Source organism: Schistocerca serialis, chromosome 3 (assembly GCF_023864345.2).
Source record: "Schistocerca serialis cubense isolate TAMUIC-IGC-003099 chromosome 3, iqSchSeri2.2, whole genome shotgun sequence".
Lineage (NCBI taxonomy): Eukaryota > Metazoa > Arthropoda > Insecta > Orthoptera > Acrididae > Schistocerca > Schistocerca serialis.
In genome coordinates, this window is record NC_064640.1 from 510935920 (window position 1) to 511008008 (window position 72089).

The window sequence follows — 72089 nt, forward strand, 5'->3', positions numbered from 1 at the left end:
CCCAAAATGAATGTATATTACATTAAGCCTAATCTTGTGATACTGTTGCATACAGAATAAACTGCTACGTAGGTTAGCATAGCGGGAAGAGGATCAGGTAGGCAAGACTACTGGAGCCTGCTTGGGTTGGGCAAAGCTTGCCTTGAGTGGGAGATAAGCAGTCTTCTCGTTGTACTGTTAACGTGTGGCAGCTTACCTGCCTGGCTAACAGGCAAGCATTGGGTGGTTAATGGCGGAATGTGTACGCCTCTGAGTTGCCAACGCTGATGCTATCTCTAAACATGCTCAGACGTGTCGTCTAGTCATAAGAGAACCGGTGCGAGCAAGTATTAATATTAGCGACTCCAGCTATCACTGTCTTTTATGACACACTACCTATGCTGTGAACTATTCCCTACTAGCCATCGACCTGATGTGGGTCACATATGCCTATCCGCAACTAGCCGCCACATCTATCAGCTGTTTGTCTATGGGCCGGTACGGAGCCTGATGTCGCCAGTGTCTCAACAGGCGCCATCTGCATGGGGTCTACACCCGGTTATCGTCAAGACTTCTCGATGTCTCCACGGGGTTCGAGGTTTGTAGCCCATGCCTGGGTGCGTTCTGCAACTAACTCGCCGCTGGGGTTTGCTGACGGTCCGGCATTTCCTTGCCTTGCTATTGGTGGAGCGCCTGATGTAGCAAAGCATCTGTAGGTCCACTCACGCAGCTACGCTGATCCTACCTGAATTGCTATCAGCTATCGTCTGCGCGGTACCGGCACAGCACCTTCCGTTACGCTGACACTAGCTCTGCGGCCCGGAGTCGTCGTACAGCATCGAAACACCGCCAACTGCTACTGTATAGGGTCTGGCCAAAATTTAGCATCACCACGACAAATGCCTGCTTGAACATTAACCCTAAAAAATTCAAGCCATTTTCCATAACACAAACTACCAAGAGGGAGTACTTTATGCCCACCATAAGAAAACTTTAAAAATTAAAATTCATTAATTGTTGTTGAATTGTATTAACAACATAATTTTTAAAAATGTACTAATGTGTAAGGAGGGTCTAGAACCTAAAAATACCTTTTAGCTGACTTTTAGCAATATAAATGCACTTTCAATACCTTCTGCAGACTTTACAATCACCACAAAAGAATTAAAAAATTCAAATTAGGTTCATTGTTGTTGACTTTTACTCTCAACACAATATACGTTTTAAAGAGTTATTGATGAGTAATTAAGCCCCTGAATCTGGAAATACTGAATATAATGAAACTTCCTGGCAGATTAAAACTGTGTGCCGGACCGAGACTCCAACACGGTACCTTTGCCCTTCGCGGGCAAGTGCTCTACCATATGAGCTACCCAAGCACGACTCATCCCTCGTCCTCAAAGCGTTACTTCCGCTAGTACCTCGTCTCCTACTTTCCAAACTTCACAGAAGCCCTCCTGCGAACCTTGCAGAACTAGCACTCCTGGAGGAAAGGATATTGCGGAGACATGGCTTAGCCACAGCCTGGGGTATGTTTGGAGAATGAGATTTTCACCCTGCAGGTGAGTGTACGCTGGTATGAAACTTCCTGTCAGATTAAAACTGTGTGCTAGACCGAGACTCGAACTCGCGACCTTTGCCTTTCGCGGGCAAGTGCTCCTTCTCCTGCTCTACCAGGACCATTTGCCCGCGAAAGGCAAAGGTCCCGAGTTCGAGTCTCGGTCCGGCACACAGTTTTAATCTGCCAGGAAGGTTAATATCAGCGCACACTCCGCTGCAGGGTGAAAATCTCATACTGAATATAATATTCACTGGGAAAGTAACAACTACTACTGACTTTAAGTATTGGGTTAAGTTTAACTGAAAAATTTTAAACGTGTATGTAATCTGATAGAACTTATTAAAAACTAGTAATATTTCGTTTCAAAATTTTAAAATATGAAGGAACTGACTAGATTACAATATTTGCCAAACGTGGACATAAAGTACCCCCTACCTCTCTGCCCCCCCCCCTCCCCCTCAGGGTACTGCGAGTGTTAATGCAGACGCTAGCCGAGCCTGCAAGTTGCGCTGTTATTTGACCACGAATGACATTTGTGCAATTACCTTATTCCGTTGCAAGTGCCCAAATTATTGGTGTTCTTTTGGCGGATGTTTCCGTAACCAAGGGAGCCGAAGTGTTCAGTGTTTCACGAGACACCGTATCACAGATTTATACCGCTTACTGGGAAAGCAGAAAACTCTAATGGAAGTGTGTGTAGAGTGTTCGTGACATACGGAGGATTGTGACGAAAATTAAGAGGGCGACACTTCCAACTCACTATAGGACTAAATGTCGCACTCGTGAACCCTGTCATAACCCAAACAACACGAAGGAACCTCCATAAGAAGGGATCTGTAGAGCTGGAATTCCAGTACCACTTATCAGTGATGCAAATTCCTGTAACAGGGAAACGTTGTACCGAAGCCATAAAACCTGGACAATGAGCAATGGAAGAAAGTCATTTGTTCGGATAAATCTTGTTTCACTTTTTTGTCCAACTTGTAGCAGAGTTTATGTCCTAAGAGTGAAACATAACACAGATCCGGCGTTGATTTGCGCAGACATACCGTGGTATACCATGGGCCCCATGGTTACTCTGGATGATCACATTACTGCCAAGGACTATGTGACCATTCTAGCTGACCAAGTCCATCCCATCACGCCATGTCTGTTCCCCCGTTCCGTTACTGTGTTCGAAGACTACAGAGCCGCTGTTCACGCAGCTGACATCGTCCATGACTGTTTTTTGAGCACTGGGATGAACTGTCACATCTCCCCTGGTCACCACAGTCACTAGCCTTTTAGGTCTACTTTGGAGAGAAGGGAATGCGATAGCTATCCTCCTTCATCAACGTTACCTAAACTTGCCACTATTTTATAAGAAGAATGGTATAGGATTCTTTTTTGAATCGTACAGGACCTGTATTCAATCATCCTCAGACGACTGGAAGCTGTTCTGAAAGCAAACGGGCATCCTACACAGTATTAGGCATGCTAATATGTTTTGCTTTTGCTCTTTCCATGTCTGTGCCCAACCTCTGTACGAGTTTATCTCTGTATTTTGGATTCAATGAGCGTTATGGAATTGGTGCAGATCTGGAAATCTGTGCTCTACATCTACATCTACATGTAGATCAACATCTGTTTGGTTACTCTGCTATTCACACTTAAGTACCTGGCAGAGGGTTCATCGAACCATTTTCATAGTACTTCTGTACCATTCCGCTCTCGAATGGCGCGTACGAAAATGGAACACCAAAATCTTTCCGTTCGAGCTCTGATTTCTATTATTTTATTATGATGGTCATTTGTCCCTACGTAGGTGAGTGTCAACAAAATACACTCCTGGAAATGGAAAAAAGAACACATTGACACCGGTGTGTCAGACCCACCATACTTGCTCCGGACACTGCGAGAGGGCTGTACAAGCAATGATCACACGCACGGCACAGCGGACACACCAGGAACCGCGGTGTTGGCCGTCAAATGGCGCTAGCTGCGCAGCATTTTAGCACTTCCGCCGTCAGTGTCAGCCAGTTTGCCGTGGCATACGGAGCTCCATCGCAGTCTTTAACACTGGTAGCATGCCGCGACAGCGTAGACGTGAACCGTATGTGCAGTTGACGGACTTTGAGCGAGGGCGTATAGTGGGCATGCGGGAGGCCGGGTGGACGTACCGCCGAATTGCTCAACACGTGGGGCGTGAGGTCTCCACAGTACATCGATGTTGTCGCCAGTGGTCGGCGGAAGGTGCACGTGCCCGTCGACCTGGGACCGGACCGCAGCGACGCACGGATGCACGCCAAGACCGTAGGATCCTACGCAGTGCCGTAGGGGACCGCACCGCCACTTCCCAGCAAATTAGGGACACTGTTGCTCCTGGGGTATCGGCGAGGACCATTCGCAACCGTCTCCATGAAGCTGGGCTACGGTCCCGCACACCGTTAGGCCGTCTTCCGCTCACGCCCCAACATCGTGCAGACCGCCTCCAGTGGTGTCGCGACAGGCGTGAATGGAGGGACGAATGGAGACGTGTCGTCTTCAGCGATGAGAGTCGCTTCTGCCTTGGTGCCAATGATGGTCGTATGCGTGTTTGGCGCTGTGCAGGTGAGCGCCACAATCAGGACTGCATACGACCGAGGCACACAGGGCCAACACCCGGCATCATGGTGTGGGGAGCGATCTCCTACACTGGCCGTACACCACTGGTGATCGTCGAGGGGACACTGAATAGTGCACGGTACATCCAAACCGTCATCGAACCCATCGTTCTACCATTCCTAGACCGGCAAGGGAACTTGCTGTTCCAACAGGACAATGCATGGCCGCATGTATCCCGTGCCACCCAACATGCTCTAGAAGGTGTAAGTCAACTACCCTGGCCAGCAAGATCTCCGGATCTGTCCCCCATTGAGCATGTTTGGGACTGGATGAAGCGTCGTCTCATGCGGTCTGCACGTCCAGCACGAACGCTGGTCCAACTGAGGCGCCAGGAGGAAATGGCATGGCAAGCCGTTCCACAGGACTACATCCAGCATCTCTACGATCGTCTCCATGGGAGAATAGCAGCCTGCATTGCTGCGAAAGGTGGATATACACTGTACTAGTGCCGACATTGTGCATGCTCTGTTGCCTGTGTCTATGTGCCTGTGGTTCTGTCAGTGTGATCATGTGATGTATCTGACCCCAGGAATGTGTCAATAAAGTTTCCCCTTCCTGGGACAATGAATTCACGGTGTTCTTATTTCAATTTTCAGGAGTGTATTTCCGCATTCGGAAGAGAAAGTTGGTGATTGAGCCAGGGGGCCTATAGAGTCATCCAATTACCATGTCTGAGTCTGCTTTAACCGTGACCTTCACCAAAATTATTTCACATTTCGGATCTCCGTCAATTTCCTTCGATACTGTTGCACTTCTTATCGCTATAAACACGCCTCCCCCTTCACTGTCCAGCCTGTCTCTGCGGTATACATTCCAATCTGAGTTTAGGACTTCATTACTGTTTATGTCTGGTTTCAGCCAACTTTCTGTCCCTAGTACTATATGGGCGTTGTGACCGTTTATTAATGAGAGCAGTTCTGGGACCTTTCTACAGACGCTCCTGCAGTTTACTATTAGCACATTAATATTGTTATTCCCTGTTGCATTTTGCCTACTCCTACTTTGCCGCGTCTCAGGAGGCGTCTTGTCGGGCCTAGGGGGGGAATTCTCTAACCTAAAAAACCCACATGTGCACTCCACACGTACTCCGCTACCCTTGTAGCCGCTTCCGGCGTGTATTGCACGCCTGACCTATTCAGGGGGACTGACCTATTCAGGGGGACCCTACATTTCTCCACCCGATAGCGGAGGTCGAGAAATTTGCACCCCAGATCTCCGCAGAATCGTCTGAGCCTCTGGCTTAAGCCTTCTACTCGGCTCCAGACCAGAGCACCGCGATCGGTTCTGGGAACGATACTACAAATAGTTGGCTCTGATTCCACCCCGCGAGCGATGCTTTCCGCCTTCACCAATTCCGCCAACCGCCTGTACGAACTGAGGATGACCTCTGAACCCAGACGGCAGGAGTCATTGGTGCCGAAACGAGCAACAATTAGCAGTCGGGTGCACCCAGTGCTCTCTATCGCCGCCGGCAGGGCCTCCGCCACATCTCGGATGAGACCCCCCGGCAAGCAGACAGAGTGAACACTGGCCTTCTTCCTCGACCTTTCCGCTATTTCCCTAAGGGGCTCCATCACCCGCCTAACGTTGGAGCTCCCAACAACTAATAAACCCCTCCCCCCGCGTGCCTACTCGGACCTTGCTGAAGGAGCGGCCACATGTCCGCTCACAGGCAGAGCGGGCGATGCCACACGGCCAGCCTACACATTGACCCTCCGCCTCGTGCGCCGTGAATGCCGCTGAACCCGCCACTCCCCTTGGGGGGAGTGTGGCCCAACCTCTCCCGTTACCCGCGAAGATGTCTCGACAGCAGGGACAGTGGGTGAAGCATGTAACACCTGGGGCGTACCATGCGACGCACCAGACTCCCCACTGCCGCTACACTCCGAGGCAGCAGCCTGAAGACGGCTGACCGCGGCCATCAACACTTTCAGCTGTTCGCGAACAGTGACCAGCTCCTCCTGCGTCCGTACACAGCAGTCACACATCCTATCCATCCTAAGAAATCAATTTACTGTAGAGAGTTAGTCAACTTTTAACTAACTGCTAATTCACTAAAGGTAGCTGACTAAACTGACTAAACTGTGGTTACTAGCCACTTCTTGTAGAAAACAATGAAAATAGCACTAGCTGTCTCTGGACTGTATTGAAAACAAACACTTGCACTACTGGCACTATGGTTAACTAAAGGGACTCTCTGTATTCAAAACAACCACGAAATCTATGGAACACTATTACTAGCACTCGACAATTAAAGCTTCCTAAAAGCAAAAACACTCGAAAGAAGAAGTGACAAGTAAGAAAAATACAGTTAATACTCAAATTAACATAGCTCGCTGCACAGCAGACGTGAGGCGGACGGCAGTTACGACGACACTGACACTACTGGCGCTATGGCTGACTAAAGGGACTCTCTCTGACTGTATTCAAAACAACCACGAAATCTATGGAACACTATTACTAGCACTCGACAATTAAAGCTTCCTAAAAGCAAAAACACTCGGAAGAAGAAGTGACAAGTAAGAAAAATACAGTTAATACTCAAATTAACGTAGCTCGCTGCACAGCACTTAGTTAGGTTTAAGTAGTTCTAAGTTCTAGGGGACTTATGACCTCATATGTTAAGTTCCATAGTGCTCAGAGCTATTTAGCCCATCATCTTGAGTGGTCCGTTCTTTCTGAAACCTACTCCAGCGTCCATTTCCCGTGTGCTATCCGTTTGTTGACTCCTACCCCACCTGCGTGCATGCCCAAATGGCAGCTTGCTAAAGCTGGCTGACAGCTTTACTTCTCCCTGGCGACCTTCCAAGAACAAGATTTCTCCAGTTGTGATGACGAGTTGGATGGCCCTGATGGGATTCCAAATCGGTTTTACAGAGAGTACTGTACTGCACTGGCTCCTTACTTAGCTTGCATTTTTCGCGAATCTCTTGCCCAACGTAAAGTCTCGAGCGACTGGAAAAAAGCGCAAGTGACACCTGTATATAAGAAGGGTAGAAGGACGGATCCTCCAAATTACAGACCAATATCCTTAACATCGGTTTGTTGCTGGATTCTCGAACATATTCTCAGTTCGAATATAATGAATTTCTTTCAGACAGAGAAGTTGCTGTCCATGCATCAGCACTGCTTTAGAAACAATCGCTCCTGCGAGACACAACTCGCCCTTTTTTCACATGATATCTTGCGAACCATGGATGAAGGGTATCAGACGGATGCCATATTCCTTGACTTCCGGAAAGCGTTTGACTCGGTGACCCACTGCAGACTCCTAACTAAGGTACGAGCATATGGGATTGGTTCCCAAGTATGTGAGTGGCTCGAGGACTTCTTAAGTAATAAAACCCAGTACCTTGTCCTCGATGGTGAGTGTTCATCGGAGGTGAGGGTACCATCTGGAGTGCCCCTGGGAAGTGTGGTAGGTCCGCTGTTGTTTCCTATCTCCATAAATAATCTTTTGGATAGGGTGGATAGCAATGTGCGGCTGTCTACTGATAATGCTGTGGTGTACGGGAAGGTGTCGTCGTTGAGTGACTGTAGGAGGATACATGATGACTTGGACAGGGTCTGTGATTGGTGTACAGAATGGCAGCTAACTCTAAATATAGATAAATGTCAATTAATGCAGATGAATAGGAAAAAGAATCCTGTAATGTTTGAATACTCCATTAGTAGTGTAGCGCTTGACACAGTCACGTCGATTAAATATTTGGGCGTAACATTGCAGAGCGATATGAAGTGGGACAAGCATGTAATGGCAGTTGTGGGGAAGGCGGATAGTCGTCTTCGGTTCATTGGTAGAATTTTGGGAAGATGTGGTTCATCTGTAAAGGAGACCTCTTATAAAGCACTAATACGACCTATTCTTGAGTACTGCTCGAGCTATCCGGTCGGATTGAGGGAGGACATAGAAGCAATTCAGAGGCGAGCTGCTAGATTTGTTACTGGTGGGTTTGATCATCACGTGAGTGTTACGGAAATGCTTCAGGAACTCGGGTGGGAGTCTCTAGAGGAGAGGAGGCGTTCTTTTCGTGAATTGCTGCTGAGGAAATTTAGAGAACCAGCATTTGAGGCTGACTGCAGTACAATTTTACTGCCGCGAACTTACATTTCGCGGAAAGACCACAAAGATAAGATAAGAGAGATTAGGGCTCGTACAGAGGCATATAGGCAGTCATTTTTCCCTCGTTCTGTTTGGGAGTGGAACAGGGAGAGAAGATGCTAGTTGTGGTACGAGGTACCCTCCGCCACGCACCGTATGGTGGATTGCGTGATATGTATGTAGATGTAGATGTAGATGCAGATGTAGACTATCTCACCAACGTTATCCTTACTGCTGCAGAACGTTCCATTCCTCGCACTTTCTCTTTACCACGTCGTGTCCCAGTCCCTTGGCAGACTGAGGCAATCCGCTACGCAGCTCTCAGCGTTTTCAACCGCCACCCTACGCTGGCGAACTGCATTCATTATAAAAAGATGCGTGCGAAGTGTCGTCACGTTTTTCGGGATATCAAAAGAGGTAGCTGGCATTCATTTACTACTTCTTTTAACAGTTCCACACCTTCATCTGTCATGTGAGCCAACCTCCGACGGCTCTCTGGCACAATGATCCATTCCCCAATTTTCGGCCTGACAGTCGCTGACTAAGTCATCGTGGACCCTCTTGCTTTCTCCAACACCTTGGTCCGCCATTTTGCCGACGTTTCGAGCTCTTACCACTATCACCCTGCCTTCCTCCATTGGGAACGAGTCGAGGAGGCTGGGGCGATACCCCTCTCTTCTCTGCATCGTCAGTGCTACAATGCTGCCTTTACTATGAGGGAGCTAGATCATTCAGTTCATCCCGAAACTCTGTCCCAGGCCCAGACGCCATCCATGTTCAGATGTTGCAGCACCTTTCTCTTGTGGGCAAGCACTTTCTGCTGAACACACACAACCACATCTTGGCGGAGGGCACATTTCCCGGACGCTGGCGTGAAGCCGCCGTCATACCCATATCTAAGCCTGATATGGACAAAAACCTTCCTTCCTTTTACCGGCCCATCTTTCTTACCCGCTGCGTTTTCAAGGCGATGGAACGTATGATTCATGCCTGGCTGGTGTTGTCGTTCGAGTCTCGCCATTTACTAACGAATGCACAAGTGTAGATTTCGTGCGGGGCGCTCTGCAGTTGACCATCTCGTTACTTTGTCACCTGATGCCAGGAAAGGTTTTCTGGGATATTCCAACCTGTGGCCCTGTTTTTTGATTTGGAGGAGGCCTACGGCACCTGCTGATGAACTGGTATCCTCCTTACTCTTTACACGTGGGGCTTCAGTGGGCACCTGCCCTGTTTCCTTCAGGCATTTTTACAAGACCGAATTTTCAGGGTGCGTGTGGGTTCTTGTCCCACACCTTTATCCAGGCAAACGGTGTGCCTCAGGGTTCCGTACAGAGCGTCATCTTCTTTGTTATCGCCATTAACCCTACAATGGCCTGTCTCCCATCAGGCATCTTCGGCTCTCTTGTTGTTGATGATTTTGCCATCTATTGCAGTTCTACACGGACCTGTCTTACTGAGCGGCGTCTTCAGCGCTGTCTTGATCGTCTTTACTCCAGGAGCATCGACTGTGGTTTTTGCTTTTACATTGACAAAACTGCCTGAATTTGTGGCGGCTCAAATGGTTTCATCCATATCTCTACATTTAGGACCTGTTGCCCTTCCGTTCGTTGAAACTAAGACTTTTCTGGGGCTCATGCTCGATAGGAAACACTCTTGGTCCTCCCATGTGTCTTGCCTGGCAGCTCGCTATACGTGGCCCCTCAATCTCCTACATGTCCTCCTCCATTTGTACCAGTTCAAAAATGTTCAAATGTGTGTGAAATCTTACGGGACTTAACTGCTAAGGTCATCAGTCCCTAAGCTTACACACTACTTAACCTATATTAACCTAAGGACAAACACACACATCCATGCCCGAGGGAGGACTGGAACCTCCGCCGGGACCAGCCGCACAGTCCATGACTGCAGCGCCCTAGACCGCTAAGCTAATCCCGCGCGCTTTGTACCAGTCCCTTGCCGTTCGAAACTCGACTATGAGTGTTTTGTTTATGCATCGGCACGCGCATCCCTCTTATGCCATCTCAACACTGTCCACTATCACAACATTCGTTTGGCCGTGGGCACCTTTTACACCAGCCCAGTTGAGAGTCTGCATGCTGAATCTGCTAAACTACCACTGTCCTACCGCCATGACTTTCTCCTCAGTAGGTATGCATGCCGCTTATCTGCTATGCATGGCCAACCATCCTATCCCCCCTTCTTTGATGAATACTTTGATCATCAGAATGGTGCTCGTCCCTCTTCTCTGGTACGTCTTGGAGACTGCATTCGCCACTTACTGTGGCGGTCTACCTTCACACTACCTGCAACTTTCACAGTGGATGTGAAACTTTCGCCACCTTGGTTTCATGCAGCGGCCCACGTTAACCTTGGCCTTCATTCGCTTCCTAAGGACACTACTCCAGCCTCGGTCTACCGTCTCCAGTTTCACGAGCTTCGTGTGGAATTTCGCCATAGTACATTTGTATACACTGATGGCTCTTGGACTGACCGTGGGGTCGGTTGTGCCTTCGTCATTGGCGCCCATGTCTTTAGATATCGGCTTCTGGCACACTCCTCAGTATTTACAGCGGAGCTCTTCGTCTTGTATCAGGCCACAGAGTTCATCCATAGACACAGCCTTTCCAATTGTGTTCTCGGCTCTGACTCACTAAGTGCCCTTCAGAGTCTATGTGCGCTGTACACCGCCCATCCCTTAGTGCAGTGGGTCCAGGAAAACCTGTCACTTGCTCACTCTTCGTGGAGCCAGTGTCATGTTTCTGTGGGCTCCTGGTCATGTCTGCCAGGAGATGAGGCTGCTGACGCTGCTGTCAAGGCTACAGCCCTCGTACCTCAGGCCACGAGCACCTTTATTACCTCCAATGACGTCTACGTTGCTGTCTGTCAGGAGGTGGAGTCCCATTGGCATCACAAATGGTCCTCCCTTCGCGGGACTAAGCTTCGGCTTATTAAGCCTCTCTCAGCGTCTTGGACACCCTCCTCTCGGCCCTCCCACCGGGAGGAGATTATATTAACTCGTCCGCGTAATGGGCACTTCCTTTTTAGCCATCGTCATTTGCTCAGTGGCGCTACCCCACCACTTTGCCCACATTGGGCGCAAATCTTAACTGTCCACCACTTCCAGCTGGAAAGCCCTTGTTTTAACCATTTGCGTTCCACTTTGGGTTTGCTGCCTGATTTATCAGCCGTTTTAGCGAATGACGCGCGGGCTGTCGACCACGTTTTACTTTTTATCCGTCGGAGCAATAAGGCGAAGGCCATTTTATTTTTTGTTTAGCACCTCCATTACTGTATGGTTTTTTAGCCCTTTTTCCCCCTTGCCTGTTATTAGCTGTCTCCTATTCTGTCCACTGGGACTGACGCTTAGTCGTTTAACTCCATTCTGTGTTCGTGCTCTCTCGTTGTGACTTGAGCTCATATGACCACTGCTGTTTTTTGCGTCCTAAAGCAAAACAAAACAAAACAAGAATGGCCATATGTGCGTCTGAACAGTCGTCCTCCCAAATACGAGTCCAGTGCGCTAATCACTGCGCCACCCTGCTCGGTGAAACACTTTTGAATTACCCAAGGCTCTATACGACGGCTTTCTGAGAGGTAATACCTTAGAATTTTTAATGTGTAAACTCATTAAGTTTTTTGAATGAAACAAAAAAGTTATAAAAATTGTCCATCTTTATTCTTCATGTCTACATATTTATTTCTCAACGTAGTCACTCTGGCGACGAACCCATTTCTGCCAAGAAGAGGCCCGTTTGTTGATGCCGTTACTGTAGATTGTTTGACTTTATTGACGGAGCCACAAGCTTTCCTCTACCTGCAGCCTTTGTCACTAATGAAGTAGCGCCCTCGAAGGTGTTCCTGAAGACCCCAACAGATGAAAATCGTATGGGGCCAATTTGGGACACTATTGACAATAAAAAGTCTCCGAGGCTGTACTTTTCAGTACGCCCGCTAAAATTTGGCTCCCCAATGTGGGTGATGTTTGGTTTGTGGGGTGTTGACCTGCGTGGCCATCAGCGCCTGTACAATTTCTCAATTTTTACGCAGTCCCACTTTTTACACAGTCCAATCTAGCCACTGTCACGAATGACGGTCAAATGACGAGGACATATCGTCTGACGGAAACGCACAAATGCCCTTACCGAACGCTGTCAAACTTACACTCCAGTCCCCAGGCAGAGAAAATTCCTAACCCGACCGGAAATCGAACACAGGTGCCCGTGATCCAGAGGCAGCAATGCAAGCCACTAGACCACGAGCTGCAGACCCCAATGTGGGGTAAGAAGATTACTGACTCGAACGTAATGTAGCAATATTTCGGTAGTTTAACAGAAAGATTGAAGCGCAGTAGAGTCACTTTCTTTGCGTGAAAACAATAGTTGGTCAAATGTGTGGGCGCAAATAATTGTAATTATAAACCAACTGCATCCAAGTTGCTTTGAAGTAAGTTACACTTTGACGAAAAATTATGTTCTTTTGTCAGTAGCGCCTCAGAAATTTCACCGCCGATTGTTACTTTGAGTTATTAGAGAAAGACACTACATCATATTATTAGATTGCCTTACAACATAAATATTTTAGTAAGTAAAATCATTAATTACAAATGCAGTACCGTCATTCTTGGAATCAGTATTCAAATGTGTAGTCGTCTTGGGACTAGGTTTAGCCGTGATTAAGATTTGCCGTCAGGCTCTTAATTCGTCACGGACTGCATATTCCTAACGCTATGATCGTCGTCAAAAAAGTCAAAAGAAAGCCACAAAAACTGAAATTACGAGAAAACCAAATTAAATCGATTTTGTTTAATTCTGTACATTGGAGCTGCTGCATGAGAGTTAATAACACAACATGCAATCACGAAATTCCTGAGGCAGGGAACCGAGCTCCAGTCCTGTTTCTAAATTAGATTCCTTTCATTGTCTGATGACTTAACGCAGCAAGGTTTTTCACCTCTGAAAAGAAAAGCATTCGGGCGCAGGTTCAGCTTATAGTCGTAAAAGCGACCCACCTATTGAGACTGCAGGGAAGGGTGAAATGTTAGCCACGTCTCTGTCCCGGAGTTTGCTGCAGAGGAAGCCCTTATTATACCATAGTGCCACGATAACGAGACCTTTAAAGGTACTGAGCTCGCCCACCGAATGAAGCTGCACACAATATTGCGCTCAAGTTACCGAGACGCCGAAAGTTAGTCTGACGATAAAGACGGGCCATTGAGTAAAGTATTCACGGGTATCGCGTACACTCTGCCGGTCGCTACGCCTCGGAAAACGGGCGAACTGGTGGCACATACAGTTTGCCAGTTGCTACGGTTAGGAAAACGGCCGAAATGGTGACGGTGGGCAATGACCCAAACAACGTATTGGCAGGGCTAAGAGAAAAATTGCAGTGCGTAGCAGCTCGCGGATGCAGCTACCTAGTATATTAGGTTCTATAAAATTATTCGCTACCAACTACATACTAATAAAAATTCCTTCCTTTATAGTTGGTTTTGACATTATTCCTAAACATCAAAATATCGTACATTTGTAAGTTGAAGACGACTTCTGGTAGCGTGGTAATAGTTGCTGATAACATTAGTGGCACATCTTGGCAAAATGGGTGGTCAGTTACGTTAATTAGAATGAGAAGATTTAGTAGCATATCGTCTGACAGAAACGCACAAATGCCCTTACCGAACGCTGTCAAACTTACTCTCCAGTGGTTACATTTCACCATTAACCGTCGAGTACAATTTGTTGGAAGAAAAATTCAAATATGGAACGTTCTTAATCGGAGACAGTTTAGTCCGAAGTCAGTGTACTGGAACATTGAGTTTAATAGTGTGGAATTCAGTGATTAATCTGGCTTCTGTTTGTGGCGCTCAGATTGATGTTAACAATTCCGTCGACTATATGGTAGCTCACAGTAAGCTGTAATTCTCGAGGCCCGTAACTCTCCCACTTCTCATATCACCCAGAGTGATATGGTAATTGTTGAATGGTGGGTGAAAGCTCGTCAGTAGATGGCGAATAACTGTAAACCCTGTTCTGGTATATTCTACCAAAATAATGTGGGATCCTCTACTGCATTTCACACCTCAAACCCATTGCGAAATATGCGAATCATTGACTAGCCTGCCAGGTCCTGATTTGTTACCTGAAAATCATGTCGGTGATACGATGCGAAGACATATATTTCATACCACCCTCCAATGCGAATAATAATAGGACTGCTTAATGTCAAGAGAAGTGGCAGTATAATACACGCGAGAAGAAGAGAGACAGAAGAGTTGCAGTTAGATGTATTGTGTCTCCAAGAACAGCATACTAAGGCTGGAAAGGTCCCTGGAAGGCGATGACTCCACAGATAGTCGCCCAAGGGCAGCAATAATAGTATTTATCTGGACCATCACAGTGAAAAAAGTATCACAGTATTCTTCAGAACACGCAATCTGTGTGGAGGAGTTAACCGGAATGAAGGGTGGCATCCTGATTTCAACGTATTTTCAATTTGGTGACGAGATCATTGAGTATCTGCTAAAGTTAAAGGATATTAATCACCTAGGACGAATTATCCCTCTTCTGTACGGCCAGATTGATGACCATGAAAGATATACAGAAGAAACCATCACTGAACTCAATACACAAGTATTAAATACCCCTCACAATCCGCCATCGTGTGACGGCAGAGTCAGAACAACGTCAAACACAGACGTCACTCAAGCACATATGACAGCGATGAGCCGTGTGAAAGGCTAGAAGATTGAGAGTGGAATGACATAGAGGAATCGCAGTATCACACGCTATTTTATGACTGGAAGAAAAATTCAACGTACTACAGTAAACGTGCGCTGAAGGCCCAAATACGACGCCAAGGAGGCTATCGGGGAAGAGCTCAGAGTATTTCAGTGCCCTGGATGTCCATCACTGGGTGATGATGTAGATATTAAAGCGTATAGACTGACAGCAGCCATACATACTGCAATGGATGCGTCAATACCTATCAGTAGAGGTGCTTCTAAGACCAGTACCTTCCATCTGGACCGAGGAGCTGCCAAAATTATGATGAGAAATAAGAAGAGCGAGGAAGCTACACCAGAAAAGCATGACCCAAGAAGAAAGTATCCGTAGGCTGACTAGATACAGGGGCGTTTAACAAAATTTTGAGTAAGAGGTATGAAAAACAAAAATGGAATGATGGAAACTATTAATGGAAACTAACTTAGAAACTCATCCCCGAGGAATACTACACAAAATAGTCTTCCAGAAAATACTATCACCAACAACTTTTTCGCCCCTCGGAAGAAATTATGGAACGGTAATAGAATCTTTTGAACTGTCGACTGCTCTGCTAATGGAAACATTGCTTCCTGGCGACGAAGATCAGCGTAGATTACGGACTAACCACAATAAGCTTGTGTACCCCTTCGCATAAGAAGAAATAAGACAAATACTTCTCAGGATGAAACTCAAAATCTCTCGGGCCGGATGGGATCTCTGCCAAAGTAATACAAACCTCATGTGACCAAATAGGTATGTATTTGTGTAAACTGCACTACGGGTTTCTCTGGCAAGGAGGGATTCCTGCGCCGTGGAAGAATGTCAACGCAATGACTACTAGTAAAGTGGAAGACAATGATACCAAAATGGACAGAAGAATATGTCTTGTGAACTTTCATAGTAAGATACTTGAAAGAATATCACACAAGACATTTCGAGATCAAGGACTACTACAGGTTAGAAGAGGCAAGTCAAATGAAGATGCAATTAATAAGGAGAGCTGCATGGCGAAAAATACTGATTTTACGTGCGCTCTAGCGATTGTGATCGACATTACTGGTACTTTTGATAAGCTATGGTGGTCACCTTTCTTTGCTTGCCTTAGGGAGTTAGAGGGTTCAGAGGCACTGTACAACTACCAGAATGACTATTTTCGCAAGAGATTAGCATCTTTAATATGCCCAGGAAAGGTAATAGGAAAGACAATTACAAATGGCTCTGCACAGGAATCATTGTGTGGCCCAATGTCTTATGATATACCATTGGAACCCTTAAGTCTGAAGTCACTACTCGACAGCGGTAGCGTAAGCGGAGTGGTAGTCTCTGCAGGTGACGTGTTGTTAGTTGTAAGCGGTGACTCCAGAAGTATTACAGAAGATAGTCAAGCGGTTCTAGGCGCTCAGTCCGGAACCGCGCGACTGCTACGGTCGCAGGTTCGAATCCTGCGTCGGGCATGAATGTGTGTGATGTCCTTAGGTTAGTTAGGTTTAAGTAGTTCTAAGTTCTAGGGGACTGATGACCACAGATGTTAAGTCCCACAGTGCTCAGAGCCATTACAGAAGATAAGTGTAACACGGCGCTCCATGAGCTTAGTGCAGAAGAGTCAAATTGTCACTGGCACCTAGTGGGGCGGCGGGTTAATAATAATAACAATAATACGAGGGTTGGAACTTAAATAGTGGCAACTATTAATTCACATCCGATACAAATGAGTTACATGTTTGCACCTGTTCCTGTCCTTCAAGGTAGTTCAAAAATGTTAACATGTATGTGAAATCTAATGGGACTTAACTACTAAGGTCATCAGTCCCTAAGCTTACACACTACTTAACCTAAATTATCCTAAGGACAAACACACAAACCTACGCCCGAGGGAGGACTCGAACCTCCGCTGGGACCATGACTGCAGCGCCCAAGACCGCTCGGCTAATCCCACGGGGCTTGAAAGTAGTCACCAGCGTTGTGTAGAATCCGTTGCCAGCGATGTGGAAGGTGTAGTATACCGTTAGCAGAGCCTGTTCTGTTGATGGTGCGAATGGAGAGGTCTACTGCCTGTCGAATATCTGGAACAGTCCTGAAACGAATGCCACGAAGTAGTTCCTCCATCTTCGGAATCATATCAAAGTCACAAGGACTCAAGTCTGAGGAGTATGGTGGATGGTGGAGTAATCCCCAGTCCCATCGGCCGAACAGAGCAGCCACAGCATGCCTTTCATGCGCCCGCGCATTGTCGTGCAAAATGATGGCTGGGTTGCGCACAAGTGTCGCCCTTTCTTTAGCAAAGTTGGTCGCAGGTGATACTCCAAAAACGAAGAGTAACCACTTCGTGGCATTCGCTTTAGCACTGTTCCAGAGATTCGACAGGCAGTAGACCGCTCCATTCGCACCATCAGCAGAACAGGCTCTGCTAAAGGTATACTACGCCTTCCACATCACTGGCAACGGGTTCTACATAACACTGGTGAGTGCTTTGAAGGACAGTAACTGCTACAAACATGTCAACCTTTTGTATCGTTTGTGAATAATCAGTTGCCACTACTAATGTTCCAACCAATTTAATAATAATAATAATAATAATAATGTAGTAAGTAATAGGAGGAAATAATGGAAATATTGTTTACTACCTTTAAAAGATCCTGGCAACTATATCTGTGGTCAGTCAGAAAGTGATCGAGAACATACTAACCATAATTCTCAGTCTGCAAGTCCACATTCTTGTCCAGCCCACTGAAAGGAATCTTTCTATTCTGTAATTGTTCAGTGGGATCAGGACTATAATTATTAATGAAGGTTTCGAGATCTAATTGACAGATATATTTGGAAAATTTTCACACGTACAACACTGTAATGTTCATTATGTTAATACTAATAATAAACCTCTTTATCATAAACAGCAATAGGAGACGTTCGGAGGCGACTTCTACTTCAAGTTCTTATTTAATCGTCTTTCGTCCTGACTTCTGATAATCAAAATAATTGCTCACCACAAAAGTGGAAAATAATTGTAACCACTTGCCATGCAGATTTTATAACCTTACGGGTGGCACCTTAAGAGTTACTTCTGCGAAATCTAAGTGATCCAGGACGGTGTACAGTCCTCGACAGTTCACTTTCTACTTTAACCGAAAATAAGTGTTTAGTAACAGCCTGTCTGACGTCATCCGAGGCAGCACGCACTGCAACGTTTGACTAAGGCGGATCGTACAGTGGCTTGGTGGGAAATGAAGCCTCGTCTTGCCTATTGGGCTGTATTTATACATGTGGCGCAGCGGATGGTCAAGGGAACACTTGCTGTCATCCGGCATATGCCCACGGTAGCAGCCTCCAAACGGCCGCTTTCTCAGACTCATAATATTTTATAACACTGTTTCGTATTAATTTATAATCATTGTAATTTTTGTATGCATGTAGTTAAGTTGGTTAAAATCACAGAAAATGATTTAGCTCGCCTGCATTTAAACCTGGCCGTCTAGAATTTTCAGAATGGAAGTGACTGTAGAGCCTTGCCTCTGATCTACAACTTTAAGAGACCTTGTATTCGTTATTATTTACATCCACGCCTTAAAACATGTTATAGCTCTAATATTTAATATGTTTCATCATGTGCTGTAACCAAAACTTTATACCATTAATATAATAGATTCTTAATCTATTGCCAATAAGGACATTTTAGTTCCAAATTTAGTTTTCTGCAAATTAAAGTAAAAGTATTAGAGGTAGCTCAATGGGGTTACATAATTAATGTTTTTGTGTTGAACTGAAGCTTCATAAAAATTTTCATATTTCTAAGTCCAATATTTAGCGCCTTCAATTTTTCTTAAAAACGCGGATTCTGCCCACAAAATTTGTTTAATCACGTTGAGACTTGTAGCAGTTAATATTGACTCACATCTGCACATTATGAGCAATTTTTGTTGTTCAAGCTTTATTATTTAGTGACACTTTTTTACTTCAAACGATATATTTAGGGAAAAATATTGACCTGATCATTCTGAGATTTGACAGTTTACAAATTAATATGCTAAAGCACATGCTAACAAAGTTTGGAAGAGCAGCTTTAACTTTTAATACCATTCTTAAATGATAGTGCAATACTTGTGTGCTACGCACCGACGCGCTGTGGTGTCTTGGCGCTACTAGCAGTGAACTGGGTAAGTCCTGTCACACTCTCTCGCCTCTTTGTCTCCAATGATACAGCGTTTGTTTCGCCACATAACCCCCTATTTATTCCTGTGAAAAATTTTATTTTTAAACAAAATTAAGTATGAGAAATAAGATGTTATTATAGCTAACCTCTTGATTTACAGCAATATTCCTTAACACTATACTCACAAAATAACCGTATAAATACAAATATCAAATGAACTTTTACAATTCATGTATTTAAATTACATAAAAACATAGAATAAAATTTCGATAATTACAAAATTCCTCTTTTTTGACGTAAATTTTTCAGTCTGTACCTGAAAGAGAGACAGACAAAATTTTTCAGTTTTCAGTACCCATATATTGAATCACAATCATAGGCACCAATGTGAGCGTCCAAACGACACTTTCACTAAATCCTTTGAAACAGGTGGTGGGAAGTCACTGCTCCATTATATCTTATTACAACAAGGGAAAGGAAGGAGGAGATACACTGTAGTTCGTGTCGCCCTTGCTTCCCTCTCCACTATAGCTGCCTTTCATGAAGCTTCTATGTCCCTGAGAAACAGATAACATAGCCTAAGCTTCTGTTCTCAACTTTCATCTAAGGGAGGACAAAACAAATTTTATAACCCATTTTCTGGAAACAGTTCCAATAACTGAAAAGTTACCAGGAAGTACTATTGGCAATAAGTCACGTCAGAAAAGCGTGTGATTCAACTTCATTATTAAGCCTGAATCACAAACTTTGCAGGTCCCTTTTCTTTTATACCTGAACCATAGCCATTTTTTGCTGACGGTCAATTTATGTTCTTTAATTGTAACTTTTGGGGTTAGTTTGCAATTTGTTTTATTGCTTACACGTTGCTTTTATTAGAAAATTGAGTAACTTTTTTTAAGTTTTTCAGACCTATTGGCTCAATTATCGTACGGATTAGTATGGTAAAAATGTTCAAACGTGTGTCAGTTCTTAAGGGACCAAACTGCAGAGGTCATCCGTCCCTAGACTTACACACTACTTAAACTGACTTAAGCTAACCAATGCTAAGAACAACACACGCACCCATGCCTGAGGGAGGACTCGAACCTCCTGCTGGAGGGGCAGCGCAGTCAGTGACATGGCGCCTCTAACCGCGCGGCCACTCCGTGTGATCATCACACCACTTCCACACATCTCCTTTAATTATTATTAAAACGCTTCGGCTTGCCTCCAATGGCACCAAATTATTACTCTCTTTCACCTTCAGACAACCTTACTCCCAAATGACAATATTAATTTATGCGGAGGCTATTGATTCAGATTTTAGGAAATTCCAGCTTTCATAACTTCTCTTAATACATAGTGTTCCTTGTTTGTTAGTTACTAATTCCTCTTTTTTACGTATGTTATTTATTATTTATTTAGTTTAGCTACGCTTTGTCTATTATTGGTACTCAAAAGTTGCCCATTTTTATTTAAACCTGTATAATTTGCTACTACAAATTACCTGTCACATTCTTTTCTAAGTCCTCATTTGGGTATAGTCGTGTTTTGGAATCACTCTGATTCACTAGGAAGACATTACAAACTAATAGCCTATATACGACATGAAGACATACATAATTTACTTATTATAATAGAACAGAAGAAGGGAATGAAACTTGAAAGGGAAATAAAGTTTCAGCCAGCTGGGACCGCATAGGACGCCAAACTGTGTATCCGCCAAAGAGTGGCAGACTCCCTACAGTAACTGGTCACTGTTATTTTAAATTTCTTCAAATCTGCAATATTACATAGAAATAGTTCTTTCTTACTCTTCGGGTATTCCAAGTGGTATCCGTTTGCATGTGGCTTACCTATTACCCGGAATGGTCCTTGATTAACATGCATAAACTTCTTTGTTTCTGCCGAAATTTTTGTAGATTTTTGTTTAGTTTTGACCAATACTGGTACACCAATGCTAAAACTAGTGGGGAGGCTTTTGCGTCATGCCCTCTTCTTCTGTCCATGTCTCTTTATCTATGTTTGCCCCAGCTTGTGCCCTTCGAAAGGGCTCTGAGATGGGACTGGAGAATCGACTATGCTTGATATGATGTTGTGGGGTTCCTGATTAAACTTTAGTTCACAAGGCGCAAAGCCTGTGTCATCGTGTCTAAGATTAGTGACGATTTCTTCTAAATTTCTGATATGATCGGCCCAAGTCGAATGCTTCCTGGCACAGCAAGTTCTACATAGTCTGTTTAATTTACGCATAACTCTCTCGCTCATACTTCCCTGTGGAGAATACGGCGAGATCCTTACGTGGCGAATTCCGGCCTTTCCAAGACACTCCTTAAATTTTTCAGGTACAAATTGAGGACCATTATCTAATAGATTCTTTGGCTTGCCAGCCTTTGCAAAATAGTCCTTCTCTAGCTTGTCTACAAGCGTTTTCGCAGTAGCCCTCTTTATTAAATAAAGTGTGACACATTTGCTAAAACCTTAAATCACCACAAAAGCATGGCTACAACCTCCTTTAGTTGTCGAGAGGGACCAAAATGATCGGCTGCACAAAATTCCAGGGATTCACTTGGTTCTACATGGTGTATATCTCCCCGCACTATACTATTTATCGCACGAACCTTCTGACAAATAACACAGGATTCCAGTCTTTTTGCTACTCTACTGAGCATCTTATCGAAAATTACTGTCTCACTTAATTTAGAAATGCATTTCTTGACCCCAAATTTTCCGTTCTGCCGGATCTAATTTTCTTTTTCGGAATAAAATTCCTTTATGTAAGCAGCAGTATTGCGCTACTTTTGGATAATTAGGGACTCCTAAATGGCTTTTGACTAACCTCAATTGATCATCATCATTATTATGCTCCCGTATTAAGTTTTTAAATATTTTCTTCAAGGCCCTCTCCTCCTTGAGCTCACGTATGACCAACATAATTACTTCATTCCTATCTGTTAATGAAAATTCTGATAACTCAGCACTTTTTGATAGCCCATCTGCTACCACATGGTTCTTTCCTTGTATGTATTTCATTTCGAGATCGAGCTGCTGAAGGTACATAGCCCACCTGGTTAGTCTTGGATGTCTCAATTTGCATGTTTTTAAAAACGTAAGTGCCTTGTGATCACTACAGATTATCATCTAGTGCCCTAACAAATAATGCTCAAACTTCTGCTTACCAAACGCGATGGCCAGTGCCTCTAATTCTGGAATTCCAAAATTACGCTCAGCAGGTTGCGGTGAACGACTCTCAAAAGCGATGGTTTTATGAACCTCTTGGTCTCCTTCAGTTACCATCTGAAACACCTCTACTGCAGTCCCATAACCACTTGCGTCAACAGATATGCCAAAAGCTTTTGAAAAATCTGGATGGTGTAAGAGCAGACTATTTATTAAACATCTTTTTAATTCTTCAAAAGCAGACTGGCACTCTTCAGTCCAAACCCGTGGTGTATTCTTCAACAAGTTGAATAACCAGGAGCATTAAACAAGTGATCCTTAACAAAACGGCGGTAGAATCCGAAAAAACCGAACATTGACCTGAGCTGCTTTTTATTTTGTGGCGCTTAAAAGTTTTCAATGACTGATAATTTGGAGGGATCAGGTAATATACCATCCCTGCTAATTTCATGGTCGAGGAATTTTATTTTGTCCCTTATACATTCAGTTTTCCCTAACCTCAGTTTCATACCTCCTTTTTCTATAGCTCCTAGCAACCTGTCCAGTAGACTGACGTGTTCTTCCCATGTGGGAGTTGCCAAAAGTATATCATCTACATAAATAGATACCTGATCTAACAATTCCTCCGCCAATACATGAGCCATTAGTCTTACGAAGGTACAAACAGAAATATTTAATCCAAATGGGACTACTTTATACTGGCAGCACACTCCTCCATACAAAAAGGCTGTATATTTACGTGATTCTTTCGCCAGGGGCAAATTCCAGTATCCACAAGGTATGTCCATAGATGTAAGTTACCTAACTTCTTGGGATTTTTGAAGTAGCTCGTCCATATTATGGGGACCGTCACTCTGTCTTCCTATAATCTCATTTAACCAGTGCGCATCCAGTACTAATTTAACACTTCCATCACGCTTAAGCACAATAAGAGGATTATTATATTCACTAACTGCTTGCTTAATGACACCCCATGCCAACATACGTTGAATTTCTTTCTTAACCGTTTGTTTCTTGAAACATATATCTAGTAAGGGTTTTTGAAAAATACTTGCCCAGGCTTTAGATTCAAACGCCATTCATACCCATTAACTTCATGTGTATTCTGGAATACATTGTGGTGTGTGGTTAATACTTTCCTTAATTCTGCTCTTTGTTTATCTGAAATTCGCTCTGTTGACTGTACCTTTGCTTCTATTTCTTCTAGGATATAGCTCCCTTCTGCATTAGCATCTTGCACATTGTTATTGAATTCAGTATCTTCCTATAAGTAGCCTGTATTCCTCTTCACCCAAATAGGCAGTTCCCAAGTTTAGTTACTATTGCTTATATAATTTACTATAAAAAGCTCTTTTATTACCTGAGAATCAGGTAAGTTTAAAAGTAAGTTGTCAAAATCAATGCTCCCATGATACTTTCAGAAATCCGTAACTATTAATATCTTAACACTTAACCCGAGCACGATTAAACAACGATGATCTATTATCACGTCACCTGTACCAGTGGGTATCAAAGCTTCGTGCTGCATTAGTCTAGAAAGTTTTCCAGTAGTACCTATTAATTTGAAACCACCTACTTACAAAACAGTTAATTTACTCTTATTAGGAATAGAATCAAAAAATGCTTGTGACAAAGTACTTGCTTCACTTCCACTGTAAAGAATACAACGCATTGTTACTCCTGAGATGTTAATTTCTATTATAGGGTGAGTTATTTTACTCTGAACAGGTCTTTCATTAACATCTTCTAATAAATCGTTCTGAATTTGTTTCCAGCTAAAGTAGTTTTGTTCAGTTACAAGTACATTCACACTTAGATTCTGGGCTTCATCAATCTCTACATTTGTAGCTACCTTTTCCTATCTGTCCACTAATTTTAAATCAAAGCACTGGAAGACTCCGTCTACTTCCGTTTGCTGAACATCATCTAAACTATTTTCTACCAGTAAGCAACTGTAGCCCTGCGCACCATTGTTACCTATAATACTGTCGTCGGCTTTTACAGTTTGTGGCAAGTTAATATAGCTATCAGATTTCTTGAGTTCATTATTATTGCTACCCCCTTCATTCATCAATTCTTTCGCCTTAAAACTTTGAAAAACCAACTCCACTTTCTCTACCACAACTTAAGCCTTCAGACTACCATCATTGTGGAAAATGTAAGCTTTTACCTCATCTTCGTCCATATCAGACTCAAACCCGTTAATTTCTTCCTCCCTATTGACTATTGCGTTTGGTTTTTCTTCCTTGACCTATTTTTCTAAAGTGTCCAAAATGCTGTTGACTATATTATGAGAGTAGTTTGACACTTCACTGGTACTGTCTGTTCCTATTTCACCATCCCTGTTTTCTGTTTGTGTGCGTTGGCTGACTGTGGTCGGTTTTTTCTTACTGGCTGTGCTACTTTTTCCGCCTTACAAGCACCAGTTTCCTCATAGACGTGATTTAGTTTTCCTCACGCGGCCGTTTGGGCTCATTTAATACATAATCAGATAGAGCAGTATTTTGTTCACCGTCTTGTCTCATCGGCATATTGTTTACATTTCTGCTTTCGTCATAATAACTGTTGCGAAAGCGTGGTGACTGTCTACCCCCTCTTACTCTACCATGGCCTTCATTATAATAATTAGACATTCTACTCTGAATGTCCACACTTCCAACATTCACGTTTCCACTTTTATTATTTCTGTTGTTTACGTGATTGTTAAAAGCCCTGTTATTATTTTGTATCTGCTCCTTAGCAGCAGCTACTGTTTCTACTCGCTCTAAATATTCTATGAACCTATCCACATTATCTCCAGGTGCGGAAATGATTCTTTTCTGCCAGTAACAAGGCAGCTTACCATCTCGTCCCATGATAATCGTTTCTGGTTTCATCTTTCCTGTCAGATGTAACAGCCGTGAAACTCACATCCTACAGAACTCTTTTACTGACTCAGATCCTGGAGCAAACTTTTACCGCTCCAAAATTCTCTCAGGACATCGCTTTGTTTGTTGTATGACCAGAACTAATTAAGAAATGTAGATTTACATTCAGAAAGAATTTTACATCTTATCATTAGGTCAGATGACCGCCGCAAAGCATCTCCTGACAAATGACTTCCTACAAAAGAAATATTCTCTCGCTCTGGCCATGCATTAGGCAAAACATCCTCAAAATCCATCCATAAATCTGATACATGAATTTGTTTGTCTGGATCAAAACATGAAAACTGACGACATCCGATGAAAACGGTGTGAGCTGAATTCACATGCTTACTAGAACTACCAGAGTTTACTCTATTTTCTATTTTAGTAATACTAGTATTTAGCTCTTCTACTTGTATTTCTGCTGCTTCCAATATGTCAGAACATTTTTTGTCCACATCCTCACATAATTGCACACAATCAGCTTTAACTTTCTTAATACCTTCCTTACAAGCACTTACTCCACTAGTTACTTCTTCAAATCGATTAGAGCAAAGCTCTGATTCGTTTCCTATTCTTTCTGACAACCTCTCTTCCAGAAGTTCACCCATGTCTTTGAAATCGTAGCGAACTTTGTCAATTTCGCTTTTGAAAGTACTATGCAGATTATTTCACTATTACCCAACTTTGATTTGCAGATCATAGTGATAAGCATCAATTTTATAATTTAAACTATTCAGTTTTTAGGTCATTTCATCCTTTACTGCTCTATTACTATCCTTCAGTTCTTTACTATTAGATTCAGTCTTACCGTTTAGTTCGTTATTACTTGACTCAATCTTACTACTTAACTTTTTACTATTGGATTCCATCCCATAGTTCAGTTCTTCATGATGCGATTCAAGTTTAGCAAACAGTAACTGCATCCAAGGCGGAGCCTCTATATTGCCACTTGGCTTTTCCATTAATTTTAAAGGAATTTCTAGCATTGTCAGTTTTATGATCTGATAATGTTATTAATTCTATTTGTACCTTTTTGACCTTTACTTCAATTACTTTGTCGTCATTAAATGGTTCTAATTTTGCAGTATATTGAAATTCAAATCTGATTTTACTTTTGACAAATCACACTCCGATGTTCGATTTCTTGGTTCGACGGAATTCAGTTTCTGATTCTGAGGATTCATGGCCAGACTGGTTCAATCTTAACTTACACATAGATCTCCATTTCTAGTAACCTCTTAGCAGCAACTAACCAATACTTTAAATAATGTTGACTTAACTTAATTACATGACCTCGACGAATGGTGCCGGCCCGGTGTACCAGCAAACGTGATGCGACGCGTCGCAACGTAATGCATGCAGCAGCAGCAGCTGTGGCGGTGAAGATGGCGGCGGTTATCGCCTACTGCAGTAGCTCCAGGTGGGGCTGGACACCGATGAGCGCGCGCAGCAGCTTGCAGGTGTCACACAGGTCCACTCAGATCCGTGATGACCCATCGTCTTCTTCTAACCTCAGCGCCGGTGGCAGCCACGATCTAGTGTCGCCTTCTTCCCTCCTTCCGTCACGATCAAGGTTACTGTGGCTAAGACTTAGTTTATGTGCCACACTCGCGAGTAAATCTTGGCACTGTTCACGCATTGGTTTCTGCCTGTTCCACTACGGTACCCTGTTAGTGTGTACCGAGCTCGTTGTTTTCTTGCGATCACTTTCACTGTTCAATTTCCCAGACGATATGAACTATATGTTGGGTGGCGGGTTGATAATAATAATAATAATAATAATAATAATAATAATAATAATAATGCCATAAGTAATAGAAGGAAATATTGGAAATATTGTTCGCCGTGTTTTACGAGAGCGTAGCAACTATTTCTGTGGTCAGCCAAAAAGCGATCGATAACATAATGACCACATTTCCCAGTCTGCAAGTCCACATTTTTGTCCACCCCACTGAAAGAAATATTTCTATTCTGTATTTGTTCAGCAGGATGAGGACTATGATTATAACTGAAGGTTTTGAGATCTAATTGACAGATATATTTGGAACATTTTCACACGTACAACATTGTAATGTTCATTATGTTAATACTAATAATAAACCTCTACCCTAAACAGCACTATGAGCAGTTCAGACGCGATCTCTACGGTAAGTTCCTTCGTCTTTCGCCCTGATTTGTGATAATCAAAATAATTGCTCACCACAAAAGTGGAAAATAACTGCCACCATTTGCCACGAAGATTTTATAACCATACAGGCGTCGTAATAACAGCTACTTCTGCGAAATCTGAGCAATCCAGAATGGTGTATAGTCCTCAAGAGTTCACTTTCTATTATTACTGAAAATAAGTGTTCAGTAACCGTCTGTCTCTGATGTCAATCGAGGCAGAGCACACTCTGATGTTTGACTGAGGCGGATCGTACAGTGCCTAGGTGCGAAGTGATGCCTCGTCTTGCCTTTAGGGCTGTATTTATACATGTGGCGCAGCGGATGGCCCAGGTAACACATGCTGTCATCCGGCCTATGCCCATGGTAGCTGCCTCCCAACGGCCGCTTTCTCAGACACATAATATTTTATAACACTGTTGTGTATTATCTTATAATCTTTGTAATTTTTGTATGCATGAAGGTAAGTTGGTTAAAATCAAAGAAAATGTTTTAGGTTGCCTGAATTTAAACCTTGCCGTCTAGAATTTTCAGAACGGAACTGACTGTAGAACCTTGCCTCTGAACAACGACTTTAAAAGACCGTGTATTTGTTATTATTTATATCCACGCATTGAAACTTGTTATACCTCTGCTATTTAATAGGTTTCATCACGTGCTGTAACCAAAACTTTCTAGCATTAATATAATAGATAATTAACCCACTGCAAATAAGCACGTTTTAGTTTTCTGCAAATTAAATGAAAAATATTAGAGGTAGCTCAATGGGGTTACAATATTAATGTTTTTATTTTGAACTGAAAGCCGGCCACTGTGGCCGAGCGTTTCTAGGCCCTTCATTCCGGAACCTCGCTGCTGTTACGGTCACAAGTTCGAATCCTCCCTCGGGCATGGATGTGTGTGATGTCCTTAGATTAGTTAGGTTTAAGTAGTTCTAAGTCTAGGGGACTGATGACCTCAGATGTTAAGTCACATAGTGCTTAGAGCCACTTGAACCATTTGAACTAAAGCTTCGCACTTATTTTCATATTTCTAAGACTAATATTTAGCGCCTCCAACTTTTCTTAAACCGCGGATTCTGACCAAAATATTTGTTTAATTACCTTGAGACTTGTGCCAGTTAATTTGGACACACATACGCACATTACGACCAATTCTTGGGGTACTAAATTTATCATTTAGCGCCACTTTTTTTTTCTTCAAACGGTAGTGAAAAATATTGACCTGATCATTCTGAGATTTGACAGTTTACAAATAATAATGCTAAAGCACATGGTTCAAATGGCTCATAGCACTGTGCGGTTTAACTTTTGAGGTCATCAGTCGCGTAGAACTTAGAACTAATTAAACCTAACTAACCTAAGAACATCACACACATCCGTGACCGAGGCAGGATTCGAACCGGTTCCTGACTGTAGTGCCTAGAACCGCACCGCCACGCCGGCCGGCTGAAGCACATGCTAACAAAGTTTGGAAAAGAAACTTTAACTTTTAATTCCATTCTTAAATGACGATGCAATACTTGTCTTCTACACACCGACGCGTTGTGTTGTCTTTGCGCTACTAGCAGTGAACTGGGGTAAGTCTCGTCACACTCTCTCGCCTCTTTATTTCTCCAGTGATACAGCGCTTGTTTCACCACAACCTCACAGAACCACGTATGTCTTGCTCAAAGTGGATCTAGCAAGAAATTCTAGAACAAAATTGAACGATATGAATATCAATAAAATAACAGGAAAAAGGTATCTAAGGGTATTCATGGACTAACGTTTTAACACTGCACGTCATATAGAGGAAGTAAGCAGGGAAGGTACTAACATGATGAACAAAATGATAACGATCGAAAATAGGCAATTTCGACCTCCCTTGCGTATCATCAATCTATATTAGCATCAGTCGTAGGATATCGCACGAGCGTTTGGGCTCTTTGATTGTAGCTTTTGCTAAGCTAGCTTCATTAGTCAGGGAGAGGATTGCTAATAATATCAATGAGCGCCTACTGCACTACCCTAAATGATGCATTGCTAGTAACTTTGGGAATATGCCCACCGAATTTGGAAATTAGGAAAAAGGATGAGGGAGCACTTTATTCGTTAAATAAAGGTAATCAAATGGAAGTACGAAAGATGCTTTCAACTGAGGCAAGAATAAAATATTAACACAAAGTCGCGTATTGCAACTTTCGCAAGGTACTGGAGGGAGGACTCATTAATTGCTTCCTAGCATCACGGAAGGACTAAAAATGAAATTTCTTCAGCCATCGAGTGGTCTGAAACAACTGATTGTTCATGGCCCGTATGCTACGTACATGTACGAAATCGAAAGATAGCTATGATAGGTGCGCGTACGACAATGGGAGGTCTCCGGAGCACACATTGTAGGAATGTGCGGTCTACGATGTAGCGGGTAACAGTCGTAAGTAATTAAGGGCGCTGAATCCCAGAGCAGTACCGAGGAACATGCCAGTCTGGCCATCTTCTGCGATATCCGGGAAGGCCACTGCAGACTTTACTAGCCTGTCAACCTCATGGAAGTATGCTGCCATCCCAGCTAGACGAGATACTTTTCAGATAGAAAGAAGGCTACTGAGGTAGGTGATTACTTGATGAAATAGTTTTTCAACATTCTGCATTGTGCTGGAGCAAACGATCACGGAAGTGTGAAATCTTCGTTGAAACCTCGAATCGCTTGTGAAGTGGAAGCACTGCCGATACGCTGCCCTTAAGCCAACGGAATGCAGCAGACAATGAATGGTATCTGACTGTGGTAGTATGATGGGGCTCCAGCAGCGGAAACAAGTACGAACTGTTCAGATGCACATTAATAAGTCAACATAAACGGAACATAATCCGTAGCACAAAGGTCGTATTAATAGTAGGATAATTCGTTAAGGTGTTTTAAAATGTAGTTTTGTAGAGGTAGAGAATAAGTCCAATAGCGTTTTTGTACAATTACCATAACTGTAGAGATATTGGAGGTACCGGAGACAAATAATTAATACATATATTTATTACAGTTCACAAAAATGTAACTGAATAGCCCATGTTACCTTTCTAGATAAAAGACTTTAATGTTTATTAAGGTATTGGCCGCAATCCGGTCGAGCACACTTTCAAATACGCCCGCCACCAGTCACGTCATCACGTTTTCTGCAGCCGCCACCGCAACATAAGGACGCTGCCACAATCATTACGCCGTTGCCAATGAGATGCAAGCATCCCCTCTCCGGAGCTACAGTGTCGGGTGTACTTAAATTCGAACATTCATACACAAGACGTATTTTGTATCTTTGCTGGTTGAATAACATGTACAGACTTTCATAGTGGCCAGAGCTCGTGGTACATTGAATAGTTGTACTGAAGACTGATTGATTTGTAAATCTGCAGTATCTGCATTTGTTTCAACATTCAAAGCTACTGTCAGTAACTGACGCTGCAGTGTGCATATGTTAAGTTGAAATATTTGAGATATTTAAGGAATCACGCGAAACCAGTTACGGCAACATCGAAGTGCTGAGCAGCGTCTAACATCTGTTGTCCTGTTTCAGAATCAATAGAGCTGCTGTCAGCAGTTTCTTGCCTCGTAAGAGCGCATGCAGCCCAGCAGCAAAAGGCTACAGAAGCTAAAGAAAAATTCAGCAGCCGCCTCCGCCCTTCCGACAGAACGATGAGACGAAGGAAATATAGAAAGAATACATAATACAGCTTGATCTACATTTTGACGCCTACAAAATCGCAGATGAGTCACATCGCGCATTTTTCTTCTCATTTGTAGGAATATACACTTTTCGCCTCATAGTGAAATTATTTCCCCTCAGTGAGCCACAAACCCAACATTACGACGTCATAATTTCCAGATTAGACGAACTTTTTGAGAGTCAAATACACGTTGCTGCCGTACGGTATATATTTTTCAGCACGCAACGTCGTAGTAATCAGTCCTATAAATAACGGACTGCGGAATTGCACGGCATGACTAGAGACTGTAAATTCAATTGTCTCTGTAGCACAACTTACGAGGACGAAATGCTTGGCGATGCTAATATTCAAAACGTATTATATCAGAGATTGAGGGCCGCAATTCTAAAGCATTGCAACCCTAGCCTCACTGACGTGCTTAAAGGTATTGATGCACGATAAGCTGCAGACCTAGCCGAGAATGATTTCTGTGCTACATTTATAGTTTAACTTGAGACAAACAACCCGTACCCGAGCCACAGCCCCGGTCCCGGCACTCGAAATTTAGCGCCGCGTAAGCAACGCCAGACACACTACATACAGCATCTGCCGTGGCTGGGCAACTATAATTACACTGTTCCAGCTCCGTGCAAAGCGAAGTCATTTGTGAAATTTTATGTCACCCATGATCGGAAGAACTGCTTCTTCAAAGAAGCTGAATGCAAATTTTGTCATAGCGCGGGACAAACAAAAAAAATGTTCAAATGTGTGTGAAATCTTATGGGACTTAACTGCTAAGGTCATCAGTCCCTAAGCTTACACACTACTTGACATAAATTATCCTAAGGACAAACACACAAACACACACCCATGCCCAAGGGAGGACTCGAACCTCCGCCGAGATCAGCTGCACAGTACATGACTGCAACGCCTTAGACCGCTTTTTTATTGTAAATTTTTTTATTTTCTTATTCTCTTTTTTATTTTTTTATATTTTTTTAACAGTAAGGAACTGAAAAGTAATAAGTGCACTCATTGCGTCGAGTTGGGGGCGCACGTAACTAAAAACATGCTAATAGTTGTAGCAAAAGGCATAAAAAAGAGAGCAAAGTGCGGGGCTAAGGAAACCATGAAAGAAAACTGAAGGATGGAATCCATACCGCCATTAACTAGTGCTACATCTTGCACCGAATGGGAAACAAAAACTGCGAAGACCTTTTCGCACCGCGGACAAAAAGAGGAAATGGGGCAAATACTGCTACAGAGTGTGAGGGTTCACGACGAAACTCTCCATCTGCTGTATGATCCAGGTATGACTTCTCGTAATGACCAAGGTAGATCCCACGTTGTACCGTGTAGTGTTCTATCGTCGTCTTGTAATTTTAGCTTCTCTTACCCGTGATATTCCAGCTACGTGGAGGGTCGTGGAACGCACTCCACAAATAATTGGAAATATATTGTCGATACTTTGGGTTACGGAGGATCTTGCAATGTCGTTACTGCAAATAGTTCCAAAAGTCTAAAGTGCCCTTAGTGCCGTCTTGAAACAAATAATGCACTGCATGTCAACGCAGCCACGTCATTCCATTAGTTTTAGTGCGTGGGTGATACGTCTCATCCGCGAATAAGATAGTCTTGGGGTCGATATGATTCGGCGTTACGAGAAAGAAGTATTCTGACATTTGCCTCACACCACACTGCCGCAGACTCGCCACAGCTAAGACGGTGTTCATCGTCGTATTGAACGCCACAGCTCGTGCACGTGGGTGAGTCTACCATGTGGATCGCATGTGGCCTTGATCTGGTCACCTACTTACCGTTGACAGTGATATACCACATCGCTGTGACGTCAGAGTCCAGTGTTACGTATTGAATTGTCCTCCACACTACTCGCCATTTGACATTCGGGTGCTTCCTCTCCACGACGTTATCGGGTCGTCCACGTTGCAGGACCCGATAAACCGTCTTTGCCGTCGCCAGTTGAGTCGTTGGTAAGGCAAGTCGAACGTAACTGAGTTCGAGGTAAAAGACACCGATGTAGAAGAGAGAGGAGGGGACGTGGTGTATCGGCACAGGTGGCAACAAGGATGGCGGCGCTAGTTCTTCTGTTAACAAACTCGTCAGACTGTCCGGACGGCGGTGCCATAGTTTCACTAATGTGCTCACAAATAGGGCTACCGCCCTGTCATAAACGTGATAAAGGCCAAGCCCTCCCCGATCCGGGGGTGGGGTGAGAGTCTCATATTTGATATTGAAAAGCATTCCTGAACTCACGAAGGACCCAAAAGCCGCAAGTATACAGCGAGCTAACATCACCGGTATAGGCAATATCTTGGCGATGTGCGGAATGCGTGACGCTAAATGTGTGTTGACATACTGGGTCCTTTGGACGATGTCCAGGGCTCGTAGGCGATTGTTGGCAATTCCAGTCCGAACATTTCGTAAAAGCCGTCGAAAGTTGTGAGCAGCGGTCCGTCGTATATCGTCTGTGAGATCAATGCCGAGACATTTCAAACTATCTCTGAGCTGTAAGGGGGTGACACTGTTCTCAGACAATCCGACCCCGATGTTCATCGCCACCAATTTTGCGACGTTGATACGACTACCAGTGGCCATGCTATATTCCGCTATCCAATTCAGTGCGTTAGCGGTGTCGTCACCGTTGCGGATGACAATCACCAGGTCGTCAGCGTACGCTTTACATCGGAAAGTGTGGCCTCGTAACGTCATACCCGTTAGCCGTTGGCGCAGGCCGCAGGGAAGTGATTCCATGACCACAGCGTAAAGTAAAGTGGACAGAGGGCAGCCTTGGCGTATCGATCGAGAAATGGTGAGGGGCTGCGTAGGTCGGCCGTTGACGATCACCTTGGACGTCGCGCCACGGAGCAGTCGCATGACGACAGTGACGAATGGCTGTGGGTACCGCATATGTTGGATGACCGCTTCCAAATAGTCGTGGTCCACTCGGTCGAAAGCTTGACTAAAATCGACTGCCGCCAGTGCACCCTTCAGACGACATGCCCTCGTCAGTGAGATCAAGTCACGATATTCACTGCGTGCTGTTTGAATATTATTGTCGCCTCCTAATGACGTTTGATCGGGTGAGATAACATTTCGTAAGGTCTGGTGTATCCGCGCCGCCTACAGTGGAGAAATGATCTTAAAGTCGCAGTTCAGTAGCGTCAACGGGCGGTAGTCCTGCAGTCGTGAGCCACCGGACGGTTTGTCCGTCCATCGGGAGGCTAATAAATATTGAAAAGCCCGGTAAAATTCCAAGGGGAGGCCATCAGGACCCGGAGACTTGTTGACAGCTCCTTTTCTAATGGTGTCGATCACTTTTTCTTCTGTAATTTCTTCCATCAGGGCCGCTTCCATTGCCGGGGTGGCGGTGCCGTTAATCGCCTGAGAGACGTCCTCCAGTGCTCTCGGATCAGGGGTCTGAGCGGAATAGAGCTGGGAATAATGATTGTAGAACGCTGTGTTTATGTCTTGTTGCGTGGTGAGGCGACGACCGTCCTCCGTGTCGATGAAGCGTATCAGCACTCGTTGGCGTCGTTTACGTTCACGAAGAACATTGACGGGCGTTCGCTCGGTATCCGATCCTGCGTCCTCGAGCGGATAACTACCCCCTCTAAGTGGCGTCGCATATGAGCGATGATCTGAGCCTTAGCACGGTGGACCGCCGTTTGCCGTTCAGGAGACGGCGCCATAGCATCGCAGTCGCGCAGAACCCTGAAGTAAAAGTCGAGTGTATGTCTACGCCAAGTAGCGTGGTCACGACCGTAGGTTATCAACGTTCGCCTCAGTGCCGGTTTGGCGCAGTCCAACCACCAGCGGATCGTTGTGGGATATGCACGGAGGCGGTTTTCACACGAATGCCACGTATCCTCAACGGCTTGGCGGCAATCCGGGTACGACAGGTGAGCGATGTTTAATTTCCACGGACTGCGGCTTCTCCACACTTGTTGCCGCCGCAGAGTGACGGCACAAATGTAAGCTGAGTGGTCCGAGAAGGCTGCAGGCCACAATTCCGCATCCTGTGTTCCAGCGGCGAGAGAGCGTGAGACATAAATCCGGTCGATACGACTGGAAGAGTGACTCGTTAAGTGTGTGAATCCCGGTCGGTGGCAGTGAAGATGTTCCCAAGTGTCCGCCATCTGCAAGTCTCGAATTAGCGTCTCGAGTTCCAGGCACGGATTATGTCGTGGGAGTTGGTCTCTGGGCGCCAGTACGCAATTGTAGTCACCTCCAAACACCAGATGGTCGTGGCGGCCTTGGAAGAGCGGGGCTACGTCTTCCGCAAAGAACCGTGAACGTTCGCGACGTTTGTCCGTCCCGGAAGGTGCTTAGATATTGATAAGGCGGACACCTAGTACTGTGATTGCCATTCCTCTTGCCCCAGGCAGAAACAGGATATCGTCCGCCACTATCCCTTCCCGAAGAAGTACAGCGACACCGCTGCCTGTAGGGGAAGCTGGAGAGACGCAAGCTTCGTAATCGTACATGCCTGGGAAGTCGTTGACATACTCTTCCTGGAGAAGGGCTATATCAATGGAAGCAGAGTTCAACATATCCTGAAGCAAGGATAACTTAGCGCGCGTCCGTATAGTGTTGATGTTTATCGTTGCAACGCGATAGGTTTGAGGTCTATCCATAGCACCCGTGTTGGCCGTCAATACCCTTGTAAGGCTCTCTCGTCACTGTATCTGATGGCAGAAAAGGATCAACACTGGTGGGGTAAATTTCCCCGCGTGTCGTCCGACACGATGGGTAAGGAATTCTCCTCACTGTCGTCCGCCCAGTCGCCATGAAATACCATCGGCTGTTGGTGGCTGTTAGTGGCTGCTGTGGCACTCGGCGCTGACTCAATCGGCTCTACTGGCTGGGAATCGGCAGCGGCTGTCCGCTTGTGATCCTGCTGTTCTGTGGGGTCGGAGGGGCTGAAGCCTTCATCACTGCGAACCGTTGAGTTTGATGTTACAGCGGCCTCTGTACCGCCGGTACCATCGTCGGAGTGTCCACAGTCCATGTCAGGCGATCGCTGCAAACACTCGTCCGATGGAGCACGCCGCTGTCTCTTGTGTTTGCGCGGGGAACGCTGTTTACGGACGTGTGTTTCAGTATCTGAATGTGGGTGGATCTCTTCAGCTGCTCCGGTGTCCGGTAGAAAAGCCGCTGTCGGCACAACCCGAGGGTCAATGTCCATCTTGGCATCCACGCCTTCCTGCAAGGTCGGTCGGTGATTATCTTCAGGTGGGGGCGCCGTTGTAGAGGCCGGATCCTGTACTGCGTAATACATCATGGTCTCGTTATCGGGGGCGGCTATCGGACTAGTGTGGTCAGCATCGGAAAGGGTTGCTGCCCGTGCAGCTTCGGCGTAATTGAGAGGAAGGGTCGTTACTGTAGAAGGAGTCATAGATTCACCTGTCGGGATTTGAGTAAGCCGTCGTCGGAGACAATCCGACCGGACGTGCCCTTCTTGGCCACAACCAGAGCAAGTGTGTGGCTGACCGTCATACATAATGATTGCCCTACATCCAACGATGACAAGATATGACGATACATGTTTGGTCCCATTTTTCGGCCATATGGCTGATCACTGTGCCATAGGGCTGGAAAGCCGCGGTGACTACGTCCGGCAGTACTTCGAAAGGGAGTTCGAAGACGCGTATCGTACGGAGGCCAAGCCCCGCGTGATCGATATACTGCCCCAATATGGCCATCAGACTGTTTGAATTTAAGATCGTTCGCATGTGCACACCTCGTCACTTACTAACTTGACGTAGACAACACCGCTCGTGATGGAGAGATGGATACCAATTATGTCTCGCGGTTCAATTTTAACGTCGTAACGTAGAAAACGTTCCTCTTCAAAAGCTCGCTGTAGTGCATGATCGGGTTGAAAACTGATCTTGATGGTGTTGTCATGTTGCGTCGGTAGTGATGGACTATAGCGACAACGCAGTAGCAAACAACTACGGGCACACGCGACCGCGCGGACGGGACGTAAACAAGACGTCCTCGCCGCAGCGCTGCAGAAGGCAGACATGACCGCTCAACTAATCCCACGCGGCGCGGGACAAACCAAACCGGTCTGCCTGCAGAGGAGAAGAAAGCGTTCCTCTGTTTCACGCGGAAATAAAGCATAGCAGGAACAGATAGAAATTAACGCCATTTAATTTTCAGATACTCTGCCTCCTCTTCCTCAAAAATCAGACAAGCGAAGAGCCAGTCGTTTAATGCGAACAGCACACCCTTCAAAAACGCTCCACCAATTTCGAGATTCACGAAAGCACTGTAGTGCGCAGATGGAAACCGAGAACAACTTTTCTCAACACGGAGTGGACAATTCTGTTCAGACAAGACGCTGCAAACTGTGGAGAACATTGAAAATTTGTAACCAGTTATTGCCTTTTCGACTAGATACCGAAGGCAGTGTCACGTTGGTTAACCTAGATACGTATGAAAAAATTTGCCAACCACCTTTGCAGAAATAGTGTGTACATCTCACCGCCTATAAAGGCCACAGCATCTCAGTGCTTGTAACGTGCTTCTTACATACAATATACAAAAACACGACTAAGAAAGTCGCTTTCCCTGTAGTCCGCTCACGTACGAGCCCAAATACTTTCGACAGGGATGTGTTTGATTAGAAACACAGAACTATAGTTTAGCAATGACACAAACGTTTCCCGTGCCGTAATTCAACAACTCTGACAAGTATCAACATTTGTTCGACGATAGTCTAGGACAGGCTCATCCAAGAATTGCGCCCGGCGGGCGCGCCCGCGCCCCGCGGGCGCAAGGCAGTGTAGTTCAGTGCCCGTCCGCGACTGTGTGTCGCTAGTGTCGGCATAAGAGCGAGAGAGAGAGAGAGAGAGAGAGAGAGAGAGAGAGCTGCGGAACGAATGTGAGAGCGAACAGCACTGCTCTGCGCTGGACTGTTCCGCGGTCACATCAAACGTGAACTAATTTTATGTAAGGGATATAGAGTCTCATTCTTACTGTTAGTAGTAACAAGTATTTTTTTTATACTTCGTGCTACAATTTTTTGTATCTCTTTTCAGAGTTTAGAAATCGGATCCTTAGTTTGCTGTTTTGTACGTAATATTTTTAACTGACCAAGTTTGAAAAGTTATTAAAATAGAATTAAGGTTATAAAGCTCTTTAATTCTTACAGTCAACATTGTTAAAGAAGACAATTAACATTTTACACGTTTTTCTTCTTCGAGGAAACAATTTTGTCTAGGCTAGGTACAATATTCCGTGAGACTGCTAACCTCAAAGAATTGGTCAAATTTTTATCGCCAAGGAATGAAGGGTTCTTAGTTTTAGCAAGCTTTAAAAGAGAGAAAAAGCGCTCACAAATATACGTGGAACCAAGCATTGAGAGGACTTTGGCCGCGTGCTTGTGCAAAAGAGGATATTTCTCTCGTGGAAGACAGCTGTAAAAGTCATCCAAAGTTTTACACATAAGAAAGCGGTCCTTCAGGCGGATATGGCACTGTAGGTCAATCAGCTCTAGTTGAAGCACTTGTGAGACGTCCTGTGCCCGAAGAGAAAACGGGCGAACAAATATATCAATTGGCTGGCGTTCGCGCGGTTCGCATGGCCAGCTAAGCGGCACGGGTCGGCCACTGCAGCAACATACGAATTCGTCCGGGGCGCTGTCCGCGGGCTATCGCGGGCGCTAGCGCCCCAGGGGCACAGTTTGGACGAGCCTGGTCTAGGATGTGCAAAATATTTTTGTCTGAATATCAACGCCTAAGCTTCAGAAGTGCTTCCGTATCTGCGTTGTTTCATAAGTTTCTCGAACAATTGTTTTAATTGTCTTATTAACATAATCGTCTCCAGACAAACACTGGAACAAAACTTTAAAAATTTGGATTGTCTCATTCAAGTTTTTACTGAGATGGGCCCGAAATGTAATTTGCAGAAATGTTCTTTTTTCAACACAGCTATTGAATACTTAGGACGTATCATCGACGCCAGTGATGCTCGTCTTTCGATAAAACATTCGCAAGCAATTGAGCAACTGCCATCTTCTAAGAATTTACGTGAACTGCAAGCTGTTCATGGAAAGGAAAACTGAGTTACTACATAAAGTTCATTCCTAACTGCCGCGCCTCTAAACCACCTCAGACGTAAAAATGTCCTGTTCCATTGGACAAAAGACTGTGACTAAGCTTTTCAAACACTTAAAAACGCATTGCTTCATCAACCTTGCCATCTGCACTACGATCCACTCAAACCTCTCACGCTTTTTGTCGATGCCTCGTCCCATAGCATCTGAGCGGTTTTATCCCACAAAATGGCAATGCAGAACGCCCCATCGCATTTCTTCCAAAACTTTGAACACCACTCAGATTAAATATATTCATCTGTAGAAGGAAGCCCTGACTATAACACATGGTGTCATCAAATTTCATAATTACCTGTACGGCAGAAAATTTTTCCTGGTTGGAGACCACCCGTCTTTGACTGCACTATTTCATCTGTCGAAACAAGCTCCTGACCACACGGTGAAAACGCTTCAACGTTGGTCGCTATCGTTGTCAAATAACCAGTACGGAATTCTGAATCGCCCGACGGCGCAACACGCAAACGTCGACATATCCCCTCATTTATCTGTCGGCACAGATGCAGCATTCGACGCGTCGGGAGTTTCTTGTTTACATGTTGGTTCTCCTGATTTCCTATTGATTCATTGCGGATCACACCAGTCACGAAGCATGATCAATCACTAAGACTGCTTAAAAGTTACATACGCTAAGGTCGGCCGCTCTGTCACATACGTATTCCAGATACCTTTGTGCGAAGATGCTTTGTGAACTGCAGCAGTTTATCTTCTGTGAATCATATGATTCTACTTCACACGCCTAATGGACAGACAAGAGTGTTAGTCACCACCTCGTTATAACAGTAGATGTTAAGTCTTCTACATACTAGTCATTTGGGAACAGATCGCACTTGGCAGCTAGCGCGCCAGCGTCGTACGTGGCTTGGTTTAGATATGCAAATAGAACGTGTGAAGGCACAACGTGGTGACTGCGTGAACAGCCAAGCTGCTCCGCACCAGGAATATTTCTCCTGCCGCATTCTCATACTCCATCGTAACTCCTCCATATGGACTTCGCTCGCCTCTTTTGCAATCACATTGGTCGATTATACACATTGGTTGATTATCGTCGATCCCTACAGAAAATACACGTGTCTTACCGCATTGCATTCCACGAATGCCGTCAGCACTGCCAAGGCACTCGCTTCTTTATTTTCTCTCGAAGTCTTGTTACAAATAATAGTTTCTGACAATGAACCTCCTTCATCTTCTAAGGAATTTGCACAATTTTCCAAACACAATGGAATACAGCGTGTCAGGGCAGCACCATTATCGCCACAGTCTAATGGCGAGGTCGAACATTTCGTTCGAGCGTTGAAGACGCAAATGTCAGAACTTCGAACTTCACATTCAAGTGAAGATGCTGTATTAATCTTTTTGAGTTCATATAGTACTTTGCCTGTTCCTAATATTTCGCCGACAGAACGTTTGCGTGGGAGACGCGATCGGACTTTACTGTATTTCCTCCGTTCTTACGGTTCTGCTCCAGTTTCAGACCTCACCACGAGGTTTCACCCAAACCTTAGAGTTCAATATTAAGTGTGAAAGAAGCCACCATAATGGGAAACCGGCTACCCCGCGCGGCCTCGGAGCAGCGTAGGCACGCATCAGTGCCACCGAAATCACCTACGCGGCTACGCCGCTCTCTCACCGATGGATGTGTCCGCCTGGATACCTGCAACGCCATTGTTACCAACGCTTCAGGTCGTCTCTGTCATGAACATCAACGCCATCACCGCGAAATAATTGTTAGCAGATTCTGCGGCACCCTCCAAGCTCTTGTCTATTTCGTCTCATGCGTCCTACGCCTCGTTTCTAGCGAAGTTTCCCTGGCGCTCGCAAGACGCAATGTCAGGACACATACTCTGCCGCTAACCAAGCAGCCAGCCTGTTCACTCTACACTTCCAAGGCCTCCACTGGTACCTTCCGAGTTGAGTGGCGAGGGGTGAGGTATCAGTTGCTGTCCGATCGACCGCACTGGCAGGAGCCCTACTGTGTATCATTCATACTGATCGGTGTGCTACGTTAGCCTCGGTAGTGACGTCATTTTCGGTTCTTTAGCCAAAGTTGCTATTCTGTAAGCTTTAGAAGTATGTTAACGATAGGTCTGCCCATAGATTTTTCGACAACTGTACCGAGAGGTGGCTAGGTTTCAGTGTGGCCACTCATTCAGACCGCTGTAATTTGTTTACTGCTATGAGTTATTATTTTAGTGAGATTGAGAGGTTTTAATTTCTGATTTATGTTTATGCTCTACTGAAGAGTCTGCACGTTGCATCCAAGAGAAAAGTAAGTTCATAATAGACTGTTTTCCTTTGTTAGAAATATGGCTTATATGGTTGTTACTGTGAATGATTATAACATCAAAAAGTATTTTCGGTCAATTTTCCCACAAAATACCTGTTGTTTTTGTGCAGTTAAGAGTATAAAGATAATTAAATTTCAGGACGCCAGCTCTCCTTATGTATATTATGCAGTTACGTCTTACATGCACACCAGTCTGCAACGAAGTCAGCCAGCAAGTCTCTCCATTCAATTCAGCAGAAATAGAGAGCCTGTTGCATATTGTTTGTCGTAGCTGAGTAGTTAAGGTAAGAGACTGCCGTGCAAGAGGTCATAGGATTAGTCCTCTGGATATACATTTTTTCCTCTTCATGTTTGCAACACATTCTAAGACTTGTTATTCGTGAAAGTTAAGTATATTTCTTCCGTATTCGTTATTATGTACATGTAAGAGCGCGTCTTCTCGGTAATGAGTATAATCGATGTTGTGACTTCTGTATGTTTAAAAAAAGGAAGGTAGAATTGCTAGAAATGAAACTGCGGTGTTTGAAACAACTGACAGTGACGTTTATATTTTTTTCTGTCACAAATAATTCACCATTTTTTCCGAATACGTAGCGATTTCCGAGGGTGTGGTTAGACAGGAATCTAAGTGCACAACTTAAATTACTGCAAATTAAACTCTTGTTTATCACAAGTATTTATCTGAAACTGAATCCCTAGCTAGAGTAGAGAGAGATGAAATATACCAGCCATAATATCAAATACCCTATCGTTATAATGCATGCATTGGGATGTAAACCTACTAGTCTCATTTTCTTCCAGCTTTTCCGCCGATATCTGAGCAATACTATGTACTCTAAAACACTTTTTGGTACTGCAAAGAATAGTGTCCCTGTGTTGGCTGCTAGCCACTTCGGGTTCGTAGCGCTAAAGCGCACATGGGCGAATCTGTGGGCACTTGCTTTTGATTTGCTGGCGTGAAGAGAACCGACAACAGCACTGTGTGGCATGGCTTCCAAAATGCTTACAGAATAACATGGCGGCACTCCTTCGATAACGAGGCAGCCAGGTGCGTTTGCCTACATAACCGATCGACAGAGCGGCCCAAAGACACAGAATAGGGCCCCAGTTACGCACCGTATTTCGTACTGCAGCCACTGTGGCACAAGGGCGCTGCTACGAACGATTACGCCGCTCCCAAGAGAAGCAGGCATACCCTCTCCGGAGCTCGATCAGCGAGTGTACTTATGTTCAAACCATTCATGCATACTGTTCATTTTGTGCGTCTGCTAGGTGAATAACAATTACAGATTTTCATAGTGGCCAGAACTCGTGATCTACCGAATAGTTGTTGTATTGATGATTGAATCATTTGTAGATGTGAAGTTAGCCAACTGCCGGTGTCACTGAAGCAACAAAGTTACGTATTATTGTCACAATTAATATTAGCTGTGGAATAAATTAATATCTGTATCCTCTGTTCACGAACAGCATCTGTTTCTCACACTTGTATCCACTAAAGAACCACACAGCATTCAAAGAAATTATAGTGTGAAAAATCAATAAATAAATAACCATCAGCAGTTGACATGTTGTGCGTTGCAGCCATGGTAAGAGAGTTGTTAAGATGACTCTTAGACGCTGGCTGCTTCCATGACACAAAGAATGCACGATTGTATTCATGGGCTTGAGTGTCGCACTTAAGACTTATTGAAGATGGATGTCATTGCTAAATGGAATGAAAGTTTAATCGTTTCATACTCGTTATTGCAATGAATATCTCCATAAACTTTGATAACTATCAGAATGGTGCTTGATGATTTAACATTTACTTCAGTTCATACAGCATACTGGCACATATTCCCCACTTTGCGACTTACTGGATTAAAATTACAACCACTCATTTGACGCAATCTGATTTATCTAAACGTATCAGCTCTTTAAACAAAATGTTAGGAGCAATACCATTTCATTTTGTAGGGCGTAAATGACATAGTTGATTCCCCTTTCTAAAATTTTGTTCTTTGAAGTTCGTAATATGAATGTCTGCTGGAAAGTAATGCCTCCTAATTTTAATGTGAAAACACTTAATATTATCTAAATAAAACAAACGTTATTAATATTCTACATATTTCCATCACGCCTACATATTTACATCTCAACACAGTCACCGTGGTGACGAACACATTTCTCCCAACAAAAGATCAGTTTGTTTATACCGTCACTGTAGAACTTTTGATTTTGTTGACACAGCCACAGTCTCACCTCTGATAGCAACACTAAACCACTATCAAAATGAACAGTTCAAAGATATCCTTTCAGTTGTGGAAATAGATGAAAATCCGATGGGGACCATGTCTGGACTGTAGGAAGGATGACCGATGACAGTGAACCCAAGGTGTCAGATTGTTGCAGATCTCGCGCAGGATTCTTTCTAGATACAAAGGAACACTATTTAAAGTGATATCATTTAAAGGTGTATGATTGAAAGGAACTGTCGGTTATCAAATCAGGTTCTGGTAGAGATAAGGATACTGTTTCAGCCAGTGTAAGGTTTCACATCCAGTGACAGGTTACACATTTAGTTAACTTACATTCAGGCTCACTCATCACCTTCCTCTCTCTGGGACAGCCACCAAGAATCGAGCAAGATAAACCAGGGGAACGCATATACCGCCTCTCCCTTTCCTCCTAGGACCAATGAGGATCAAGCATCCCCTCCCCATCTTCATCGTTTATAACTAGGACACTTGAATGAGTGGAGTTCACTCTGAAACTGGGCACAATAGGGAAATGAACAGGAGTACTGCATTAAGGCTTAATTGGTTGCTAATCAAAAACTAATGCTTCAAATGTTGCCTGCTTTATTGATAATAATATGACACATTGTGGACTTGGCATCTTTGGGTATCTGTTAAAAATTGTAAAGATACATGGAAGTTAAAAAATAGAACCAGAATACTGAAATACAAGAGTAACTCTTAGTTGTACTACCCAGGTACTTCAGACAAGATATTGGTCCCAAATCCATAGGCATCGAAAGGTAAAACAAACAAATTCATGACTCGATACCGAAGACGGAAATGACATCACCTGTCAGTGTTAAGACACAGATACTGACAGAAACTTTGAAAATCAATGAGCAGCGAATTAAGCCATTTAAGGGAGCTGTAGATGTTGCGCCACAAGTACAGTCACTGTCTGCAGTGCGGATTACGAAATGTATGAAAGTGAAGAAGAAACAGACTAGTTGTGAATGAAGTACATCTGACATGCTGAAAGGTGGCATGCTAATCTCTCGCTTTAACTACGCTGCCGGTCAGATTAATATTCATAGCTTAGGTCACGGTCTTTCTGTTCCCAAGAACTACATATGGTCTGTGTGGTTTATGACTTTTTACATGAGGAAATTGTGCGCAGAACGTTCACATAACTGCATGTGTAGCCTGTAGAGAACTTGTACCTGAGGGGCCACAGTGGTGGCGATGGAGAACAGGGAGACAGATGGAATGCCGGCCTTAAATGTTGTCCAACGTCCTGTCTGTGTCAGTGATTCGGGGAAGTAGTGCTCTGTGAATTTAACTTGCAGAAGGATTTAGAGCCATGGCACTCCAATTGTCCCACCTAGGGTCAGAGCAGGAGGGCGATGGCTCCCAAAATATGTTTCCTAGACCAGGTGACAGACTATCGCAAAGGCGGCCAATCGCAGGAAATGGGAGGAGGAAGCCATGACAGAGAGACTGCTGTAATCTGAGCTTTTGTGCGTTGTGGGATGGTCATAAAACTACGAGGATTCTCATGTTAGAAGTTGGGGCAATACGAACAGAGTGTCTGGTGCACGTGTTTAGTGGAGGCAAGACTGTAACTCCCCTGCCGCCAGGAAGTCGGCAGGTTCTTTTAGAGAGTGAAAAAAAACAAATATTTCTTGAGTATGACTGGAAAACGTAGTAGCCCTCTTTCAGAAGTTGGAAATGGTCAGCCTGGAAAGATTAGATCTCTCTGTAAATGAGAAACTAAGGTCCCGTCTAGGTAGACTTTTCTGCCGAAACATAGGTATGCTTACAGTGAGAATGACGCGTCCCTAGACCAAAATCTTATTTTTTCAGGCAAGAGAGATTTTGAGTCGCTGATTAGCTCCTCTCAGGATATGCAAAGCAGAGGTTTGCTCCCCCAGGTGTCAGGATTGGCAACCAGACCAGCAGAACAGTGAAAATGGGAGATTCAGAGAATGGAGGGCAGTTAGATTGGTTAGTACAACGTGGAGGCGTTTTTTTCTCACTTATTCGTCTCTCATACCGAGGTTTGGTGTAAGGTGGTTGTGATTCTTTGCACTCTTTGTCTTCTGGTCCTTCCCTGGTGGAGAACTTCAGGTCTTCCTCTAATGGGTGAGACTTGTGGGTTTTGACTTGTGGTTGGCTATGAGCCGGTGGCAGTTTCTGATTGTACCAAGAGTGAAGCTACTTATCACATCGAACATATCCTGTGTCATGGGGGCGAACTTATTCGTCCTGAGTCGGCTGTCTGACATTTGACAAATCCAGAATGCGCCTTCATACGTGTGAACCAAACTGGTTGGCTAGACCAGTGAACAGGTGCACCTCACACTGAAACCTGCTGGGATTTCAGGGCTATGAAAAGGAAGTCTCGCGCGTTCTAATAATCAGAATGGCAGACCACGTAGTTTGCAAGTTTTTGTGGACGTGTCACAACATTACAGCTGCTGCAGAACGCCGCTCTTCGCCAACAGTGTGTTGTTTTCTGCTGACTCCTGAATCAGACTGGAAGGGTAAAGTATTGCTGCCCCGGCATAGGGTTGTTAAATGATACTTACAGCTTTCCGTTTTCTGTAAACCATAGTTTGTGGTGCACTTGGTTTTAGTTGATTCCAATGGAATAGGATTGTCCCTCACAGTGAATTCATATAAACAAAGTCTGATTTCACTGCAAGAGGGACTGATTCAGGAGAGAATTTGTATAGTTTCTACTCGAATAAGTGCTTTGCCTATCAAACACTGTCACTTTTCTGGTCTGTGGTTGTTATTGTTTGAAGATTTAGGGGCTCGATTGTAGTTATAAAAGTATGAATAAAATTTTTAATTATTTTAATAAACTTAAATACGCAACTGCTCTCACTCATACTCCTCCAACCATTCACTGTTTTCATTTTATTGCTGTGATACATGGATACACCAGAAATTCAGAATGCAATAGTATTCAATTAGTAAATTTTATGATTAATCTGATTTCTGAAAGTGACTGTAGACTTAAGATTGTTGAGAAAATAACACTTTTCTTTATATAAAGATAATATCATTTAGCATCACTTAGACACATATTTATGTTAATGCAAGCGATCTCTTGCAGTGCCTAATACACCTCGACCGCATCGATAGGTAGGGTTAGGGATTACCGTTTGATTATTATTTTTCTGCGTAGGTTTTTCGCTAGGTACTGAGGAGTATTGTAGTTATTGTTGTAGTTCTACTCTCAGAATGTTTCACGTCTCTGTTTAGGTTTCCTTCTTTGCTTGTATAGTATGTTAGGGAATAAATACAATAGTGCCTTTCTATCTAAGGATTCTATAATTTAGTCCAATTCACATCGCTTTTCGCCAGACGGAGGGGAAGCGATAGAGATTCCTTTCTCTCAGGTGGCATAACGAAACGGGCATCCTAGAGGAGAGAAGTGGGAAACTGCAGGGAAATGGGTAGAGGTACAAACCAAGGGAATACTAATAACTTCGGAGCACAGGGAGGGCTATGTGCTGATGTTGTTGGAAGACTTACAGGGATGTGAGAGGGAAAGCATTACGATCTGTCCTAGCCGGATTATACAGACCAGCGAATGTGTTTGCGAGGTATAGTTATTCCTACGAGAGGCTGAAGTGAATGAATGTGAAAGGGAAGTGTTAACGCCGCATCCACATTTCCAAAGAGTGTGCACACACTGGGTCTACTCGGTTTTTTCGCCGGAAAACCAAAGCGCATGGCTAGAAAGCTGTTACAGAACATCGAAATACTAATAAATGTAATGGCTTGAGACGTAGTAAGCATGACATTTCGTCTACCAGATACAGTCACTCATACAACAACACTTAACTGAACATAGCCTACGTTGAGCTGGCCTGAGAAGCCGCTGGAGGTGCTGCCTACACAAAATTTAATCTTCCTGAGAAATACCCTAAACCCCCACATCGTATGCTGAATCGATGAACTGTAGTCCAAAGGAGCATTTGTGACCTCTGGGCAGGGGGCTTGCAATAGACAGCTGCACAGATAGCAAACCACCGCTTAGTCTGTTTCCGCTTTCTGCGCAAATTTCTGTCATGCTTGAGCATTGTGGCGTGTTTTACGTGCCAGAAACTGTGACTGATTTCTATGGTATTCTGTCTATTTTGTGAGTTTTCGCATAACAGTTGAAACATCCGGAAGATGTCAAGTGTTTCACAAACAGGAAAGGGACTACTTTTTAAAAGTGTAATCGTTTGTAAACGTGAGGCAGATTCAGGCGAGACGGTCTGTGACGATACCAAGGTGAAGGAACGCATTACAGCAGCCTGTGACGATGTTGGTGTCCGAACTGCCAGGCGAATTGTGCAGCAGCCCAAGCTATATCAGCAGGTAGCTGGAAATGTGGAATATCTCTCTTCATAGAAGGAACATACAGTGCTAAATCGGTCAACAGGAATAGACGACTTCGATCAAGGTGTTTCGCGTCGGATGGTTTTAGAATTTTATGAAATATGACAATTTCCCACGGTAGCAAAATTCCTCACTGTCATGCATGAAGCTACTGGATTTTAAGAAAATGCGAGGTCAATCCTAAGAAGATTGAAGAACATTGGATTTAAATATATGAAATCTAATGACGGACGTATGTTATTAATGGAGCGACATGATGTTGCTGCTGCTAGGATGACGCTTCTAAGAACAATGCGTGAACTCAGTTCAAAATCAAAGTCCACTGTGTGTTACTTCGACGAGACTTGGGTAAATCAGACCCACACTAGAAATTTTATTTGGTAAACAACAGAGGTACAAGGTGGTTTGAAAGTTCGAGTGGGATAGGGAGGGCGTCTAACATACAGCAATCTACACTCCTGGAAATTGAAATAAGAACACCGTGAATTCATTGTCCCAGGAAGGGGAAACTTTATTGACACATTCCTGGGGTCAGATACATCACATGATCACACTGACAGAACCACAGGCACATAGACACAGGCAACAGAGCATGCACAATGTCGGCACTAGTACAGTGTATATCTACCTTTCGCAGCAATGCAGGCTGCTATTCTCCCATGGAGACGATCGTAGGGATGCTGGATGTAGTCCTGTGGAACGGCTTGCCATGCCATTTCCACCTGGCGCCTCAGTTGGACCAGCGTTCGTGCTGGACGTGCAGACCGCGTGAGACGACGCTTCATCCAGTCCCAAACATGCTCAATGGGGGACAGATACGGAGATCTTGCTGGCCAGGGTAGCTGACGTACACCTTCTAGAGCACGTTGGGTGGCACGGGATACATGCGGACGTGCATTGTCCTGTTGGAACAGCAAGTTCCCTTGCCGGTCTAGGAATGGTAGAACGATGGGTTCGATGACGGTTTGGATGTACCGTGCACTATTCGGTGTCCCCTCGACGATCACCAGTGGTGTACGGCCAGTGTAGGAGATCGCTCCCCACACCATGATGCCGGGTGTTGGCCCTGTGTGCCTCGGTCGTATGGAGTCCTGATTGTGGCGCTCACCGGCACGGCGCCAAACACGCATACGACCATCATTGGCACCAAGGCAGAAGCGACTCTCACCGCTGAAGACGACACGTCTCCATTCGTCCCTCCATTCACGCCTGTCGCGACACCACTGGAGGCGGGCTGCACGATGTTGGGGCGTGAGCGGAAGACGGCCTAACGGTGTGCGGGACCGTAGCCCAGCTTAATGGAAACGGTTGCGAATGGTCCTCGCCGATACCCCAGGAGCAACAGTGTCCCTAATTTGCTGGGAAGTGGCGGTGCGGTCCCCTACGCCACTGCGTAGGATCCTACGGTCTTGGCGTGCATCCGTGCGTCGCTGCGGTCCGGTCCCTGGTCGACGGGCACGTGCACCTTCCGCCGACCACTGGCGACAACATCGATGTACTGTGGAGACCTCACGCCCCACGTGTTGAGCAATTCGGCGGTACGTCCACCCGGCCTCCCGCATGCCCACTATACGCCCTCGCTCAAAGTCCGTCAACTGCACATACGGTTCACGTCCACGCTGTTGCGGCATGCTAACAGTGTTAAAGACTGCGATGGAGCTCCGTATGCCACGGAAAACTGGCTGACACTGACGGCGGCGGTGCACAAATGCTGCGCAGCTAGCGCCATTCGACGGCCAACACCGCGGTTCCTGGTGTGTCCGCTGTGCCGTGCGTGTGATCATTGCTTGTACAGCCCTCTCGCAGTGTCCAGAGCAAGTATGGTGGGTCTGACACACCGGTGTCAATGTGTTCTTTTTTCCATTTCCAGCAGTGTAGTTCCTCTGCTACCGGATTTCTGTCTCAAAGCAAATTCGTATTCTCTTCAAAATCGAAACCCAACTCTGAGGACCATTTCGAAATGAATGGAGAGACATTTCTATAATGGTTTCCGAATAAATTGTTGCTTTTGTTGCATCCACGCTCTGTCGTTATTGTGGACAATGCAAGCTATCCCTCTTACTCTCGACGGGGCTCCTACTACAAACACAAGAAAACGTGATGTCTCATGGTTGCGAAGTAATAATATATGTCGTATTGTAACAGAAATAAGAGCAGAGCTGTTGAAGCTCGTTAAGATTTCAAAATGCAGAGGCAAAACATACGCAACTGATTCCACAGCTCTGCAACATGGTCACATGTTGATACGTGTATCTCCTTAGCATGGCCATTACAATCCTACAGGACTTGTGTGGCCACTAATGAATATACTTGGCAGATAAAAATACTACGTTTAAAGTAGCTCACACTGAAAGACTGATCCATGAAGCAATAGACTGGGAAGCGTACACATGTCTCACTGATAAACTGCGAGAAGAAGATTACTGGAAAGACAGCAAATAATGCCGGCCGAAGTGGTCGTGCGGTTAAAGGCGCCGCAGTCGGAAACCGCAAGACCGCTACGGTCGCAGGTTCGCATCCTGTCTCGGGCATGGATGTTTGTGATGTCCTTAGGTTAGTTAGGTTTAACTAGTTCTAAGTTCTAGGGGACTAATGACATCAGCAGTTGAGTCCCATAGTGCTCAGAGCCATTTGAACCATTTGAACAGCAAATAATGTATTCGTTAATTGTCTTTCTGGCACCCACATTTAGTGTCTCCACCTCTGAAGGCAGTAGCAGTGAAACATCTGGATAGAAAGGTATGTGAATAGAATGTAAATTTATTTTGTAATTTTCATTGAACATTTTCATTCTTGTCAAGCTGTATGTGCAGTAGAAAGTATTTCAGAGCATAATCTGTTGTGTAATGAAAATTTTATTTTACTTATCTCGCTATTCTGACTACCGTACAATGTAGTTTAAAATTTTGTTCATACTGCTGAATATTTCAGAACTCATTCTTTCGTTGCCTCGTTGGTAGAGTAAAACGCAACAGAAGGTTGAATTCGTATTTCTGAGATGCAGTTTATAATAGATTCCATTCTGCAGTACGGGAGTCCATATCACTGGTCTCTCTTCATGTCATTATAGCTGGCAAAGATTAATAAAAATTACATTCAGTAAAGTGTATCTCCTCATACTTATGAGGTACACTTCGTAAATTTATCACGAAATGGTTTGTAGCACAGAATGAAGCAGATGATAGCGAGGTAGGTTAAACTTCCGCTATCGCACCTGCCTGTAACGTCGTTACTGTCTATGAACGTTCACCCGAGTTGAAAACGAAGCATTCCTAGTGAAATGAGCGGCAAGAGACCATTAAGGTGGCCTACAGCAATAGTAGCAACTCACAAAGGGAGAATTACAGCAGAATAAATGCTTCGGAATGTAGCGATAAGCAACGTCACAGTATCATAATTATTAGCCAGACATCATCCAATGATGTAGCGGTTCTGTTTGCGATTTGTGTAACCTACTTCTGTTTCAAACGAAAGTTTGACTGTTTTGCAAATAAGGCTAGGGATTGATATCGGTTTATGCCTAAAGTATGAGATAAATTTGTAACTATCTGTAATTTGAATTATCTAGTAACAAACAGATTCGACAAGGATGAAGGTGCTTAACTCAATGAATTGGACGTTGAATATAAAGCCTTAGAATTAATGGTCAATCCAAGAACTCATGTGATTCATTTTCGTAGGTGTTGATGGATTATTAAATTGAGTAGTCTATAAATGTTACTGTGAAATGAGGATGATGGGGTTGTAATGGAGATACTCCAGAGCTGAAAAATTCAAGGCAAATTTTTTGAAGGGAGAACATGTAGGAGTCTATAATAGTACAGCCGGATGACACTATAAATTTGTTAAAATTCTTCACTGATGACATCAGAAGTCCAGCTGCCAGAGTCAATGACCTACAAACTCTGTAGGAGGAAATGCTGAGCAGGCTGACGTAATAAATACAGAAGCGACCGCCCCATGGAATACTGAGGTTTGAAGGAGGTAGCAAAATTGAATGTTAGAAGAGAGATACAAGGACAATCAGTCCCCGTATTAGTGGATACAGTTGTCCAGATAATTTGAGTGTTCCTTTCTCCTAGTGTCAGATGCTCGTTGAGAGCACTACGATGTCGCATTAGTGGTTTGGGTAACGAAGTCATAAATCCTGCCGGTGCATTTATAGTTAAGCTGACCATTGACGATACCACCTATGAAATTCTAATGGAGGAGATATGGAAAAGAAGGCTTGTGTTCGATGTAATTCTGGTTAACAATTTCTTCTGCCATTTTAAAGACGTGGTTTAGTCGCACACTGTCATATCTGGTGAAGCGGTTCAACATTTTGGAAGTGACAGCACCTTAAGTCTGGGGAAGGCTGCCACTCCTCTGTTTTCTGATAAACTACATATCTTGACGTTGAAAGTATCCTAACCTGTAATGATAACTGGCGGTGCCGGACAAATTCTCTGGTTGGCTGTCAAAATGCAGAAGCATAAGGGAATACCTTCTTTACTGACCAGGTCACTCAAAACGACATCCTCGATGGAACGCAGGTACACACGAAAAGTAGCCTGTGTGGAGTAGAAACCGAAGGGAAGAAAATCCAAATTCCTTTGTGTTTAGATAATTTCAGAGTCCGAAACGAAGTGATACTGAAAGGGGCTTCTACTGGCTGCTATACATGAAGTAAGCAAGAATGAAGAATCCCGTCTCAAACTGAAAGTTAGGAGAAGAGAGCAGCCGCCTTAGACTTCTTGTAGATGAGTCTGTCATTTACCATTTATTAAAGTCATCAGGAAATCCAAACGAAATGCAAAATTATTTAGGCTCGATATCTGCATGGTGCAAATAGTGTGTCTCTATAAGAAAAAGTGTAAGATTATCCACATGAGTACAAAACGAAATCAGTAAAATTTCGGTTACATGATAAGCCATACACATTTAAAATCTGTCATTTCGACTGAATACCTATCAAAAATTGGAACGATCACGTAATTAGTGTTGTGGGGAAAGGCAAACGAAAGACAACGTTTTATTGGCAGAACACTTAGAAAATGCCACAAGTCTACTAAAAAGACTGCCTACACTATTCTTGTTCGTTGTTTGCTAGATTACTGCTGTCATCTATTGTATCCTTACTACATACGACTGACGGAAGACATACGAACAGTTCGAAGAGTGGCAGCTAATTTCGTATTATTGTGAAATAGAAGAGAGAGTGTAAGGGATACGACAAGTGAGCTGGGATGGCTTTCATTAAAACAAAGGGGCGCTTTTCGTTGCCGCGATATCTTTTCACGAAATTTCTATCACCATATTTCCCCCATGATGTGAAACTGTTTCACTGTCGCCAGCATACATAGGGAGAAATGATAATAATTATACAATGAGAGAGATCGTAGTTCGTACAGAAGGATTTAGATGTTAATTTTTCCATTGCCGTGTTGGACTGTGTAACGGTAGAGATCTAGTCTGAAGATGGTTTTTAGAACTCTCTCCCAGGCATTTAATTGTGAACTGCAGAGTAGTAATATAGATGCAGATGTAAATGTAGAACATCACCAGCTATGACAAATGTGTATCATCACGCCACTACGAAACAGCCACTACAGAACAGTTGCAGAATAAGCAAAGAAGACTATATCCGGTTTCGGAGGACTAATTATAGCTCTTCGAAGAGAGCCAATATTTTACAGCTACAGATCTAGCATTCCACGGAATTACTACTGGAAATTCAATGCCAATTGTCCAGAAACTATATGGATCTCACGTCAATGGTAGTGCTGGAATAATTCAAGCATCAGCACGTCCCTGCTAGAGTGCGACTGTAGTTGCCCCAAGAAAATCTATACACAGTGAGAAAATCTACCGCCTATAGGTAGAAGCAGTATTTCTTGTTTTCCGAAAGGTATTTGACTCAGTATCACATCTACATGTAAATTTGAAAGTACGATCATAAAGTGTGAAGTGTAATTTGTGACTGAATTGAGGATTTCTTGAGAGGGAAGACGCAGCATGTTGACACTCATTCCACAACAGATATTAATGAAACATTGGGTAGATTAGGAAAGCACTGAGTTCACAGTAACTTATTTTAAAATCCTAAATTTAGAAAGCAAAGTTAAATGAAGTTGCTTTTTAAATACATGACTGACTGTAACTGAAACTTCGTCACGTGAAAAATGGCTTTCAGTAACCTCAGATTAACATAATACAAAATAGAAAAGCGGCAATCAATTTACATATAATTATTGAAAGACTGAATTGAATTTACTTCAAGCAAATGAGCAACTGATTTACTTTTAGCATAAAAACAATAAGATATGTAGCAAGACAGCAGAAGTCACTCGCTACTATAGATACAGAGTAAATGAATTTGCACACACTTACTTTATGCTGTAGCTTTATTATTAGTTTCTCCAGTGAAATTTTACGTTACTTTAAGTGAGTGAAGTTAATACTTAAAATTGCAAATTAATTCAGCCTCTGTTATGCACAATCAGAATGAACAGATACTGAGGCAGCAAAAGTTAGACTGAAACTAGTTATTAGCAAACGAACTAAACAGGCAGTAATTAGTTCATAAATTTTCATATTTTTACGATACTTGGTGATTGCACCTGTAAACGAAACGGGCCCTGCTTCGTAATAACGTCTGAGGACAATGACAACACAGGTGCCCTACAAGTTTTAACCATTGATGATTATTAATCAAGAAAGTTAATAATTACAGTTTGTTAAAGAAATGACTCTGGGTAATGCCTATATAGTATTAGTTATACACTGTCAACCTTCTGAGAAGTCTTACAAGGTTGTAGCTGTGTGGACGACACAGAATGTAGCCGACGACAATGCAGAACTGCTGCTGCAGCTGTGCGTGGAAACCACGAGTCGTTTCCAGAGCCACGGATAATTATGGGACAGGCGATAGTTACAACTGCAGCTTCTACACCTGTCCACTCCGACCGTGCTCCCAATACTCGCTGGTTAAAAATGTAGGCGCGCCTACAGTGGCGCGACCATAACAGCACACCGCCTCTACGGGGGCGTCCAGCAAACACTTCCGCACTCTTTCATGACTCAAGCTTCTGTGTCTTCTCTCTTCTCTCAGCGTGACAGAGACTCACCGTACGCGAAGTCCGCCCCCGTTAGCTGAGTTATCAGCGCGGCGGAATGCCTGGGTTCGATTCCCGGCTGGGACAGGTGATTTTCTCCGCTCGGGGACTTGGTGTTGTGTTGTCTTCATCATCATTTCATTCTCATCTCCGACGTGCAAGTCGCCCAATGTGGCGCCGGATGCAGTAAGTACTTGCTCTCGGCGGCCGAACTTCCCCGAATGGGGGACTCCCGGCTCACAATGCCGTGCGCTCATTTGCATTATTCCATACGCAAAGACAAACAACGGCACAACTATTGCCATTTCGTCGTTGCTATTGACACATTTAAACAATGTTCGCTCAGCGATTACCCAGTAATTTGAAATATTTTCATTGTACTTACAATCAATTACATAAGTCTTTTTGACGTGAATAGGTCTTTAAGACAAGAGAGAGGTAAGGGACACCAGTCGGTGAAGCAGAAGTGAAACGTTTGCAGTGCAATACGTTTCGAGTTATAACTACGAAATTAACTTATGTCATTCGGAGGATAGGTATCTAAGATCTGTTTAGTTTTTCTCGTTCTCTGAACAGAGAGGACCGTGTGGTGCGGAGGTAGAGGCACCACGACCGCCACTTGGAAAGTGACAAACGGGGCTTAGAAGCGAGTAGAGTTCTTGCAATTCTTCCAACGCCCACGGTTTGCGCTTCTTACGGATTGCTCGCTCTGCTGTACATGGCACGCGGGAGAGACAGATTTGCTCGAAAGTGCGTATTTGCATAGACATTTGTCTTCACATGCGCTACTTAATTTGTAGCACCTTACAAAGATAAAGGAACGAAGAAACACCTGTTCAATGTACACTGAACGAAAGTTCATCACAGAGCTGAACAGTGGTAGGTCGGATACGCTGGCAGAAGCTGCAAAATTCATAAAATTTCCGAATTAAATCAACGAATTCCCAGCCTAACTATGGGATCCAGGGAACAGGAAAAAGTAAACAGACTACAGTACGTCAAATAGCACTTCTAACAATCGGTTTGGATAGGAGGGTGACATTCGGCAATCTATTTGGCCGTTATACAAAACAAATGTAGGCCACCCTACAGCAAATCTTTATGAAGTAAGTGAATGAAAAGTCACTATACACATAAATAAATCAAAACTGAAATTTAATGATAAACATGCGTTTACACACCTACCTTACAATATTATATTGCAGATAATTTTCTTGGTTTGTCATCAGCGAATTCTTGACTGACTTCTTTGAAATTCAAACTTTCAGCTATATCATGTTAGATCGACACCGTTGCCGCCTCACACATTCGTGGTTGGCCCATTGTTGGCCTCATTACGTTTCCATCAGTACAAGCTTCGAAAAACTTCCTTCTCCACTTGCCACTGTCCCCAGCTGTGTTAGCAAAATTAGTAAGGCCACACTTACGCTGGGTGCAGAGTTAAACTCATATGAGTTTCAAAAGTTTCAATTTGTGTGCTAGCAGGTATTACGAGGTTTGAGGCCGTTTTAAGTTCATCTTTGAAGTCGACTTGATTAATGTCCTTAGCCAGTCCACGACTCAAATTGTTGCGCAGTTTAAAGCAGTTGTGACTTAGAAGGAAATATCTTTAGTTTTAACAACGGCATAAGAAACATGAGAAAGGTCACTGTGACTTTTAAGTAGTTGATATCTCTGACTGAGAGCACTTACAATAACATCCTGTACTTGGAAGTAAAATACTGTTTTGGGCTACATTTCTAGATCTTCAATTTTCTCATATTCTCTCTCACACTGCATCTGCTTCTTTTTCTGCCTCTTTCATATCTGTTGTACCACCCACGGTCGGGTTTTCTATATCGAGTTGTTTTGTCAACCCCTTTGCTTGAAGGAGGTGATCTTGGAATCAGAGGTTCACCCAGCAGTTTCTGAAATAACCTGCTGTCTTTTAGAGCAAGTCAATAGCTTTCGATATATCTGCGGTAACGCTTTGTAGGCTTTTACTGAAACGTTAATATGGAGCAATATAATAATAATAATAGTTATGGTGGGTTTGAATGCGGTTGTAAGGGAAGGAGCAGAAGCAATGGTTTCGGTAGAATATGGGCCTCGTAGTAGAAATGAGAGAGCAGAAACACTAGTTCAGGCTGTGCGGCTGGTCCCGGCGGAGGTTCGAGTCCTCCCTCGGGCATGGGTGTGTGTGTTTGTCCTTAGGATAATTTAGGTTAAGTAGTGTGTAGGTTTAGGGTTAAGTGCCATAAGATTTCACACACATTTGAACATTTTTTAACTAATTCAGGTCTGCAATAAGTTTCAGCTAGTAATGCTGAGTACTCTGTTCAAGAATCACAAAAGGAGGAGGTATACATGTAAAAGGCCGGGAGGGGCGGGAAGATTTCAGTTACATTACATCATGGTCTGGCGCAGATTCCGAAATCAGATATTATATTGTAAGGATTACCCAAGAGCACGTATAGACTCAGATTAGAATTTAGTAACGAAAAAGAGGAGGCTCAAGATTAAGAGACTAGTAAGAAAGAATCAATGTGCAAATGCAAAGGAGTCGGATACGGAAGTACTAAGGAATTAAGAGATACGCTTCTACTTTTCTGAGACTATAGGTATTGCGATAATGAAAAGGTCAGAAGGCAGTTCAGTTGAAGGGGAATGGAAATCACCAAAAAGCGCAATCATAGACGTTGGAAAGAAAAACATACAAGGAAGGTAACTGCAAGGAAGCCGTCGATAACAGGAGAAAGGCTTCAGTTGATCAACAGAAGAAGAAAGACTAACATGTTCAGGGGAATTAGGAAATACGAGGTAACTTAGAAATGAAACAAACAAAAACTGCAGGGAAGGTAAAGTGAAATGTATGCAGGTAAAGTGTGAAGAAATCGAAAAAGAAATTTCTGTCGGAAGGACTGACTCATCGTTGTAAAACCAAATTAAAAACAATGGAGGTATCATTAAGAGTGCAATGGGAACTCCATTGTTAAGAGCAGAAGAGATAACGGACACGGATAGATGGATAGAGTACGCTCAAGGCCTCTTTGACGGGAGATGGGGGGGGGGGGAGGACGAGACTTCTCTGATTTCTCAGATGACATGATAGAATGAGAAACAAGACCCGATAAGGAAGAGCTAGGGGATCCAGTATTAGAATCAGAATTTGGAGGAGCTTAAGGTGAAATTAGGCAGAAGGGATAGACAACATTCCTTTGGAATTTTTAAAGTCATTGGACGAAGTGGCAACAGAACGACTATTCACGTGGCTGTGTAGAATAAATGAGACTGGCGATATACTAACAAACGTTCGGAAAAAACTTCATCCACACAATTCCGAAGACTTCAAGAGTCTGTAAGTCCGAGAATTATCTCACAATCAGCTTAGCAGGCAATGTATCCTAGTTACAGCCAAGAATACTATACTTGAGAATCGGAAAGAAAATTGAGAATCTGTTAGACGACGATCAGTTTCGCAGTAGGAAAGGTACGACCACCACAAAGGTAGTTCTGACTTCGTGGGTGATAGTTGAGGCAAGACTAAGAAAAATCAAGACACGTTAATATGATCTGCCAAAGTGGAAAATCCGTTCTACAATGCAAAATGGTCCAAAATGGTCGAAATTCTGAGAAAAACAGCTACAAGATACAGGATAAGACGTTTAATATACAATACGTTCAAGAACCAAGAGGAATAATAAGAGTGGAAGATCAATGACGAAATGCTCAGATTAAAAAGGAGTAAAACAGGATGTAGAATTTAGCTCCTACTGTACAGTCCATACATCGGAGAAGCAATGACGCAAATTAAAGAAAAATTCAAGAGTGGGATTAAAATTCAGGTTGAAGGGGTATGACTGATATGATTCGCTGATGACATTGCTAGCCTCAGTGAACTGAAGAATTACAGGATCTGTTGAATGAAATGGATACTCTAATGAGTACAGAATATGGAGTGAGAGTGAATCAAAGAAACGAGAGTAATGAGAAGCAGTAGAATTGAGAACAGCGAGAAACGTAACGTCAAAATTACAGGATGATCACGAAGTACATCAAGTTAAGGAATTCTGCTACCTAAGTTAACCCATGACGGACGGAGCAAGGAGGATACGGAAAACAGACTAGCACTGGCAAAAAGGGCATTCCTGGGTAAGAGAACTCAATTGGTATCACACATAGATCTTAATTTGTGGAAAAGTTTCTTGGACTCTACGTATGGACAACATCATTTTATATTGGTGAAGCATCAATTTTTGCAAAACCGCACTAGAAGACTTTCGAAGCATCTAAGATGTGGTGCTTCAGAAGAACGTTGAAAATTGGATGGAACGATAACGTGATGAATGAAGAGTTTCCCACCAGAATCGACATGGAAAGGTGTATATGGAAAACACTGCGAAGAGTAAGTAACAGGATGATTGGACATCTGTTAAGACATCAGGGAATACCTTCCGTGGCACCACGGGGAGCTGCTGCGGGTAAAAACTGTAGACGAATACAAAGATTGGAGTGCATTCAACAAATAATTGAGGACTTGGGTTGCAAGTGCAACTCTGAGTTGGAAAGTTCAGCCCAGGAGGGGAATTCGTGACGAGCCGCATCAGACTAGTCTGAAGACTGATAACTAAAAATAAAAAAATTAAAAAATTTTACCACACCTCACAGAGAAAAAGGAATGTAAAATCAACGATAAAGTTTGCCAGACTGCCAGAGTTATGTGCAACCATTCTGTCGTTATTTTGGTCTTAGATTGTATCAACCAGTGCGTCATACACCTCTCCCATGTTGTACTTAAGAGGGGCGACTGTTCCAACCCTGTTTCTCCATGAGGTCGAATGTTCACGTGCTGCTGTCGTGAACATCTGGGGAAAGAGGTAGGATAGTAAACTACCACTAGACGCTGAATGGTTGGATGTCCAGGACTGTTCACAGAACGTGGGATTCAAGGGCTTGTTTCATCTGTAAACTAGGATCAGTGGTGGTCTGTAGCATCTCTGATGCACGTACAAGCGTTTCGGAGCACACCGTTTTCGTACGTTGCTGAGCATGGAGGTCCGAAGCAGAACACCCCGAAGTGTTCACATGTTGACCCAAAGACATGGTCTGTTACGATTAGTGGGCACGGGAACATCGGGACTCGACAGTCCATCAATGGAAACATGTCGGCTCTCGGGTGAAACACTATGTGACTGGTTGCCTCCACAAACGCCGTCATCGAGGTAAACGTGCAGCGCGGCACGGACGCATGCTAGTAGGAGCAGCATTATGCTAGGGGAGACATTCGCCTGCGCTTGCATGGGACCTGTGGTTTTGGTTTCGGGAGCATTATAATGAATTCACGTTGATTTCTCGGCGACGAAATTCATATGATGTAAATCCTATGGAACCCATCTGCGTTGCTATCAGGCGCCATCAACGCCTACGCAAATCAGTGGCCCGTTATTTACGCGAATTACGTGACCTGTGCGTAGACATCTAATGCCGCATACCTCCATTAACTTACCAGCAGACTGTCGGATCCCTGACACGCTGAATCAGTGATGTATTTCGTTCGAAAGAAGGACAAACAAGCTATTTAGCAGGTGGTTATAATGTTTTGGCTCATCAGAGGATTTGGCAGCTTTCAGTAAATACAATACTTTATATTTTACTATTTTGATGGAAGGTATGAATTACTTGATTTCGTATGTTTTTCCCTGACAATAATGACACATATCTTCACCAAGAGTTGAGTATGTTCTTCTGGAAGTGAATCAAATTTTCCAAATAGATCGACCAACTTTGAGAAATTCCCATCGTCGTGCGTAAACAGTTTATCTGAAGTCCCTCTTAACAATAGACACTGTCCAGCCAAAGAAATGAATAATTATTATAAAGCGTTTGACTAAACCTTTACAATGCCGGGTTTCCCTGGTTAGTACCTACAGAGTTCCTTCATCGACAGATTTTAGTCTTTCGGAGGATTCCACCCACTTCTAGTGCGAATCTAAGTGCACCAGAGACCTATATAGCTAGCTCACGTCTCAGAAGTGGGCACCCAATTGCTGTAATCACCTGAAGCGAGTAGTAATATTTTAATGTTAGAAAACAGTTAGCAGCAAGAACTAAGAACAGCATCTGAATTTTTTTGAATGAACTAACCGTTCTCCCCTAACAATATCACGATTGCACAAACTGTTCAAAAAATGGTTCAAATGGCTCTGAGCACTATGGGACTTAACTTCTGAGGCCATCAGTCCCCTAGACCTTAGAACAACTTAAACCTAACTAACCTAAGGACATCACACACATCCATGCCCGAGGCAGGATTCGAACCTACGAACGTAGCGGTCGTGCGGTTCCAGGCTGTAGCGCCTAGAACCGCTCGCCCACTCCGGCCGGCACACAAACTGTAATTGTAATTTTTAGAAGTAAAGAAATGATCAGAGTCAGCCTTAGAACAGACGTCGATTTGTGTTATTTCTCCTGCAAAGCCTCTTTTGACTACAGCTTTTCTAACAAAACAGTCTATTTTATCTTGCCATTATTTTGCAGGGTCTGAATGAACTGCATAACTTCTACTTCGAGTGTGAGATATGCAGTTGCTCGACTGAGGTGGGACAGTTTTGCATTCATTAGAGACATCACACGGAATATCCAGTATCCCCTGGACGTTGGAGAGACCCCTCGCCTTTCCGTTATGCTGATCCGCACAACTTTAAAGTCTGCTACACAGCGTAACAGGTAAGGCGACGGAGTGCTACCAACATACTATGCACAGGTGTGAAATTGAAAAACTATCTGAACTTTGTTTGACTGTTTTCAATAATATGTAAGACTACACTCCTGGAAATGGAAAAAAGAACACATTGACACCGGTGTGTCAGACTCACCATACTTGCTCCGGACACTGCGAGAGGGCTGTACAAGCAATGATCACACGCACGGCACAGCGGACACACCAGGAACCGCGGTATTGGCCGTCGAATGGCGCTAGCTGCGCAGCATTTGTGCACCGCCGCCGTCAGTGTCAGCCAGTTTGCCGTGGCATACGGAGCTGCATCGCAGTCTTTAACACTGGTAGCATGCCGCGACAGCGTGGACGTGAACCGTATGTGCAGTTGACGGACTTTGAGCGAGGGCGTATAGTGGGCATGCGGGAGGCCGGGTGGACGTACCGCCGAATTGCTCAACACGTGGGGCGTGAGGTCTCCACAGTACATCGATGTTGTCGCCAGTGGTCGGCGGAAGGTGCACGTGCCCGTCGACCTGGGACCGGACCACAGCGACGCACGGTTGCACGCCAAGACCATAGGATCCTACGCAGTGCCGTAGGGGACCGCACCGCCACTTCCCAGCAAATTAGGGACACTGTTGCTCCTGGGGTATCGGCGAGGACCATTCGCAACCGTCTCCATGAAGCTGGGCTACGGTCCCGCACACCGTTAGGCCGTCTTCCGCTCACGCCCCAACATCGTGCAGCCCGCCTCCAGTGGTGTCGCGACAGGCGTGAATGGAGGGACGAATGGAGACGTGTCGTCTTCAGCGATGAGAGTCGCTTCTGCCTTGGTGCCAATGATGGTCGTATGCGTGTTTGGCGCCGTGCAGGTGAGCGCCACAATCAGGACTGCATACGACCGAGGCACACAGGGCCAACACCCTGCATCATGGTGTGGGGAGCGATCTCCTACACTGGCCGTACACCACTGGTGATCGTCGAGGGGACACTGAATAGTGCACGGTACATCCAAACCGTCATCGAACCCATCGTTCTACCATTCCTAGACCGGCAAGGGAACTTGCTGTTCCAACAGCACAATGCACGTCCGCATGTATCCCGTGCCACCCAACGTGCTCTAGAAGGTGTAAGTCAACTACCCTGGCCAGCAAGATCTCCGGATCTGTCCCCCATTGAGCATGTTTGGGACTGGATGAAGCGTCGTCTCACGCGGTCTGCACGTCCAGCACGAACGCTGGTCCAACTGAGGCGCCAGGTGGAAATGGCATGGCAAGCCGTTCCACAGGACTACATCCAGCATCTCTACGATCGTCTCCATGGGAGAATAGCAGCCTGCATTGCTGCGAAAGGTGGATATACACTGTACTAGTGCCGACATTGTGCATGCTCTGTTGCCTGTGTCTATGTGCCTGTGGTTCTGTCAGTGTGATCATGTGATGTATCTGACCCCAGGAATGTGTCAATAAAGTTTCCCCTTCCTGGGACAATGAATTCACGGTGTTCTTATTTCAATTTCCAGGAGTGTATATTAATGCTGATCAGTGTGTTTAACACAACACGTAAATATAAGATATAAATGAAAGAAGAAACGCTAATTAGTATGAACTGTACTAATAGAAATTAATTTCAGCTTATAAAGGTAACGCAACTTTTTTAGTAAGACAAAGTACCCCAGCCCGTTACGAATATTACGCGCATTCGGCCGCGAAGCCGTCTGTGTCAATGTTCAGACCAGTCATATTGGATTACCGTTGCTGACCTACCATGAAAGTGTGCAAATTTAGGAATGCGTGAAGATTCATAACGACATTCAGTTAAAAATCATTCAGTACCACACTTAAGTCAATTCAGTTATTGACAGAAGCGGAAAAAGTAGGCAGTAACAAGTATGAAATACTACAAGCGTTTCATATTGACATCCACGGGGCCCCGCACTGAATAAAGGTAGCAACAATAAAACGTATTTGGGACGCGAAAATGTCTTAAAATTCTTTTACTGATTGTCTATCTGCCTCCATCGAGATTAGAACCGAAAACAAACCATACCTCCCTTGCAGTAGCCCCACGCCCGGGTTTCCGGGTTCGATTCCCGGCGGGGTAAGGGATTTTCTCTGCCTCGTGATGGCTGGGTGTTGTGTGCTGTCCTTAGGTTAGTTAGGTTTAAGTAGTTCTAAGTTCTAGGGGATTGATGACCATAGATGTTAAGTCCCATAGTGCTCAGAGCCATTTGAACCTTGCAGTAGCGAACACCTTTCACTACGCTAGCAGACAACCCAGGCAAACAACCCTCTATTATTTCTCCATACATGAATAATCCAGCAATTTCGCAATGAAAATGGCAGAATGGTCTGCAGTTTCTATTCCATAGAGCTTTCTGGACTCAAAAATATGTATTTTCTACCTTTATGTCACCGCTTATGTGACAATCATTCGGGATATTTATCGAAATAACAAAATACTGTTATTGGCGGGTAAATTTTGTAGGATAAGTCTGCACCACCCTAGGAAATAAACGGCTACATAGCTGTCAATCGTATTCTCCATTAGACTTGCCACAGCCAGATAATGTTCATTAGCCGAAGTGTTTCTTAAGCTAGCTAGCAATGGGAATGCTCGCACTTCTAAAACGCGGTGACATTAACACTGGGATCTGAAATACCACGTGTATAGGCAAATGGATTTTATTTGCATTCCTGTAAACGTGATTTGGATCGAAAGCGTAGCTACGATTAATAAGCTGATGTAGCGACTGCAACTAGAACATTTCGAATAAAGAGTAGGGGGAATTATTTATGTGGCCTTCATATCCAGGAACGGTAGTAGCTATTTTCGTTGCTAGGATTTTGTCACCAAAATCGGTAAAAATGGAACCCTACTAGTCTCACTTTCTTGATCGTCTATCTGTCTATCCATACCTTAAAACCCGTTTACCTCGAGTACGGGTAGACATAATAAGCGCAAATTGTCGCGCCCTCTATACGTTTTATTGTTGCTACCTTTATTCTGTGCCAGCGCCCTGTGGATGTCAATATGAAACTCTTGTATTTCATACTTGTTACTGCCTACTTTTTCCGCTTCTGTCAATAACTGAATTGACTTAAGTGTGGCACTGAATTACTTTTAACTGAATTTCGTTGTGAATCTTCTCGCATTGCTAAATTTGCACACTTTCATGGTAGGTCAGCAACGGTAATCCAATATGACTGGTCTGAACATTGACACAGACCGTTTCGCGGCCGAATGCGCATAATATTCGTAACGAGCTGGGGTACTTTGTTCTACTAAAAAGTTGTGTTATCTCGATAAGTTGAAATTCTGTTTTATTAGTACAGTTCATACTAATTAGCGTTTCGTCTTTCATTTATATCTTATATTTACGTGTTGTGTTTAATACACTAATCAGCATTAATATAGTCCTACATATGATTGAAAACAGCCTGACACAGTTCGGATAATTTTTCAATTTCACACCGGTGCATAGCATGTTGGTAGCACTTCTTCGCCTTGCCTGTTATGCTGTGTAGCAGCCATTAAAGCTGTGCGGGTCAGCATAACTAAAAGGCGAGGGGTCTCGCTCGTTTTGTCCACGACAGTACATCCTTACCTACCGAAGGCTTCCCATGATTTATTTCTGCATCTGCATCCCTGTAGGGATCATCTTGAACAAAACCTTCTTTAAGCTGAAAAAAGGTGTCTAACGAAAATTTCAATTTTTTTGTCTAGATTTTCTCTTTCAGCTCATATTTTCCTATACAGACTGCCGTCAGACATTGTAAGAGTTCATAAAATACGCAATGTAGCATCATGAAAACATATCACAGTGAAAAAGCTTTTTCACAATAAAGCATTATTCCCTGCACAATGCTAGCTGAATGTGCGTATATTAACTTTTAACACAATGGTTGCTGTAGTCTTTAGTGGACAGCCTACAGCTGGAACGATAAGACTGGTGACAGAATCTGCTTCACCTACATGATTATCGTACGAAGTTAACGGACAAAAATAAACTGTGTGTGGCAAATGAAACATGATTCTAAAAAGCACAGTTCACACAGACTTATATCAGCGATACAAACCGCAGTTCGACCACTATATCACATTTCAGTCGCTACTTAACTATAGTCCATTAACCCGTAACTACAGACGGGAATTCGTGTTATGTAACTACAGACACGAAGTCAAATTAACTCTGCATATTCTCTTAGTTTTTTGTTCTTTATTATTGTATTTTTTTTAATTTTATGTATAGTTAGAGAACCTTGGAAGAACTGGAGAAGGAAATTACCACATTTAGTAAATAAAAATCATATATAATAGTAAAGTATTTACAAAAGATAAAAACTCTCGGTTGAGTTATAAAATTAAAGGCTTTCAGAAAGTAATTTAAAGTACTGAGTTATTCATTCCATAGAAAGTAATAAAAATTTTTTTACTGCAATTTCGGATACAAATCATGTAAAAGAATTTTAAAAAAAGTTACGTCGAATACAGTTGTGACACGCACACGTAATGAGCACTGTCCACAGACCGGACGATTGCAACATTGCATAGTGTAGAAGTTTTCCTTTTCATTTTTTTTCAGACAATAGAACAATATTCTATAATTGCCAGGTGGTCTCCAACTTATGTTTTCTCCTCATTTTCACTTCCTGGCTTATACGAGAATTAAATAACATTCTCTCTAACTCATCGGTAACTAGTTGTTTCGCAAGCTTTTTCATTAACTCAAGGCTAATTTGCGGTGAATTACCATATGTAGCCTGGTGAAGAATAAATGCACTGATGGCACTTACGTGCAGAATGCGAAACATGATTGACATCGACCATCTTCTAGGCCTACGTCAATACCACGAGCTATATACTTTTCATCCAGTATATCAATTCCAGATTTTGTACTCTTGCAGAAATTCATAATTTCTATCTTGTTAACTTCTTCTTTTTCTTCTTCTTCTTCTTCTACTACTACTACTACTGCTACTACTACTACTACTACCACTTGAGCTGGAGAAGAAAGCTTATATGACATTAATAACATAGCTTGGCCTCTCTCTTACATGTATTATACCAATGTCACATGCTATGATAAACCGTAAATGCTACATCATATTTCTCCTGTCTTGAAGCGTGAAAGTCCTGATAGTATTTCCTCTTTACTCTTTTCTCCCGTCCCAACGTATGTCAATTTCTTTTATTTTAGGACGTTCAGTTCAATAGACGAAAACCAATTATCTGCTGTGATATTATTATTTGAGCCTTCAATAGGAGAAGATAACCTCAACACTGTTTTGATGGAGTTTCTGTAGTTTCCTTACCTCTTCTGAAAGTGATATACCATAATAGTCTCTTCCATAATACATGAATTCATTTAAAAAGTAATTGTTTGTAGTGTCAGTTAAAAGCATAAACTTTAGTCGTTACTTGCATGGCTTAAATTTACACTTTCCCCTAAAACCCACAAGCATCTCGTCTACACAAGCCCAGGAACCCATATTGTATTCTGACTGGCAATTAGCTACAAATTTAATGAATACTTCTGATATTGGTGCTGCAGGATCATCTTCAATCCTTACACCTAGCGCATTTTCATTATCGAATGTGTATTTCTGCAATAGAAGGGCAGATCAATTCACGGATTCACGTTCATGATTTTATCGGAATATATCTCTACCAATTCCATGTGTTGTAATAGTGATATTTTCGCCGCGCTGGATTACCCGAGCGGTCTAGGGCGCTGCAGTCATGGACTGTGCATCTCGTCCCAGCGGAGGTTCGAGTCCTCCCTCGGGCATGGGTGTGTTAAGGACTTTCTAAACTGTTGTGTTAGTCCAGGTAATTGCATGACTATACTGAGTTCTAGCGTTCTAGAAAAAGAGCTGACAAGGAGATGCTTCAAAACTGTTTTCCCCAAACGATAAATCTCCATTATTTTCACATAATTCTCCCTCTGAACTGTCACTTTCTTGATAGATGTTACTGTCATGGCAACTTACAAACCTTTCTGCGTCACTAAGACCACACTCACCATCATTTGGTGTGTCAGTTTTTTCCAACCGTGTCTTCAAAACCTCTTCAAAGTCTGTATTATCTGGCCGAATTTCCTTCCTGCATGGCCCAGGTAGAAAATCCATCATATATACTGAAATACAAATGTTAACACTAATATCAGAAAGATTAAAGAGATTATCTTACTTCTAAATAATTAAAAGGTTTTCCTTAGTACATAAATTACGGCATGTCTTACCAATTTTTCTCACGCAGTCACAGACATGGAGTTTAACTGGCTCCGAAAAGCGCGTCACTAATTTCAGCAATTAATAACTAAAGAAGAAACAGATGTTGAGTCTCTACACTGCACGTTCTGACTGAAGAAGCGTTAGTTTGGAGGTACTGATAGTATAGTGCACTTAACGAAAGTACTACAATTGAAATCGACGAGTATCTAGCAATGTGGAATCAGTCCGACTCCCGTCTGTAGTTACGGGTAACAGAGCAAGCGAATGCTGTTTGCCCACATTTAAACTGCCAACCATCGGCTGCTGGCAATCTGGACAGAAGAGTTCCCACAACCGCCGTCAAGACTGAGTGGCAATATCGAGGCAGCAATTGCAAAAATGATTCAAATTACTCTAAGTACTATGGGACCTAACATCTGAGGTCATCAGTCAAATGGCTCTGAGCACTATGGGACTTAACATCTGAGGTCATCAGTCCCCTAGAACTTAGAACTACTGAAACGTGACTAACCTAAGGACATCACACACATCCATGCCCGAGGCAGGATTCGAACCTGCGACCGTATCGGTTGGGCGGATCCTGACTGAAGCGCCTAGAACCGCACGGCCACACCGGTCGGCGTACTGCCGTGGTCTCGAGAATAAATATTAAATTCTGTCTCGCAGATTTTATAATATCCTGGTTACCTCTTACCCGTAATACCGACCGCACGTGATTACGACACCTGAATTCAATCAATATCTTTGACCACGGTGCTCTAAGAAAGTATAGCTACCGCTACCAAGTTTACTAGAGGCGTTGGTGTGCCTAAGACAACACTTGTTGTGTAGCGACCGAACATCGTAGGACCCAAATACTGGAGGGGAGGGTGATATAGTTTAACATCTCGTCGACAGCAAAATCATTACAGACGGAGCAGATATTCGGAATACGGCAGAATGGAGAAGGAGAAGAGCAGTGCCATTTTCAAAAGAACCACCCTTGCATTTGCCTGGAGTGATCTAGGGAAATCAGTGAAAACCTAAATCTGGATCGCCTGACGCAGATGTGAACTGTCGCCCTCCCGAATGCGAGTTCAATGACCTGCCTCGCCTGGTCATTACTCAACACAACACAACACATACATGTATACACCTATACACTAAATTAGAGGTGTCTAAACCGCGTGTTGCATGCAGCCCAAAGAAAGCATCAGTTCGGCTCAAGAAGTGAGAATCTTTCACTCGATCGGTAAAAAAAAAATCCATAAAATTCTCTTCATATAAAATTATGATGAAATATTTTCTACCAGACAATCTCGCCACACGATTTTATTCTCTCATTGGTCCATCCCGTTATTCTCTCATTGGTCCATCCCGTTCTTCTCTCATAGATCCATCCAGTTCTTAACATTGCCGCTCGTGCTACACTTGAATCCCCGGAGTCTCGTTCTTATACCCGACCAATCCTCAGACACAATGCTGTGTTCTCTTACAGCTAGTTCAGATGCAACTGAGAAAGTAGAGACTTACAGAAGTATAATGAAATCAGGTTACGGAAATACAAGGAAACTCTGTGTTATTTCTGAGCAGCTGTGAAAAAAAAACACTTTTTCATCGTAGTTCTGATCACTGCAGGTCTGTAAAACTTAGAAATCTTCATACGGATCGCTGTTATTGCCAATTTTTGCTGTCTGACAGCACCGTAATTCTGTTTTAACGGATTTAATTTTATATCATATCCATTACTACAGATAAGAACGGCATTTGAACATGAAAGTCTCTATAATGGGCTTTCACTAAATCTTTTTACTTTCATGAGAAATTTTTATCATGGCAGAAGATCGGTATAAATCAGAATTTGTTAGTATTGGACGTGAAGGCGGAAGGTGGTTCCTTTGCCCTTCGTCCCCTGCAGTGGACCTCACACTCAGTTGAGAAAGTTCTTTAAAATGTGGTTGTACTGTACTGCCTGGCAGCAACAACTTGGCCCCTGTCTGTAGTCAGTACTTTTCGGGAGGTGTCAGAAGTCATCCTCTTTGAACTTCATTTGACTGCTCATTTTGGGAACTTAACAAAGCGTCTTCAAGGTAAGAACGAGCTTATCAGAACAATTTTTCGAAAGTATATGTAAATGTAAACTACTTTTTTTTCATTTCAGCACGTTGGCCAAACAATGTTGAAGATAGGCTGAAATACGCAAGCACACTTTTCGATTTTATGCAACAATTTGAAAGTAGATTTCTGGATTTTCGAAACAACAATCAATATTTTTTATTTATGCGCCACCTTCTGCAAACAATATAGACAGGATGCCAGAAGATTTTCAGATGGAATGCGTAGACTTGCAGCATGACATCCAGATAAAAGAAAAACTTGATTACGTATCTCTGTTGGACTTTTACAAATCATAACTCCTTAGAGACAAGTCTCCCTTGCTACACAGTCATGCGTTATATATGTCAACTATGTTGGATGCACATACGTTTGTGAACATTTAGTTTCAGAAGTAAAGTACAAAAAGAGTAAAAATAGAACCAAAATCTCAGACGAACACCTTGAGATAACACCCACAGAACTGGAAGCACTTCGAACAGTCCTGATACTGATACATTAGTTTCCGAACCTCAAAGTCGAATGTCACATTAATTCTGTGATCTGTAATTACTTATATATAAAGTTATTAAAGATATTCGTCTTCTTCCAATGAGGCCTACGTAAAATTAACAATACTGAAACGTAACTGATGTCTATGAAACAGGTTATCTACCTATATCGTATTGATATACACTACCCATGTGCTTAAACGTTAGCAGTGAAACAATGACACACCGAGTTTAAATGAATAAATATCTGAAAAATCTATGACTACATTAACTTTCAAACTTACAATTAAATTCGTGTTCACAAAAAATACGGACCACCTTGAACGAATTGAGAGACGACGTTCATATTCACAAGACATGTACACTGGTATGTTCTGCAGGAGTCATTAACATTTCAGTCATCTCGGTGCAACATGTGTCCTACTGCCTAGTAGGCACAGGGTCCACCATGGGCCATTATAACTGTTTGCACACGTGATGGCATCGACGTGTATAAGGCGACAATGGCGTCCTGTGGTATAGCCATCAGTGTTCCGTTCATCTGATTTCAAAGTTCATCTGTGGTGTTTTGCGTTGAGCCATAGTGCCGCACCCGTCATTTCATCATATTCCACACATTTTCGATTGGCGACAAGCCTGGTGATCAGGCTGGCCAGGGCAAGGAGCTGACTGACATCATGTGGCACCAGGGAGGCACGTGTTCGTGCAGCTACATATGGTTGTGCATTGTCTGGCTGAAAAATGGCGTCTGGGGTGTTGTGCAGGAAGAGTATGGTTACAGGTCGCACGATATCATTCACGTAGGTCACACTGGTCACAGTGCACTGGACGCCCACCAACTGTGATTTGTGGTTGCACCCTACAGCAAAAAGCCTTGAGTTGGCGCTGTATGTCTTGTGCGAAAGCAGCCACTGTGACGACAATCACCTTACCTGCGGCGAACCAAAATGCGGCCATCGTTTTCAAACAAACAGAACCTGTGGCGTCGCAACTAGTGCGCGAGCGCCCATTTGTCTATCAAAAGCTTTACTTCAGAATGTATGTGGGCTGCAATGTAAGCTGGTAGAGTATTATACGGTCAGTAACGGACGAGTTGTGTCCTGCAGACTGACGTCACGATCATCTGTTGCAGCTGCTCGTGTGAAAGCAGTGGAGTAGCGCTGGCAGGCCACTTACATTATACGACACAAATAATATTAATAACTAATAAAGGAATAACCTGAGGAACGTCATATTTGATGTACATCCTTCTGCTGTGAAAACAAACAAAATGTCAAAGTCTGAGACAAAAAACAGTTGTATTTTGGAAGTTAGCAAAATTCCATA